Source organism: Pelobates fuscus, chromosome 4 (assembly GCF_036172605.1).
Source record: "Pelobates fuscus isolate aPelFus1 chromosome 4, aPelFus1.pri, whole genome shotgun sequence".
Lineage (NCBI taxonomy): Eukaryota > Metazoa > Chordata > Amphibia > Anura > Pelobatidae > Pelobates > Pelobates fuscus.
The window spans coordinates 387,061,805-387,133,893 of NC_086320.1; the positions used below are offsets into that span (position 1 = coordinate 387,061,805).

General features: G+C 49.1%; 3 protein-coding genes across 3 annotated transcripts; 2 read left to right on the forward strand and 1 right to left on the reverse strand.

Annotated features, from left to right (window-relative positions):
- Nucleotides 1–1,290: 1,290 nt before the first annotated feature.
- LOC134609262 (uncharacterized) lies at nt 1,291–12,550 on the reverse strand. Its single transcript, XM_063452903.1, has 5 exons — nt 12,439–12,550; nt 11,365–11,491; nt 9,971–10,057; nt 4,180–5,844; nt 1,291–3,927 (listed from the first exon to the last, which is right to left on the reverse strand). The coding sequence occupies exons 1-5, from the start codon at nt 12,469–12,471 to the stop codon at nt 1,445–1,447; spliced, it is 4,395 nt and encodes a 1,464-aa protein (XP_063308973.1). The 5' UTR covers nt 12,472–12,550; the 3' UTR covers nt 1,291–1,444.
- Nucleotides 12,551–47,446: 34,896 nt separating this feature from the next.
- LOC134609265 (neoverrucotoxin subunit alpha-like) lies at nt 47,447–54,116 on the forward strand. Its single transcript, XM_063452906.1, has 2 exons — nt 47,447–47,579; nt 52,525–54,116. Exons 1-2 carry the CDS (start codon nt 47,498–47,500, stop codon nt 54,114–54,116), a joined length of 1,674 nt encoding a protein of 557 aa, XP_063308976.1. The 5' UTR covers nt 47,447–47,497.
- A 73-nt stretch (nt 54,117–54,189) lies between these two features.
- On the forward strand, nt 54,190–57,094 carry LOC134609264 (uncharacterized). Its single transcript, XM_063452905.1, has one exon. It carries the CDS (start codon nt 54,190–54,192, stop codon nt 56,083–56,085), a length of 1,896 nt encoding a protein of 631 aa, XP_063308975.1. The 3' UTR covers nt 56,086–57,094.
- The last annotated feature ends 14,995 nt before the right edge of the window (nt 57,095–72,089 follow it).

Sequence of the window (72,089 nt, forward strand, 5' to 3'; positions counted from 1 at the left end):
GGTAGAAAAGATGTTTTAACTGTATGTATAATTGAGTTTCCTCTCAGGATAAGGGGAGGGAATATGTGGGATGTAACTGATGTGTGAGTGGTTGTTTTATACCTCCCTGTGGGCGGACCTGTATTTGTAACAACTGCAATAAAAACCAGGCTCGGTTTGCCAGCACCTCAGACCTCTTCTGACCCTCAATACGTAGCCTTGTCTCGTTATTGGAGGGAACTGCTATATCACACTGGGGATTGCTATGCTCTGCCTATTCCCCTGAGCTTTCAATCACTTAGCTCTTTTAAGAGCTTGTTCCGGATACGCTCTCCTGGAGGAGAGGTCTTCCCCACACGGTCCTGGAGGACAGAAGCCGATCCAGGGTGGAAGGAAGACGGCAAGGCTCCAGTTAAGCTTCGGCGGTTGTGGAGTCTGCGGTGGCTGGGGTGTCCGGTGCGGTGCTTGTGGTCCTCGGCGCAAGCTAGGAAGCGTCCATCAACGGAGGGTACTCGGTCGGAGTACACGGAGCTCCGTTACACTCACAGCTTTGCGTGCTCCTAGACTCTCGGCATTCTAAAACTCCCAGCTCTGTGTGGTCCTAGACTCTCTGCATTCTATAACTCCCAGCTCTGTGTGGTCCTAGACTCTAGGCATTCTATAACTCACAGCTCTGCGTGACTCTCAGCATTGTATAACCCTGTAACACTGACAGCTCATAGTGGTCTTAGAATCCACGTTCTAGAGCAGGAGTAGTCAATCTTTGGTACCCCAGATTTTGTGGACAACATTTCCCCTAAAGCTTTAGCCAGCACTGTAGCTGTAAGAGCATGATGGGAGATGTAGTCCACCACATCTAGAGTGCCAAATGTTGCATGCCCCTGTTATACAACATTAACAACTACACTGCTTACCAGTATAATGGGGCCCACTGCTAAATAGCTCCTGAAGGACTTCCACGAAGTACATGAACAATTAAGTACATGCCAACGAAAAATTGTCAACGTTAGATCCAATATAAAAACAGAATTGTTGGAATCCCTTAAAACAGAAAACAAACATTCTGCTGGAACACCTTTTTTATTGGAGTCCTCATAGCACCACATCACACTTTGTGGTTTTAAAAAATATATAATTATATATTATATATACACACACACACACACATATACATATGCAGAAATATACACAAAACAAAAAAATATTTTCATTGTGAAGCAATATAGGGTGGGCCAAGCTATGCGTTTGGACACATCTGTGCCAAGTACAGAGGTACTGGGATACACGTAGCAAACCGATAAAAATACTTTATTCTTGGAGTAAAAGGTGCTTGGTGTCTCACTTAGCAAGTGGTGCCCTGAGCCAAAATCACATCTATTTTTATACGACTTCTACAATGTTCTGTATGTTGAATGCAGATCAGCTCCACTGCATATTCTATTCATCAATGTCTATAAACTTTAATTCAGTCATTGCCTCTTTTGTGTATTAGTTCATGTTTGATGAGCTTCGACCGATCAATGAACCTCTTGCCACACACTGTACACCCAAAAGGTCGTTCTCCAGTGTGAATTTTTTCGTGTCTCTGAACGTGTGCGAGTTGAGTAAACTTCTTCCCACAGTACGAGCAGGAGAAAGGTTTCTCCCCAGTGTGGATTCTCAAGTGGTGTCTGTATGTGGATCGATCACTGAAGCTTTTGCCACAATCATCGCATTGGTAGGGTCTCTCGTCAGTATGTGTTCTCTGATGGACAACAACAGATGATGGCTGGCTAAATCTCTTCCCACATTCTAAACACGCATAGGGTTTTTCTTTTGTGTGTGATCGCATGTGACTTTTAAGACTGTTATTGTCTCTGAATTTTTTCCCACACTCTTGACAAGAGAAGGGTTTCTCACCCGTGTGAATGCTTTGGTGCTGAAGAAGGGTGAAATGACGGGTAAAGATTTTTCCACACTCTTTGCATTTGTAGGGTTCTTTAACTAAAAAGCCTTTCCTACGCTTTTTTACACGTAAAACACCTTTGGTTTCTGGTGTGATAGTATTTTTTTTGTTATTTTTATCTAAGCATTTTCCACATTTGATGCACACACAAGAATTATCTCCAGAATGCTCAGTAGGTGAATCTGGCCCGTGTTTGACAACTTCTACTTTCTTTTTTTGATCAAACCTTTGATTTGTCTTACATGGACTTGTGTCACCTGTCTCCTCGTTATTAAATTCCACAATGCGTTTTTTAGCTTTCCTTATGCTGGTCTTAACTTCCTGCGGCGTTGCTGCTATGAGTGGGTCAGCAACACTGCTAGGGAGACTTCTTGAGTTTTTCATTTTATTTTTTGGTGCTGCTGGGCTGTCACTGGACAGTTTATTATTATGAACTTGTGGGTCTGGATTTTTCTGGTCACCCGTCTCATTCTTGGAACATCCCAAACAGTCAATGCACATGGCTGCTTTATCCGTGATGTGGAGATTTTGTGACTCTGATTGGTTTGCATGTTTTTCAACAGTTGTAACTGGACTGGTATCCACAATATGATGTTCTCCACCACTGATGCGGACATTAGTCTGATCTTTACTTCCAATGGGGATATTCTGAGGACTGGCTTTGACACCTGTAGAATCAGGAGCTTTGGCTTTCTCAGGATTACGGTTTGTGCTGCAGCCTTGATGTTCTGGTTTCAATGCACAACTGTCTAAACAATCAAATCCTTCTTTCGATTTGCTCCAGGCTTCACTCTCCACCGTCAATCTGGGGGGGCTTTTAGGCTTTGCACAGAAGGTCAGTTTTCCACATTTGCTGCTTGAAAACCATTTCTTTCTCTCATGGCTGGTCAGGGCCGGGGTTTCCTTCTCAATAAAATGATGGAAACCAACTTCCTGTGTTTTGGTTTGCAGTTTGACTGTGCTGGAAGCACCTGACTGCCCCCTCACATCATTATATGTCATGTTGTTATTTGATGATTTCTTCTTATTCTTAGCACTGAAACAGCGGTTAGAGTTTTGTTTAACCACAGATTTGGCTGGACTGGGATCCTCTTTGTTTAAGTGCCTGGTGTTGATTTTAGGTGAGCTAGGAAATGGCTTGGTATTGATTTTCCTACTAAAATTATCCATGGAAGGAAGTTTCCCATTTTTGTGTTTTTGGAGGATTCCACTAGTAGTAGCCCTACTAGCCTGCTTGGTAGTCTCAGTCTCTATAGCCTCGGTCTTGCTAGTCATAGTTGGAGAGACAGGCACCTTGTTGCTAGTCCAGATAGCAGGGCTGGGGGTGCGCTCAGTCAGCGCCTTGCCAGGGCTGGGGGTGCGCTCAGTCAGCGCCTTGCCAGGGCTGGGGGTGCGCTCAGTCAGCGCCTTGCCAGGGCTGGGGGTGCGCTCAGTCAGCGCCTTGCCAGGGCTGGGGGTGCGCTCAGTCAGCGCCTTGCCAGGGCTGGGGGTGCGCTCAGTCAGCGCCTTGCCAGGGCTGGGGGTGCGCTCAGTCAGCGCCTTGCCAGGGCTGGGGGTGCGCTCAGTCAGCGCCTTGCCAGGGCTGGGGGTGCGCTCAGTCAGCGCCTTGCCAGGGCTGGGGGTGCGCTCAGTCTGCGCCTTGCCAGGGATGGGGGTGCGCTCAGTCTGCGCCTTGCCAGGGCTGGGGGTGCGCTTAGTCTGCGCCTTGCCAGGGCTGGGGGTGCGCTCAGCTGGTGCCTTGCCAGGGCTCAGGGTGCGCTCAGCTGGTGCCTTGCCAGGGCTCAGGGTGCGCTCAGCTGGTGCCTTACTCACCCATGTTTCAAGTTCATCGTCAATATTTGCATTCTCAGTGCCCACTATGCTAGTATTATTTGCAGACTCAATCACCCCTTTGTTAGCCCCTTTTGTGTGCTTTGTTTCTGTCTTGGTATACGCTTTAGCAGACTCAGTCTCCCCCTTGCTATTCTTCTTGGCATGCTTAGTCCCTGGCCTGATAACCCTGTGTGTGCCGGCCGTGCGCTCAGTCTCCCCCTGGCTAGCGCCGGCCGTGCGCTCAGTCTCCCCCTGGCTAGCGCCGGCCGTGCGCTCAGTCTCCCCCTGGCTAGCGCCGGCCGTGCGCTCAGTCTCCCCCTGGCTAGCGCCGGCCGTGCGCTCAGTCTCCCCCTGGCTAGCGCCGGCCGTGCGCTCAGTCTCCCCCTGGCTAGCGCCGGCCGTGCGCTCAGTCTCCCCCTGGCTAGCGCCGGCCGTGCGCTCAGTCTCCCCCTTGCTAGCGCCGGCCGTGCGCTCAGTCGCCCCCTTGCTAGCCCCGGCCGTGCGCTCAGTCGCCCCTTTGCTAGCGCCGGCCGTGCGCTCAGTCGCCCCCTTGCTAGCTTGGTTTGCTTCCTCTCTCCTGTTTGCAAGCTCACTATCTGCCTTGTAATCCCGGACTGCATGATCACGGTCCCTCTTGCTAGCTCTTTTTGTGTGATTAGCCATTGTCTTGCTAACCCCGCATGCTTGCTCAGCTCCAGTCTTGCTAGCACACTCACTGAACAGAACGCTTACTTCCTCTGTAGGAGGAGTCACTGCCATGCTTGTCGGAGAAGCACATTCAGTTTCTGCTGTTCTTGATACCAGCTCGGTTACATTACAAACCTGCTCCAGCGACAGAGGCTGTGTTATAGGTTTGTTGTGCTCTTCCTTATGTTTAAATGGACAAAATTCATGTCTGGATTGCTCACTTGACTTCTGCTTGTACGTTTCATTTGCTTTAACAAGACTCACAGAGATCTTGGTTCTTTTCTGTAGACTGTGACTTTCCTGGGTTTCAGTATGGATACCTGCATTCCTCTTCCTCAGGTATGGGGTATTGTCAGTGAGAACCTGAGAGAGACTTGATCTTTGAGACCGTGTAAACATATCTTCCTGAGCTGGGCTTTGCATGACTCTCGTTTTTCTGGGTTCTGTATTTGAGGAATGTTGCTGCAGACTTCTGCTTCGGAGAACAAGTCCCATTTCATCCTCCATAGACCGTCTTTTATCTCTGCGTGGTTCAATAATAAACATGGTGACAACCTCATTAAAGCGAACATGTCTCTCCCCACGCAGTCGCTTGTCCTTTTTAATAGTGGCAGATCTGATTCCCTTTTCCTTACTTTGCTTTCGAGGCAGAGAGATGTCCAGGTCCTGTGCAGTTTCACCCAGAGGGGTTTTCCCTTCTGGATTAAAAAGTGGGCAGTTTGTTTTAGCCTCCTTGTGTTGTGTAAGGCTATCCTTTGCAATTTTCAATGGGTCTTCCTCCCAATGTGATTTAAAGTCATGGTTAGCTTGCAATTGTGGGACTGAATCCTTATTCTGGGCAACTCGTGTATCTTCCACTTGTTTCCCAGTCTCTCTAGGGAGACCGGACGTATCAGCACCTTCTTTCTGAGTGGATAACACGTTGAGGTTTGTGGTCTGGACAGTTTCCTTGTCTTTATAACGCATATCCTGCATTTCACCCAGGTCATCTTGGGCCAAGCCTGTCTGAGGCACAGTCTCCTCAGATGGACAAATGTTTAGACTGGGAGTCAGTGTGCTTGATTGCTCAGTCTGATCAGAGGACTGTGATGGCTTCTCAGGAACATTGCTGGTGGTCTCATGGTCTAAGGTTTGTTCGTCAGTAAAATCAGCACCAGAAACTTGAGATACCTCCTTTCCATCCTCGGTATTAAAGGCCATGTCAGATCGGTTTACCCTGGACCTGCTTAGATCTCTCCGCGATCGTCTCCTCATACTTTTCGTTTTCTTCTCTCTCTTTAACCACCGTAATGGGTTTACTCTTGGATATCGGCTTTGTCTCTGCTTTGTTCTGTTGGGGATATCTTCCACGGTGGTTTGATGAAGTAGGTCTCCTGGCACGCATGTGATCTCTACTTCCTGCTGGTTATTGTACTGTGCACCTGGGGTTAGAAGGAGAAAGTCTGAGATTAAAACAGATTCTCTCTCTAGAAACACAGATGACTTAGCAATATGAGCACATTCCTGGGAGATGAATTTATTAAGGGGATCAAAGTAAATTTCGAAATTATGGTCAAAAAAGCTGAATTAGACAAATTTCAAGGATCGCTTTGCTTTCAGGTGGTGTACTCGGTCCGTCAATAACCCAGAATATGTATGGTTATACTAAAATTGGAAATATCACAGAAAAAGGCCTTCCCATACATCAGCTTAAAGCAATATCAAACCATTTCATCTAAGCAAGCTAATGGACATATTGCTCGGATGTAGCGCCTTTCAAGAGCACCGCATCATGACTTTTCAATTACACTGACAATCTCTTTTTATATAAATAATACATTAACAAAGTGTGAAGTGTAACCCTTCCCACTCTGTGCTCCGTCACTGGGGTGTAATGCTTCTCCAATGTGGCCGCTCAATTTAATCCACTACTGAGCTGCAGACACGCAGGCAGACAGGTAGCGAGCTAAGCCGTGTACATCATGGATAAGGAAATCATTCTGGCTCACTGCGCTGCATTCTGCAAAGCATCTTTTTTTCCTCGCAATAACTACAAGATTTGAGCATGGAAAAATAAAGTATATTACGAAGGTCCAACTCAAATGCACTATATAATCAAACAATAATCAAACAATATCCACACTTTTCCAAAAGTGAAGAACAAATTGATAAATAGAGCAGGTTAATCACAAAGGTCCATATGCAACAATAGCACCCAACTGTCGTCCATACAGGATGAAATCAGATTCAATGTGACGCTTACCCTGCCAGTCACACTCCAGGTCATCACCGGGGCTACTGATATAAGGCTCATGGTCCCAGGTCAGATATTGGGATGAAATCAGATTCAATGTGACGCTTACCCTGCCAGTCACACTCCAGGTCATCACCGGGGCTACTGATATAAGGCTCATGGTCCCAGGTCAGATATTGGGATGAAATCAGATTCAATGTGAAGCTTACCCTGCCAGTCACACTCCAGGTCATCACCGGGGCTACTGATATAAGGCTCATGGTCCCAGGTCAGATATTGGGATGAAATCAGATTCAATGTGAAGCTTACCCTGCCAGTCACACTCCAGGTCATCACCGGGGCTACTGATATAAGGCTCATGGTCCCAGGTCAGATATTGGGATGAAATCAGATTCAATGTGATGCTTACCCTGCCAGTCACACTGAATGTAATCACCGGGGCTACTGATATAAGGCTCATGGTCCCAGGTCAGATATTGGGATGAAATCAGATTCAATGTGATGCTTACCCTGCCAGTCACACTCCAGGTCATCACCGGGGCTACTGATATAAGGCTCATGGTCCCAGGTCAGATATTGGGATGAAATCAGATTCAATGTGACGCTTACCCTGCCAGTCACACTCCAGGTCATCACCGGGGCTACTGATATAAGGCTCATGGTCCCAGGTCAGATATTGGGATGAAATCAGATTCAATGTGACGCTTACCCTGCCAGTCACACTCCAGGTCATCACCGGGGCTACTGATATAAGGCTCATGGTCCCAGGTCAGATATTGGGATGAAATCAGATTCAATGTGAAGCTTACCCTGCCAGTCACACTGAATGTCATCACCGGGGCTACTGATATAAGGCTCATGGTCCCAGGTCAGATATTGGGATGAAATCAGATTCAATGTGATGCTTACCCTGCCAGTCACACTCCAGGTCATCACCGGGGCTACTGATATAAGGCTCATGGTCCCAGGTCAGATATTGGGATGAAATCAGATTCAATGTGATGCTTACCCTGCCAGTCACACTCCAGGTCATCACCGGGGCTACTGATATAAGGCTCATGGTCCCAGGTCAGATATTGGGATGAAATCAGATTCAATGTGAAGCTTACCCTGCCAGTCACACTGAATGCCATCACCGGGGCTACTGATATAAGGCTCATGGTCCCAGGTCAGATATTGGGATGAAATCAGATTCAATGTGACGCTTACCCTGCCAGTCACACTCCAAGTCATCACCGGGGCTACTGATATAAGGCTCATGGTCCCAGGTCAGATATTGGGATGAAATCAGATTCAATGTGAAGCTTACCCTGCCAGTCACACTGAATGTCATCACCGGGGCTACTGATATAAGGCTCATGGTCCCAGGTCAGATATTGGGATGAAATCAGATTCAATGTGATGCTTACCCTGCCAGTCACACTCCAGGTCATCACCGGGGCTACTGATATAAGGCTCATGGTCCCAGGTCAGATATTGGGATGAAATCAGATTCAATGTGACGCTTACCCTGCCAGTCACACTCCAAGTCATCACCGGGGCTACTGATATAAGGCTCATGGTCCCAGGTCAGATATTGGGATGAAATCAGATTCAATGTGAAGCTTACCCTGCCAGTCACACTGAATGTCATCACCGGGGCTACTGATATAAGGCTCATGGTCCCAGGTCAGATATTGGGATGAAATCAGATTCAATGTGATGCTTACCCTGCCAGTCACACTCCAGGTCATCACCGGGGCTACTGATATAAGGCTCATGGTCCCAGGTCAGATATTGGGATGAAATCAGATTCAATGTGATGCTTACCCTGCCAGTCACACTCCAGGTCATCACCGGGGCTACTGATATAAGGCTCATGGTCCCAGGTCAGATATTGGGATGAAATCAGATTCAATGTGAAGCTTACCCTGCCAGTCACACTGAATGCCATCACCGGGGCTACTGATATAAGGCTCATGGTCCCAGGTCAGATATTGGGATGAAATCAGATTCAATGTGACGCTTACCCTGCCAGTCACACTCCAAGTCATCACCGGGGCTACTGATATAAGGCTCATGGTCCCAGGTCAGATATTGGGATGAAATCAGATTCAATGTGATGCTTACCCTGCCAGTCACACTCCAGGTCATCACCGGGGCTACTGATATAAGGCTCATGGTCCCAGGTCAGATATTGGGATGAAATCAGATTCAATGTGAAGCTTACCCTGCCAGTCACACTCCAGGTCATCACCGGGGCTACTGATATAAGGCTCATGGTCCCAGGTCAGATATTGGGATGAAATCAGATTCAATGTGACGCTTACCCTGCCAGTCACACTCCAAGTCATCACCGGGGCTACTGATATAAGGCTCATGGTCCCAGGTCAGATATTGGGATGAAATCAGATTCAATGTGAAGCTTACCCTGCCAGTCACACTGAATGTCATCACCAGGGCTACTGATATAAGGCTCATGGTCCCAGGTCAGATATTGGGATGAAATCAGATTCAATGTGATGCTTACCCTGCCAGTCACACTCCAGGTCATCACCGGGGCTACTGATATAAGGCTCATGGTCCCAGGTCAGATATTGGGATGAAATCAGATTCAATGTGATGCTTACCCTGCCAGTCACACTCCAGGTCATCACCGGGGCTACTGATATAAGGCTCATGGTCCCAGGTCAGATATTGGGATGAAATCAGATTCAATGTGAAGCTTACCCTGCCAGTCACACTGAATGCCATCACCGGGGCTACTGATATAAGGCTCATGGTCCCAGGTCAGATATTGGGATGAAATCAGATTCAATGTGACGCTTACCCTGCCAGTCACACTCCAAGTCATCACCGGGGCTACTGATATAAGGCTCATGGTCCCAGGTCAGATATTGGGATGAAATCAGATTCAATGTGAAGCTTACCCTGCCAGTCACACTGAATGTCATCACCGGGGCTACTGATATAAGGCTCATGGTCCCAGGTCAGATATTGGGATGAAATCAGATTCAATGTGACGCTTACCCTGCCAGTCACACTCCAGGTCATCACCGGGGCTACTGATATAAGGCTCATGGTCCCAGGTCAGATATTGGGATGAAATCAGATTCAATGTGACGCTTACCCTGCCAGTCACACTCCAGGTCATCACCGGGGCTACTGATATAAGGCTCATGTCATGGTCCCAGGTCAGATATTGGGATGAAATCAGATTCAATGTGAAGCTTACCCTGCCAGTCACACTGAATGTCATCACCGGGGCTACTGATATAAGGCTCATGGTCCCAGGTCAGATATTGGGATGAAATCAGATTCAATGTGATGCTTACCCTGCCAGTCACACTCCAGATCATCACCGGGGCTACTGATATAAGGCTCATGTCCCAGTTCAATACTAGATATAATGTCCGGACGGCCTGTACAGGAAAACAAGGTTTCAGTTATAGCTGAGAAACAAATGGATTTGACTTCTAGCTACATTAACAAATGATTTAGATACGAACAGAGAGGGTTTAATGGACAACATTTACATAGAGACACGAGGAATAAGATATAATGTGAAAGTGGACAGGACAACCAATAGTCACACGGGAAGATGGCACGATCTAGGGATCACAGGACAACTTGACCTTTAAAAATTATTATTTTTTTATTCAAAAAGATAATATTTACATTAAAGGACCACTAAAGGCACCCAGACCACTTCAGCTTAATGAAGTGGTCTCGGTGCCAGGTCCAGCTAGGTTTATCCCTTTTTTCTATAAACATAGCAGTTTCAGAGAAACTGCTATGTTTATAAATAGGTTAATCCAGCCTCTAGTGGCTGTCTCATTGAAAGCCGCTAGAGGGCTTCCGCACTTCTCACTGTGATTGAGAGAAGACGCCAGCGTCCATAGGAAAGATTTCCTATGGACTGGTTGAATGCGCGCGCGGCTCTTGCCGTGTAATGCGCATTCAGCCGGTTACAGAAGAAGAGGGAGGAGAGCTCCCCGCCCGGCGGTGGAGAAAGAGGTAAGTTTAACCCCTTCCTCCCCCTAGAGCCCGGCGGGAGGGGGCACCCTCAGGGCACTATAGTGCCAGGAAAACAAGTATGTTTTCCTGGCACTATAGTGGTCCTTTAAAGGGACACTAGTCACCACAACAACTTTAGCTTAATGAAGCAGTTTTGGTGTATAGATAACATCCCTGCAATCTGACTGCTCAGTTATCTGACATTTAGTAGTTAAATCACTTTTGTTTCTGTTTAGGTAACTCTAGCCATACAGCCTGCATGAAAACAAAATGGTTTTCTTTTCAATCAGATGTTAACTTGATTTAGAAGTTTGTATCTCCTGCTCAGTAAATGAAACTTTAATCAAACACAGGAAACTGCTGCAGTGTCTAGAAGGCTATCAACAGAGCAGGAGATAATAAATTCTAAATTAAACAGAATGTGCAATAAAGGAAGTGTAAACATTAGATCTTAGGTTTTGGTGCTTGGAGTGTTCACATATGAAATGTTGAGAAGTCTACAGTGCTCCTACCATTAACCATCCAGTAATAATGGGACTGCTTAGGATTTATATTAATATGTTATTTGTAAAGCGGTAAAAAGACGTGTTCATGCTTCTCGGAGACACAAAGCACACAGACCAACGTGTGTTCACACATTACAAAGAGTAATCTGCCGACAAGCGCACATACAGCTAAAACAGCAAGCTGTCCCAGAACACGCGATCCTTACTGAGAGACAAGATCAACTGATAATTCTCCTTCATCACGTCTTTGTAAAGCGATTTCTGTGTCCCATCCAGATAACCCCATTCTTCCTTCGTGAAATACACCGCGACATCATCGAAGGTGACAAGTGCCTGGAACAGAAAGTACGGAATATAGAACTCTTCTCGCACATTGTAACAACGGGAACATCCAGCCGGCACACGCAGCAATCAAACAATTCCTTATCATTTAGCTTTACCGAGTTACCACGGCAACAATGAAAAAAGAAAGAAAAATATAAAATATATTTATATAGTTTTGAGCATTATTTTCCCATAAAACCTAAAGGTTAGGGTGTCAGCTCTATGGGTTAGTGATTACCTGTGCCTGGATTAGAGTGTCAGCTCTATGGGTTAGTGATTACCTGTGCCTGGATTAGAGCGCCAGCTCTGTGGGTCAGGGGTTAGAGCGTCAGCTCTGTGGGTCAGGGGTTAGAGCGCCAGCTCTGTGGGTCAGGGGTTAGAGTGCCAGCTCTGTGGGTCAGGGGTTAGAGTGCCAGCTCTGTGGGTCAGGGGTTAGAGTGCCAGCTCTGTGGGTCAGGGGTTAGAGCGCCAGCTCTGTGGGTCAGGGGTTAGAGCGCCAGCTCTGTGGGTCAGGGGTTGGAGCGCCAGCTCTGTGGGTCAGGGGTTGGAGCGCCAGCTCTGTGGGTCAGGGGTTGGAGCGCCAGCTCTGTGGGTCAGGGGTTGGAGCGCCAGCTCTGTGGGTCAGGGGTTGGAGCGCCAGCTCTGTGGGTCAGGGGTTAGAGCGCCAGCTCTGTGGGTCAGGGGTTAGAGCGCCAGCTCTGTGGGTCAGGGGTTAGAGTGTCAGCTCTGTGGGTCAGGGGTTAGAGTGTCAGGGGTTAGAGTGTCAGCTCTGTGGGTCAGGGGTTAGAGTGCCAGCTCTGTGGGTCAGAGTGCCAGCTCTGTGGGTCAGAGTGCCAGCTCTGTGGGTCAGGGGTTAGAGTGCCAGCTCTGTGGGTCAAGGGTTAGAGTGTCAGGGGTTAGAGTGCCAGCTCTGTGGGTCAGGGGTTAGAGTGCCAGCTCTGTGGGTCAGGGGTTACCTGCGCTGTCTGGGAGCTGCTGACCGGGTACATGGCTTGATTAGAGTGTCAGCTCCGCGGTCCCGGATGGTGACGGACAGGAAGCGCTGTGACGGATACCGGGAAATGACACGCGCGGCGAATGCCGGGAAAACAAAGCGGGGCATGCCGGGTAATATCCGGACTACCATTCCCGGCATGCCCCGCGCGGCTTCACCGGAAGTGACGAAACCAGGAAATGGGCGGAGAGTAAATCTATCCATAAATAATAACATCCCCCCCCCCCGGGTAACTGGATCTCCCCCCCCCCCCCCCCCCCCGGTAACTGGATCCCCTCCCCCCGGGTAACTGGATCTCCCCCCCCCCCCCCCCCCCGGTAACTGGATCCCCTCCCCCCGGGTAACTGGATCTCCCCCCCCCCCCCCGGGTAACTGGATCCCCTCCCCCCCGGGTAACTGGATCCCCTCCCCCCGGGTAACTGGATCTCCCCCCCTGGTAACTGGATCCCCTCCCCCCGGGTAACTGGATCTCCCCCCCCCCCGGGTAACTGGATCTCCCCCCCCCCCCGGGTAACTGGATCCCCTCCCCCCGGGTAACTGGATCCCCTCCCCCCCGGGTAACTGGATCCCCTCCCCCCCGGGTAACTGGATCCCCTCCCCCCGGGTAACTGGATCCCCTCACCCCGGGTAACTGGATCCCCTCCCCCCGGGTAACTGGATCTCCCCCCCCCCCGGGTAACTGGATCCCCTCCCCCCCGGGTAACTGGATCCCCTCCCCCCGGGTAACTGGATCTCCCCCCCTGGTAACTGGATCCCCTCCCCCCGGGTAACTGGATCTCCCCCCCTGGTAACTGGATCCCCTCCCCCCGGGTAACTGGATCCCCTCCCCCCCGGGTAACTGGATCCCCTCCCCCCGGGTAACTGGATCCCCTCACCCCGGGTAACTGGATCCCCTCCCCCCGGGTAACTGGATCTCCCCCCCCCCGGGTAACTGGATCTCCCCCCCCCCCCCGGGTAACTGGATCCCCTCCCCCCCGGGTAACTGGATCCCCTCCCCCCGGGTAACTGGATCTCCCCCCCTGGTAACTGGATCCCCTCCCCCCGGGTAACTGGATCTCCCCCCCCCCCGGGTAACTGGATCCCCTCCCCCCGGGTAACTGGATCTCCCCCCCCCCTGGGTAACTGGATCCCCTCCCCCCGGGTAACTGGATCTCCCCCCCCCCCGGGTAACTGGATCCCCTCCCCCCGGGTAACTGGATCTAACCCCCTCCCCCCCGGGTAACTGGATCTAACCCCCCCTCCCCCCCCCCCGGGTAACTGGATCTAACCCCCCCCTCCCCCCCCCCCCGGGTAACTGGATCTAACCCCCTCCCCCCCGGGTAACTGGATCTAACCCCCCCCGGGTAACTGGATCTAACCCCCTCCCCCCCCGGGTAACTGGATCTAACCCCCTCCCCCCACCCGGGTAACTGGATCTAACCCCCCCCTCCCCCCCCCGGGTAACTGGATCTAACCCCCCCCCGGGTAACTGGATCTCCCCCCCGGGTAACTGGATCTAACCCCCCCGGGTAACTGGATCTAGCCCCCTCCCCCCCCCCCGGGTAACTGTGTCTAACCCCCTCCCCCCCGGGTAACTGTGTCTAACCCCCTCCCACCCCGGTTAACTGGATCTCCCCCCCGGGTAACTGGATCTCCCCCCCCCCGGGTAACTGGATCCCCTCCCCCCGGGTAACTGGATCTAACCCCCTCCCCCCTCGGGTAACTGGATCTAACCCCCTCCCCCCCCGGGTAACTGGATCTAACCCCCTCCCCCCACCCAGGTAACTGGATCTAACCCCCTCCCCCCACCCGGGTAACTGGATCTAACCCCCCCCCCTCCCCCCCCCCCGGGTAACTGGATCTAACCCCCTCTCCCCCCCCCCCCCCGGGTAACTGGATCTAACCCCCTCCCCCCTCGGGTAACTGGATCTCCCCCCCGGGTAACTGGATCTAACCCCCCCCCGGGTAACTGGATCTAACCCCCTCCCCCCCCCCCCCCGGGTAACTGAATCTAACCCCCTCCCCCCCCCCGGGTAACTGTGTCTAACCCCCTCCCCCCGGGTAACTGGATCTAAACCCCTCCCCCCCCCCGGGTAACTGGATCTTATCCCCTCCCCCCCCCCGGGTAACTGGATCTAACCCCCTCCCCCGGGTAACTGGATCTTACCCCCTCCCCCCCCCCCGGTAACTGGATCTTACCCCCTCCCCCCCCCCGGGTAACTGGATCTAACCCCCTCCCCCCACCCAGGTAACTGGATCTAACCCCCTCCCCCCACCCGGGTAACTGGATCTAACCCCCCCCCCCCCCGTAACTGGATCTAACCCCCTTCCCCCCCCCCCCCCCGGGTAACTGGATCTAACCCCCTCCCCCCTCGGGTAACTGGATCTCCCCCCCGGGTAACTGGATCTAACCCCCCCCGGGTAACTGGATCTAACCCCCTCCCCCCCCCCCCGGGTAACTGAATCTAACCCCCTCCCCCCCCCCTGGGTAACTGTGTCTAACCCCCTCCCCCCGGGTAACTGGATCTAAACCCCTCCCCCCCCCCCGGGTAACTGGATCTAACCCCCTCCCCCCCCGGGTAACTGGATCTAACCCCCTCCCCCCACCCAGGTAACTGGATCTAACCCCCTCCCCCCACCCAGGTAACTGGATCTAACCCCCTCCCCCCACCCGGGTAACTGGATCTAACCCCCTCCCCCCCCCGGTAACTGGATCTAACCCCCTCCCCCCCCCCCCCCCCCGGGTAACTGGATCTAACCCCCTCCCCCCTCGGGTAACTGGATCTAACCCCCCCGGGTAACTGGATCTAACCCCCCTGGGTAACTGGATCTAACCCCCTCCCCCCCCCCCGGGTAACTGAATCTAACCCCCTCCCCCCCCCGGGTAACTGTGTCTAACCCCCTCCCCCCCGGGTAACTGGATCTAAACCCCTCCCCCCCCCCCCGGGTAACTGGATCTAACCCCCTCCCCCCCGGGTAACTGGATCTAACCCCCTCCCCCCCCCCCCCGGGTAACTGGATCTTACCCCCTCCCCCCCCCGGGTAACTGGATCTAACCCCCTCCCCCCCGGGTAACTGGATCTAACCCCCTCCCCCCCCCCGGGTAACTGGATCTAACCCCCTCCCCCCCCGGGTAACTGAATCTAACCCCCTCCCCCCCCCCGGGTAACTGTGTCTAACCCCCTCCCCCCCGGGTAACTGGATCTAAACCCCTCCCCCCCCCGGGTAACTGGATCTAACCCCCTCCCCCCCCCGGGTAACTGGATCTAACCCCCTCCCCCCACCCAGGGAACAGGATCTAACCCCCTCCCCCCACCCAGGTAACTGGATCTAACCCCCTCCCCCCACCCGGGTAACTGGATCTAACCCCCTCCCCCCCCCGGTAACTGGATCTAACCCCCTCCCCCCCCCGGGTAACTGGATCTAATCCCCTCCCCCCTCGGGTAACTGGATCTCCCCCCCGGGTAACTGGATCTAACCCCCCCGGGTAACTGGATCTAACCCCCCGGGTAACTGGATCTAACCCCCCCCCGTAACTGGATCTAACCCCCTTCCCCCCCCCCCCCCGGGTAACTGGATCTAACCCCCTCCCCCCTCGGGTAACTGGATCTCCCCCCCGGGTAACTGGATCTAACCCCCCCGGGTAACTGGATCTAACCCCCTCCCCCCCCCGGTAACTGAATCTAACCCCCTCCCCCCCCCCTGGGTAACTGTGTCTAACCCCCTCCCCCCGGGTAACTGGATCTAAACCCCTCCCCCCCCCCCCGGGTAACTGGATCTAACCCCCTCTCCCCCCACCCAGGTAACTGGATCTAACCCCCTCCCCCCACCCAGGTAACTGGATCTAACCCCCTCCCCCCACCCGGGTAACTGGATCTAACCCCCTCCCCCCCCCGGTAACTGGATCTAACCCCCTCCCCCCCCCCCCCCCGGGTAACTGGATCTAACCCCCTCCCCCCTCGGGTAACTGGATCTGACCCCCCCGGGTAACTGGATCTAACCCCCCTGGGTAACTGGATCTAACCCCCTCCCCCCCCCCCCCCCGGGTAACTGAATCTAACCCCCTCCCCCCCCCGGGTAACTGTGTCTAACCCCCTCCCCCCCGGGTAACTGGATCTAAACCCCTCCCCCCCCCCCCGGGTAACTGGATCTAACCCCCTCCCCCCCGGGTAACTGGATCTAACCCCCTCCCCCCCCCCCGGGTAACTGGATCTTACCCCCTCCCCCCCCCCGGGTAACTGGATCTTACCCCCTCCCCCCCCCCGGGTAACTGGATCTAACCCCCTCCCCCCCGGGTAACTGGATCTAACCCCCTCCCCCCCCCCCGGGTAACTGGATCTAACCCCCTCCCCCCCCGGGTAACTGAATCTAACCCCCTCCCCCCCCCGGGTAACTGTGTCTAACCCCCTCCCCCCCGGGTAACTGGATCTAAACCCCTCCCCCCCCCCGGGTATCTGGATCTAACCCCCTCCCCCCCCGGGTAACTGGATCTAACCCCCTCCCCCCACCCAGGGAACAGGATCTAACCCCCTCCCCCCACCCAGGTAACTGGATCTAACCCCCTCCCCCCACCCGGGTAACTGGATCTAACCCCCTCCCCCCCGGTAACTGGATCTAACCCCCTCCCCCCCCCCCCGGGTAACTGGATCTAACCCCCTCCCCCCTCGGGTAACTGGATCTCCCCCCCGGGTAACTGGATCTAACCCCCCGGGTAACTGGATCTAACCCCCCGGGTAACTGGATCTAACCCCCCCGGGTAACTGGATCTAACCCCCTCCCCCCCCCGGGTAACTGTGTCTAACCCCCTCCCCCCCGGGTAACTGGATCTAACCCCCTCCCCCCCCCCCCGGGTAACTGGATCTAACCCCCTCCCCCCCCCCGGGTAACTGGATCTAACCCCCTCCCCCCCCGGGTAACTGGATCTAACCCCCTCCCCCCCCCCCGGGTAACTGGATCTTACCCCCTCCCCCCCCCGGGTAACTGGATCTTACCCCCTCCCCCCCCCCGGGTAACTGGATCTTACCCCCTCCCCCCCCCCCCGGGTAACTGGATCTTACCCCCTCCCCCCCCCCCGGGTAACTGGATCTACCCCCTCCCCCCCCGTAACTGGATCTACCCCCTCCCCCCCCGGGTAACTGGATCTACTCCCCCCCCCCCGGGTAACTGGATCTACTCCCCCCCCCCCCGGGTAACTGGATCTACTCCCCCCCTCTCCGGGTAACTGGATCTACCCCCTCCCCCCCTCCCCCCCGGGTAACTGGATCTAAACCCCTCCCCCCCCCCCCGGGTAACTGGATCTAACCCCCTCCCCCCCGGGTAACTGGATCTAATCCCCTCCCCCCCCCCCCCCCGGGTAACTGGATCTTACCCCCTCCCCCCCCCCCGGGTAACTGGATCTAACCCCCTCCCCCCCGGGTAACTGGATCTAACCCCCTCCCCCCCCCCCCGGGTAACTGGATCTAACCCCCTCCCCCCCCGGGTAACTGAATCTAACCCCCTCCCCCCCCCGGGTAACTGTGTCTAACCCCCTCCCCCCCGGGTAACTGGATCTAAACCCCTCCCCCCCCCCGGGTATCTGGATCTAACCCCCTCCCCCCCCGGGTAACTGGATCTAACCCCCTCCCCCCACCCAGGGAACAGGATCTAACCCCCTCCCCCCACCCAGGTAACTGGATCTAACCCCCTCCCCCCACCCGGGTAACTGGATCTAACCCCCTCCCCCCCCCGGTAACTGGATCTAACCCCCTCCCCCCCCCCGGGTAACTGGATCTAACCCCCTCCCCCCTCGGGTAACTGGATCTCCCCCCCGGGTAACTGGATCTAACCCCCCCGGGTAACTGGATCTAACCCCCTCCCCCCCCCGGGTAACTGTGTCTAACCCCCTCCCCCCCGGGTAACTGGATCTAAACCCCTCCCCCCCCCCGGGTAACTGGATCTAACCCCCTCCCCCCCCCGGGTAACTGTGTCTAACCCCCTCTCCCCCCCCCGGGTAACTGGATCTAACCCCCTCCCCCCCCCCCGGGTAACTGGATCTAACCCCCTCCCCCCCCCCCCCGGGTAACTGGATCTTACCCCCTCCCCCCCCCGGGTAACTGGATCTAACCCCCTCCCCCCCGGGTAACTGGATCTAACCCCCTCCCCCCCCCCGGGTAACTGGATCTAACCCCCTCCCCCCCCGGGTAACTGAATCTAACCCCCTCCCCCCCCCCGGGTAACTGTGTCTAACCCCCTCCCCCCCGGGTAACTGGATCTAAACCCCTCCCCCCCCCGGGTAACTGGATCTAACCCCCTCCCCCCCCCGGGTAACTGGATCTAACCCCCTCCCCCCACCCAGGGAACAGGATCTAACCCCCTCCCCCCACCCAGGTAACTGGATCTAACCCCCTCCCCCCACCCGGGTAACTGGATCTAACCCCCTCCCCCCCCCGGTAACTGGATCTAACCCCCTCCCCCCCCCCGGGTAACTGGATCTAATCCCCTCCCCCCTCGGGTAACTGGATCTCCCCCCCGGGTAACTGGATCTAACCCCCCCGGGTAACTGGATCTAACCCCCCGGGTAACTGGATCTAACCCCCCCCCGTAACTGGATCTAACCCCCTTCCCCCCCCCCCCCCGGGTAACTGGATCTAACCCCCTCCCCCCTCGGGTAACTGGATCTCCCCCCCGGGTAACTGGATCTAACCCCCCCGGGTAACTGGATCTAACCCCCTCCCCCCCCCGGTAACTGAATCTAACCCCCTCCCCCCCCCCTGGGTAACTGTGTCTAACCCCCTCCCCCCGGGTAACTGGATCTAAACCCCTCCCCCCCCCCCCGGGTAACTGGATCTAACCCCCTCTCCCCCCACCCAGGTAACTGGATCTAACCCCCTCCCCCCACCCAGGTAACTGGATCTAACCCCCTCCCCCCACCCGGGTAACTGGATCTAACCCCCTCCCCCCCCCGGTAACTGGATCTAACCCCCTCCCCCCCCCCCCCCCGGGTAACTGGATCTAACCCCCTCCCCCCTCGGGTAACTGGATCTGACCCCCCCGGGTAACTGGATCTAACCCCCCTGGGTAACTGGATCTAACCCCCTCCCCCCCCCCCCCCCGGGTAACTGAATCTAACCCCCTCCCCCCCCCGGGTAACTGTGTCTAACCCCCTCCCCCCCGGGTAACTGGATCTAAACCCCTCCCCCCCCCCCCGGGTAACTGGATCTAACCCCCTCCCCCCCGGGTAACTGGATCTAACCCCCTCCCCCCCCCCCGGGTAACTGGATCTTACCCCCTCCCCCCCCCCGGGTAACTGGATCTTACCCCCTCCCCCCCCCCGGGTAACTGGATCTAACCCCCTCCCCCCCGGGTAACTGGATCTAACCCCCTCCCCCCCCCCCGGGTAACTGGATCTAACCCCCTCCCCCCCCGGGTAACTGAATCTAACCCCCTCCCCCCCCCGGGTAACTGTGTCTAACCCCCTCCCCCCCCGGGTAACTGGATCTAAACCCCTCCCCCCCCCCGGGTATCTGGATCTAACCCCCTCCCCCCCCGGGTAACTGGATCTAACCCCCTCCCCCCACCCAGGGAACAGGATCTAACCCCCTCCCCCCACCCAGGTAACTGGATCTAACCCCCTCCCCCCACCCGGGTAACTGGATCTAACCCCCTCCCCCCCGGTAACTGGATCTAACCCCCTCCCCCCCCCCCCCCGGGTAACTGGATCTAACCCCCTCCCCCCTCGGGTAACTGGATCTCCCCCCCGGGTAACTGGATCTAACCCCCCGGGTAACTGGATCTAACCCCCCGGGTAACTGGATCTAACCCCCCCGGGTAACTGGATCTAACCCCCTCCCCCCCCGGGTAACTGTGTCTAACCCCCTCCCCCCCGGGTAACTGGATCTAACCCCCTCCCCCCCCCCCCGGGTAACTGGATCTAACCCCCTCCCCCCCCCGGGTAACTGGATCTAACCCCCTCCCCCCCCGGGTAACTGGATCTAACCCCCTCCCCCCCCCCCGGGTAACTGGATCTTACCCCCTCCCCCCCCGGGTAACTGGATCTTACCCCCTCCCCCCCCCCGGGTAACTGGATCTTACCCCCTCCCCCCCCCCCCGGGTAACTGGATCTTACCCCCTCCCCCCCCCCCGGGTAACTGGATCTACCCCCTCCCCCCCCCGTAACTGGATCTACCCCCTCCCCCCCCGGGTAACTGGATCTACTCCCCCCCCCCCCGGGTAACTGGATCTACTCCCCCCCCCCCCGGGTAACTGGATCTACTCCCCCCCTCTCCGGGTAACTGGATCTACCCCCTCCCCCCCTCCCCCCCGGGTAACTGGATCTAAACCCCTCCCCCCCCCCCCGGGTAACTGGATCTAACCCCCTCCCCCCCGGGTAACTGGATCTAATCCCCTCCCCCCCCCCCCGGGTAACTGGATCTTACCCCCTCCCCCCCCCCGGGTAACTGGATCTAACCCCCTCCCCCCCGGGTAACTGGATCTAACCCCCTCCCCCCCCCCCCGGGTAACTGGATCTAACCCCCTCCCCCCCCGGGTAACTGAATCTAACCCCCTCCCCCCCCCGGGTAACTGTGTCTAACCCCCTCCCCCCCGGGTAACTGGATCTAAACCCCTCCCCCCCCCCGGGTATCTGGATCTAACCCCCTCCCCCCCCGGGTAACTGGATCTAACCCCCTCCCCCCACCCAGGGAACAGGATCTAACCCCCTCCCCCCACCCAGGTAACTGGATCTAACCCCCTCCCCCCACCCGGGTAACTGGATCTAACCCCCTCCCCCCCCCGGTAACTGGATCTAACCCCCTCCCCCCCCCCGGGTAACTGGATCTAACCCCCTCCCCCCTCGGGTAACTGGATCTCCCCCCCGGGTAACTGGATCTAACCCCCCCGGGTAACTGGATCTAACCCCCCCGGGTAACTGGATCTAACCCCCTCCCCCCCCCGGGTAACTGTGTCTAACCCCCTCCCCCCCGGGTAACTGGATCTAAACCCCTCCCCCCCCCCGGGTAACTGGATCTAACCCCCTCCCCCCCCCGGGTAACTGTGTCTAACCCCCTCTCCCCCCCCCGGGTAACTGGATCTAACCCCCTCCCCCCCCCCCGGGTAACTGGATCTAACCCCCTCCCCCCCGGGTAACTGGATCTAACCCCCTCCCCCCCGGGTAACTGGATCTAACCCCCTCCCCCCCCCCGGGTAACTGGATCTTACCCCCTCCCCCCCCCCCCGGGTAACTGGATCTTACCCCCTCCCCCCCCCCCCGGGTAACTGGATCTTACCCCCTCCCCCCCCCCCCCCGGGTAACTGGATCTTACCCCCTCCCCCCCCCCCCGGGTAACTGGATCTTACCCCCTCCCCCCCCCCCGGGTAACTGGATCTACCCCCTCCCCCCCCCCCGGGTAACTGGATCTACCCCCTCCCCCCCCGCGTAACTGGATCTACCCCCTCCCCCCCCGGGTAACTGGATCTACTCCCCCCCCCCTCGGGTAACTGGATCTCCCCCCCGGGTAACTGGATCTAACCCCCCGGGTAACTGGATCTAACCCCCCGGGTAACTGGATCTAACCCCCTCCCCCCCCCCCGGGTAACTGTGTCTAACCCCCTCCCCCCCGGGTAACTGGATCTAAACCCCTCCCCCCCCCCCGGGTAACTGGATCTAACTCCCTCCCCCCCCCGGGTAACTGTGTCTAACCCCCTCCCCCCCGGGTAACTGGATCTAACCCCCTCCCCCCCCCCCGGGTAACTGGATCTAACCCCCTCCCCCCCCGGGTAACTGGATCTAACCCCCTCCCCCCCCGGGTAACTGGATCTAACCCCCTCCCCCCCCCCCGGGTAACTGGATCTTACCCCCTCCCCCCCCCCGGGTAACTGGATCTTACCCCCTCCCCCCCCCCCGGGTAACTGGATCTTACCCCCTCCCCCCCCCCCCGGGTAACTGGATCTTACCCCCTCCCCCCCCCGGGTAACTGGATCTTACCCCCTCCCCCCCCCCCGGGTAACTGGATCTACCCCCTCCCCCCCCGCGTAACTGGATCTACCCCCTCCCCCCCCCGGGTAACTGGATCTACTCCCCCCCCCCCCGGGTAACTGGATCTACTCCCCCCCTCTCTGGGTAACTGGATCTACCCCCTCCCCCCCCCCCTCCGGGTAACTGGATCTAACCCCCTCCCCCCGGGTAACTGGATCTACCCCCTCCCCCCCGGGTAACTGGATCTACCCCCTCCCCCCCGGGTAACTGGATCTACCCCCTCCCACCCGGGTAACTGGATCTACCCCCTCCCCCTGGGTAACTGGATCTACCCCCTCCCCCCCGGGTAACTGGATCTACCCCCCCCCCCGGGTAACTGGATCTAACCCCCCCCAGGTAACTGGATGTACCCCCTCCCCCCCCCCCGGGTAACTGCATCTACCCCCTTCCCCCCCCGGGTAACTGGATCTAACCCCCCCCTGGTAACTGGATCTACCCCCCCCCTCGACGGGGTAACTGGATCTACCCCCCCCGGGGTAACTGGATCTACCCCCCCCCCCCGGGGTAACTGGATCTACCCCCCCCCCCCGGGGTGACTGGATCTACCCCCTCACCCTCCCCCCCCAGGTAACTGGATCCCCTCCCCCCCCGGTAACTGGATCTCCCCCCCCCCGGTAACTGGATCTACCCCCCCCCGGGGCAACTGGATCTACCCCCTCCCTCCCCCCGGGGTAACTGGATCTACCCCCCCCCCGGGTAACTGGATCTAACCCCCCCCAGGTAACTGGATGTACCCCCTCCCCCCCCCCCGGGTAACTGGATCTAACCCCCCCCTGGTAACTGGATCTACCCCCCCGGGGTAACTGGATCTACCCCCCCCCAGGGTAACTGGATCTACCCCCTCACCCTCCCCCCCCGGGTAACTGGATCTCCCCCCAACCCCCCCCCCCCGGGTAACTGGATCTCCCCCCCCCCCGGTAACTGGATCTACCCCCCCCGGGGCAACTGGATCTACCCCCTCCCTCCCCCCGGGGTAACTGGATCTACCCCCTCCCCCCCCTGGTAACTGGATCTACCCCCCCCGGGTAACTGGATCTACCCCCTACCCCCCCCCCCCCCCCCGGGTAACTGGATCTACCCCCAACCCCTCCTGGGTAACTAGATCTACCGCCCCGGGTAACTGGATCTACCCCCTACCCCCCCTTCCTGGGGTAACTAGATCTACCCCCTACCCCCCCCGGGTAACTGGATCTAACCCCAACCCCCCCTGGGTAACTAGATCTACCCCCTACCCCCGCCGGGTAACTGGATCTTAAGTGTCAGTGAATTTAAGTGAGTGTGTGTGTCTCTGTCAGTCAGTACGTGCGTCTGTCAGTCAGTGTGTGTGCCTGTTAGTGAGAGTGTGCGTCTGTCAGTCAGTGTGTGTGTCAGTGAATCTAAGTGATTGTGTGTGTGTGTGTGTGTCTGTCAGTCAGTACGTGCGTCTGTTAGTGAGTGTGTGTGCCTGTTAGAGAGTGTGCGTCTGTCAGTGAGTGTGTGTCTGTCTATCAGTGTGTCAAATCAGTGAGTGTGTGTATGACATTGAGTGTATGCGTCTGTCAGTCAGTGAGCGTCTGCCAGTCAAAGTGCGGCCTTGACAGGAAGGTGTGGGGAAAATTTTAATGGGGGGGGGTGCCCGAGCACAAAACCTAAATACATCACTGTCTGATTGGTTGATTTTGTTCAAATTGTTTAACTATTTCTTTGCAGCTGGGAGGATTCAGTAAAGGAAGTAAGGCAATTATGAAGCCCCCTGTAAAATGACCTGTGGCGGAACCCACCTCGCCACTGGACATTGGAGGGGCCTGGCTGCCTGCCTCTTACCTGCTGACTATGGCCCCTGGAAAATTGGTACACTTAAAGATTTATATTTGGGCATATTGTACTGTATATTGCTGCTACTGGCCCTTTTAACAGCATCTATGGACACATTGGGACTTTTGGGACTACTGTCCCTTTAAGACTGTGAAGCATGTTCTAGTGTGCTGCCTGTAATATTGTATATGTATTCATGTGTTAAGTTTATCCTGGGTGATATGTATGCAGCATTCAACTGATTGTTCGGTAGAATCACTCCATTCAGTATATTGAGTGAAACTACTGAACAACCAGACCACCCAGGAATAAGTGTGCCTCCAATTACAGTTTGCAACAATGTTGCAAACAGGTAATTGGCAATCAGTGCAGTGTGGTCTTTGTCCTCTGGGTGGCCGCCATTCGGGAAACAAACACGTGGCGGCGGCCATCTTAAACTACCGAACAGCGGTGTTTTGCCGTCGAGTGTCTGGAACTAAAATCGGACACTTGACTAGGCAAACACCGCTGAGACCTCCATACTTCCAGAAATTCGTATGGAAACTACCGAATGACCCGCCGTTCGGTAGAAAGAACCCCACAAACAAGGGAATTCATTCAAACCCTCTCCAGGCTCTATAACACAGGCAATTCGCCTGTTTTCATTCCCTTGTTTGTGACCGACCGCAGGGCCAAAATGCATGGAACTGTTTTCGGATACTTTACCCATGCGGTCGGTCAAATCTTTGGAACCCCATATCTCACGAACCATTCATCCGAATTACTTGAATTTTGGATATGTTGTCCCCCTGAATAAGGGCTATCCAGCGATGCTGGATTTAAAGGTGTACCTCCTGTTTTTGGGGTACATCCAGGAATTGGGGAAAAGTGTGTACTGTATAATTGGGTTAAGTGGTAATCTAAGGGGAGGAAATGTGTGGGAGGTGCATCCATGTGATTGGTCAATATCATCCTCCCCCTGGGAGTGTCCTGTATGTACCTGTTTGTGAATAAAAGCCAGGCTGGATGAGCCAGTCCAGAGTTCCTGTTTTAACCTCAAAGTGATGTGTCGTCTCATTATTGGGGGAAGGATTTATTGTATGCTGTTCCAGTTGACTGCTAGGGGTACAAGCCTATTCGTATGGTTCCTATTCAATGGTCTACAGCATTCATACGCTTGGGAGAATTTAAAGTTTTCTTGGATTCGGTGATTATGGTGTCTGCCAGAGTGCTTGGAGCCCTCAGGAAGCACTAGGAGCATCCATTAACGGAGGTACCAAGTCGGGGTGCCAGGTGATCCGTTACATTGGTGGCAAGCGGTGGGATGGCGTCCTAGTGCGAGGTAAAGCAGCTCGGAGACACAGTTCGTTTGGATTACAAATTGAGGGCAACGCTAGCAGTCGTGCAGCGCCCCTGGGAGCAGACAAGTATGGAAGGTTCTGGCTCTGGAGATGATTGGCTAGCCGAGGTGAGGCAGCGAGTGGCCGAGTATGGGGATGATATACCCATGGAGACACGCCGGGTGATCTGGAACCAGGTCATGGCTGAGCGAAACACAAGGCTGGACCGAGAATTCCGGTTGGCAAAAGAGAGGAAGTATGCTCAGCAGCAGGAGCGGTACAGCAGCCGAGTAGAGGCTGCATCCGAGGAGGTTAGCCGTCTTTCCCTGAGGCGGCGGGAGGAACCCGAAGTGGGGGTCCTCATAGACTGGTCCTGTGAGGAACCACAACAGGCAGGTAGAGATGGGACCAAGGTCTCTCCACCGGGCCCTTACTCACAAATGTTGCGGGGCCTCACGGATTGGTCCTGGGAAGACCCACAGATGGCAGGTGGAGATGGGACTGCGGTCTCTCTACCGGCCCTACAGGGATGCTGGGCAGTCGGCCCAGATCCCCAGCGGCAGTGTGCGTTACAGGGAGCTGAAAGTGCCGTTCTTGCTCCCCAGCGGCAGTCTACGGTGCAGGGAGAGGAGCCTGTTATCCCCTCTCCCCAGCGGTTGAAGGTGTGTAAGGGAGAGGAGTTTGTTACCCCCTCTCCCCACCGACAACCTAACCCACCAAGGGGAGACAGTAAACCCCTCACCAGCGCAGATGGGACCGTGGTCTCTGCGCCCAAGTTACAGGGAGCTGAAGGGGCCGTCCTCCCTCCCCAGCGGCAGTGTGATTTGTTGGGAATTGGGAGCCCAGTCTCCATTCCCCAGCGGCAGAGTATCCAGCAGGGAATGGAGAGCCCAGCCCCCTTTCCCCCTCAGCAGGACTCTGTGCTGCGAGGAGAGACAGTCGGTCTCCCTCCGCAGAGACGGGAAGTATGTATGGGAGAGGAGATTGTTACCATCTCTCCCCAGCGGCGGATCATTAATGTACAGGGAATAGAGAGCCCAGTCTCCATTCCCCAGCGGCAGAGTGTTCTAATGGGAGAGGAGCTGGTTACCACCTCTCCCCAGCGGCAGCTTAATGTACCAGGGGGAGACTGTAAGCCCCACACCTGTGCAGATGGGACAGTGGTCTCTGCACTTCCAGCACAGGGGGTAGGGACGGTCGGTCCTGCCCCCCCACGACAGGGCTGTTTAGCCAAAGGGGAGACAGTCTGTCTCCAGCAGCAGAGCTGTGTACCCAGAGGGGAGACGGTCGGTCTCCCCCTCCCACAACCAGGCTCCAATCAGGCTACTTCAGTGGTAGCGCTGGCACCAGGGCAGAGTACCGCTGGTCTCTGCCCACTCAGCAACCCACCAAGGCAGACTACCAGTCCCCCACACAGCCGTGGTGAGGCACCTGGACCTGGACAAAGTTCTCCTCTACCCAGGTGTAGTAACCAGTTATTGTGGGTGGGAGGTACTGCTGTTTGTGCTTCATGGGTGGGTTGCTGGACTAACCAGGGCACGGACCGGCAGGAGGTCAGATACCCTGTTAGTCTGGGGGGTAAAGGGGAGAAGTGTGGCGAAACCGAACTCGCCACGTGTCCTTGGAGGGGGCTGCTTGCCCGCCTCTTGCCTTTGGACTATGGACCAGACTTTATGGGAATGTGATACCCCAGATAGCCATACCATGGAGCCTATCTATATAATGAAAGACTATGGGAAAGACTTTAGCTCCATGGCAATTGTACTGTGTGAGTAGGATCTGCGCGCTATTCGGTAGTTTTGTGCGTGCAGATCTAAGCTATCTGGGGATAGGTGAAATGTCTGTGTGTTATGTGTAAATGTGACTTTATGTATTTTAAAGTGTTTTATGTTGTTTTGCAACCATGTGGTTAATGGAGTCTGCCTTTAGTCCTGGGTAATTGGATTACTTCTCCAATTAACTCCAGGGCAGAAGGGAGGAAACCAGGGTGCATTGTGGGGATGTTTTTCTGCCAGCCAGAAAGGAACAAAAGATACTTTTAGTAACTTTTTAACCCCTGGTCGGATTCATGCCATTTTTTAATATGTTGTTCCCCTGAATGGATTGATTGTGGATATGTATTTTTATGTGAATGTGATGTATGGTTTTAAAGTTATGAAAGTTGTGTAAAAGTATATGTTACACTGTATGCATAATGGGATTATGTGTCACACTAAGGGGAGGGGATGTGTGGGAGGTAACATCTATGTCATTGGTTCTTTTATGCCTCCCCCTGGGTGTGGCCTGTATGTGTGAGTTGGAAATAAAAGCCAGGCTGGATGAGCCAGTCCAGAGTTCCTGTTTTAACCTCAAAGTGATGTGTCGTCTCATTATTGGGGGAAGGATTTATTGTATGCTGTTCCAGTTGACTGCTAGGGGTACAAGCCTATTCGTATGGTTCCTATTCAATGGTCTACAGCATTCATACGCTTGGGAGAATTTAAAGGTTTCTTGGATTCGGTGATTATGGTGTCTGGTGGAGTGCTTGGAGTCCTCTGGAAGCGCTAGGAGCATCTTTTAACGGAGGTACCAAGTCGGGGTGCCAGGTGATCCGTTACATGACCTATATGTTAAATCATGCTGATACAAACCCTTATGTAACCTCCGATATGCTTGGTTTCTCCTTTTATTTTATACCCGTCTGCCACAACATTTAACTACAGTCTCTCATAATATAAAGGCTTACGTTTCGAATAAAATGTAAATTACACTATAGTCACCAGGACACCTACAGCTTATTGAATTATATACAGCTTCTTGAATTTGTTCTGGTGAGTAGAATCATTACCTTCAGGCTTTTTGCTGTAAACTTTCTCTTTTCAGAGAAAATGCAGTGTTTACATTACAGCCTAGTGATAACTTCACTGGCCACTCCTCAGATGGCTGTTAGAGATCCTTCCTGGGTCATGACTGCCTAAAATGCATCCAAACATTCAGTGTCTCCTCCCTCTGCATGCAGACACTGAACTTTCCTCATAGAGATTCATTGATTCAATGTATCTCTATGAGGAGATGCTGATTGGCCAGGGCTGTGTTTGGCTTGTGCTGGCTGTGCTCCTGATCTGCCTCTGTGTCAGTCTCAGCCAATCCTATGGGGAAGCATTGTGATTGGATCAGGCCACCACTTCTGATGATGTCAGCAAAGCCGGCAGATCAGGGACAAAGTTGAATAAAAGTGGATTTTGTTATTTGTAGGGAGGCAAGGGGGCTAGATGATGGTTTTAACACTATAGGGCAGTGATGGCGAACCTATGGCACGCGTGCCACGCCGAGCCCCCTCTGTGGGCACGCGGCCACAGGTCGCCGGAGGGAGGGTGCGCTCCGCCGGCGTATCCATAAGGCCGCACAAGTGGCCGCCTTATGGTGCACCCTCCCGGTGGGCGCAAAACTGGAGTGACCGGCAGGAGGTGAGCGCCTGCCAGGTACTCTGTCTAGCATGGCCGAGCACGCCGCGATACAGGAACTTATGTTTCCTGTACCCGGGTGGCCGGGTACAGGAAACTGAGCTCCGCGGTGTGCTCGGCCACGCTACAAGGAGATCAAGGACAAGTGGGGGGTGGAATGAAAACTAAGGGAGGGATGGGGGGTAAAAAGAAAACTGAGGGAGAGATGGGGGGGAAACTGAGGGAGGTATGGGGGAAGAAAACTGAGTGTGGGATGGTGGAAAGAAAACTGAGGGAGGTATGGGGGGAGAAAACTGAGTGTGGGATGGGGGAAAGAAAACTGAGTGTGGGATGGTGGAAAGAAAACTGAGGGAGGTATGGGGGGAGAAAACTGAGTGTGGGATGGGGAAAGAAAACTGAGGGAGGGATGGGGGGAGAAAACTGAGGGAGGGATGGGGGGAGAAAACTGAGGGAGGGATGGGGGGAGAAAACAGAGTGTGGGATGGGGGAAAGAAAACAGGGAGGTATGGGGGGAGAAAACTGAGTGTGGGATGGGGGAAAGAAAACTGAGGGAGGTATGGGGGGAGAAAACTGAGTGTGGGATGGGGGAAAGAAAACAGGGAGGTATGGGGGGAGAAAACTGAGTGTGGGATGGGGGAAAGAAAACTGAGGGAGGGATGGGGGAAAAACTGAGGGAGGGATGGGGGAAAGAAAACAGTGGGGGGGAAGGGGGACGACACACACACATCACCACACACAAACACACACACATCACCCCACACAAACACACACATCACACATCACACCACCACCCCCACACACACACAAACACATACACTGTACCCCTCAATGCAGTGTGTGTACACTCAGCAGTCTGTCTGTGTGTGTGTACACTCAGCAGTCTGTGTGTGTGTGTGTGTGTGTGTGTGTGTGTACTCAGCAGTCTGTGTGTGTGTGTGTGTACTCAGCAGTCTGTGTGTGTGTGTACTCAGCAGTGTGTGTGTGTGTGTATTTAGCAGTGTGTGTGTGTGTATTTTGCAGTCTGTGTGTGTATTCAGCAGTCTGCTAAATACAGACAGACTAAGTACACAGACATACTGCTAAATACACATACAGACAGACTGCTAAATACACAGACAGACAGACTGCTTAATGTATACAGACAGTCGGCCGAGCACACACACAAACTGCTTAATACACACACAGATTTTTTTTTTTTTCATTTTTTTTTTTTTCTTTAGTAACAGATATAAATATATATACATATCACACAGAGATGTTAATTAGTTCGGACAACTGTATGAGTTGTTTTTTTCTAAAATTAAACCTCAGTATTCAGTATACCTCAGTATTCAGGTTTAATTGCCGTTTTGGCACTTTGAGGGGAAAAAAATTGTATTACGGTTTGGGCACTCGGGCTCAAAAAGGTTCGCCATCACTGCTATAGGGTCAGGAATACATGTTTGTGTGATATTTCATAGATACCATTAACATAGGTATATTTAAAGACAGAGTATAATGTTTGCAGTGATAAAATAATAAACATATAAGAGTATTAAAAGTTTATTGGATGATCAGCAATTAAGGTGTTAAGCATTAAACAACCATAATAATTCCAGATGTGTTGCAGCACGGTTACCGACCATAATAATTCCAGATGTGTTGCAGCACGGTTACCGACCATAACAATTTCAGATGTGTTGCAGCACGGTTACCGACCATAATAATTCCGGATGTGTTGCAGCACGGTTACCCAACATAATAATTCCGGATGTGTTGCAGCACGGTTACGACCATAATAATTCCGGATGTGTTGCAGCACGGTTACGACCATAATAATTCCGGATGTGTTGCAGCACGGTTACCCAACATAATAATTCCGGATGTGTTGCAGCACGGTTACCGACCATAACAATTCCGGATGTGTTGCAGCCCGGTTACCCACCATAATAATTCCGGATGTGTTGCAGCACGGTTACTGACCATAATAATTCCAGATGTGTTGCAGCACGGTTACTGACCATAATAATTCCAGATGTGTTGCAGCACGGTTACCGACCATAACAATTTCAGATGTGTTGCAGCACGGTTACCGACCATAATAATTCCGGATGTGTTGCAGCACGGTTACCCACCATAATAATTCCGGATGTGTTGCAGCACGGTTACCGACCATAACAATTCCGGATGTGTTGCAGCACGGTTACTGACCATAATAATTCCGGATGTGTTGCAGCATGGTTACTGACCATAATAATTCCAGATGTGTTGCAGCACGGTTACTGACCATAATAATTCCGGATGTGTTGCAGCACGGTTACTCACCATAATAATTCCGGATGTGTTGCAGCACGGTTACTGACCATAATCATTCCAGATGTGTTGCAGCACGGTTACTGACCATAATAATTCCAGATGTGTTACAGCACGGTTATTGGATGTAATAAGTCCAGATGGGGCTGAGCCTAGGAGCCACGTTGACTGGTCGCACTCTGAGAGCACCGTGCAATCTGGCTCCTAATAAAGCTCTGAATACAAATTTTTTACTTGAATTATACATCTCTTGCTCTCAAACCAACCGTGTTTTTAACCGAGATCGGCAGCTTCCCCAGGAGGTGACCCTTTGGCCTACAAGAGGCCTGCTAGCAGTGATCGAGAGGGAGACTGCCGATCCCTCAGCCTGTTACCAAACACTTATGCACATCGTTTATCTTATACTCTCTTCCCCCTCTACCAGTGAGGGTTACACATCTTTCATTTGTGTCTCAGTGGTGAAGCTTCCGGGACTACACAACTGAGACAACCAACCTGCCGTGACCAAGATGGCGGACGCCTTGTGTAACCAAGCGCCTCGATATCTGCAGCTGACTCTCCTGGAGAAGCTACATGCCCTGTTCACAACCTTCTGCTCCACACTAGCCGATCGCCTGCACACTCCTGCTGGAGTCCTGACAGAGCTTTCCTTGCCTCGTATCATACAACAGTTTGCAGCTCCTGGACGATGCTCTGGTGCAATCGAAACGGAAGAGGTGGGTGTCGTGGAAACCACTCCGGCACTGAAAACTCACTATTCCACTGACTTCCTGGGTTATGGCCCAAACCGGGACATTTACCTGGACGCAATTCACTAACTTGGAAGACCCATACTACTCATGAGCACAAGCAACCTCGCACAGGGCCTCGAGGTCAGGTCCGGGTCAAAAACTGGGACTAGTAAAACTGGCGATATGGGCATCGTTAAGGCCTGTGGCTGGCTGGGTGCAGATTCACGGGACTGGAGCTCTCTTACTAGCCAGTGTCACAGCAAGTGTGCATAATTTATTATTACACTATGAAATATTATCCTTTAATGTAATTTGTGTAGTAAATTGCACAAATTACAGAGATGCTATTGCTGAGGTCAACAGGGGTTACATCTTTTGAAGCTGGAACCCCCACAGAGGTCAGATGACGGAAGGGTTAGTATGAATGGCATAGGAATGTGAAAAGGATTTTACTAGTATGGATGTGAAGTAATCAAGGCTCTGCAAGGTGTGAGGTTCTACACTTGGAAAAAGTCTGAATGTCTCTTCATCCATTTGGCATGTACATGGCATGTAAAGGATAGTTCAATCATTTGATATGGTAATGGGATTAGTTTCATGAAGATCCTTGGGTTCCACTATTTTATCCAAGAGAAACATTAATACTTACCCACAGTTTAATAATTAAGCCTTATTTTTATTATATTTGGAATGGGACAAGCCCAATCTTTTAATTAAGCCTAAACATGAGTTGCACAAATTAAACCGTGTGGCAGGAATTGTGATGTCCGTCCTATTGGATCGTGGGCGGGGCGTGCAACATGTCTATGGAATGGGAAAACAATAACAAATTCATAGAGGCAATTATTATTTCTGTGGCAAGTACAGTAGAGGAGATAAAACTAAAAGTTTATATTTGGCTTGTTGTTTCTGGAACAAAGGAGGTGGTCACTTAGTATCTCTATAGGTACACCTTGGCTCCACCCCTGGGTGAGGCGTGATAATCCACAGGGTATATCTCCTGTGATCCTGAAGGGTGGTGGGGTACTTGCTTGGGGGCCAGAATCTAATTCTAAGTGAGTCACCATCTTTCCTTGCCAGAGACCCCTGGACAGAAGTTGTACTTTGAAAAACCTAAGTGAGTAATTAGGACTTCTGTATTTTATCCTTTTTGTTTTTATCTGTTGTTGGTGTAAATAATTTATCATATATTGTTATATGCACTGTGACTATTCTTTGTTCATAATAAACATTCATTTATTAAGTTCTGCCGTTGTCTGGTTAAGAATCACGTTACCTGAAGCGACTAGTTAGTATTTTTGTAATTCCTTAAATATTGTACTAAGTAATATTTGGTGGGATTTATTGTTGGTTTACCTGGGGGACCAAGGCACTCCATTTAGAAATTGTCTTGGTGGTGGCAGCGTTATAATAGTAATAGTTTTATTATGTTTAACCCCTTTAGTCACACATGACGTGTGAAATGTCATGATTCCCTTTTATTCCAGAAGTTTGGTCCTTAAGGGGTTAAGAGTGGGTGGTGCAGATACCATTATAAAGTATTCGTAATCTCTCCACCAACAATATCAACTCCTACATGTACGTTGTTTGTTCTCACATGTCATAAAAGCTATTACTATGTATTCTACTCTACGTTGTTAACTAAATGTCTAATTATACTAATGCGAAAGACAAAATAAAGATTGTCAAAAAAAAAAAAGTGGGTGGTGTTAAAGGGGGTTTTTGTCATTATTTCCGGTCTAGTGAAGACAAATATTGTACTTTAACCTTTTCACCACCACAACTACGTCACGCACACTCTTGGAGTAGGGTGCGTTCGTGACAGCCACGATTGTGTCCATCATATGATAGGTGTGGGTTAAACACCATGGTCTCATGTCTCCTTTTTCTTTTGTCTTATTATACCAACAGCATGTTTTCACAGTTGGTTTTTGTTATACTCCATTTTATTTGCCTCTATTTGGTATGATTCCTTATTTGCAATTGCTGCAGCATGACTGCTAGGGTACAATTTACCCCTCTCTATTCTTACAGGCACCTCGTTACTTACCCGTAAGTAATATTGTGGGGATATTTATGGGATAATAATAGTAAACAGTTGAGAATTGCCCACTATTTCAATTCTCAGATCCCAAAGATTGTTATCGTGTAAGTGAAATGTATTTGTAACGGACCGTTTCACTTACAAGAGGATAAAACCCAGTTTAGGCGATAATCCCCTTTCCAGATGTACAGGCAGCTACTGCAAACACCATTCTCCCGACTGGAACCACACGAACACTGGAACAGCTGAACAAGAAAAGCAGACCTCGGCTTACACTCTTGGCAGTCAGCATACAATCCCATTCCCCCAAAGACCGAGACGACACATCGCTTTGAGGGTTAAGCAAGAACTCTGGACTGGGACACCCAGTCTGGCTTTTATTACAAACAAGTACATACAGGACACTCCCAGGGGGAGGATGAATTTAACCAATCACATGGATGTACCTCCCACACATTTCCTCCCCTTAGATTAGCACTTAACATAATTATACCGTACACCCTTTTCCCCAATTCCTGGATGTACCCCAAATACATATGCTACACCTCCAAAACAGGTATCCCCTGATAGCCCTTATTCAGGGGGACAACATATCCAAGAATCAGGTCATTCGGATGAATGGTTCGGGAGATATGAGGTTCCAAAGATTTGACCGACCGCATGGGTAAAGTATCCGAAAACAGTTCCATGCATTTTGGCCCTGCGGTCGGTCACAAACAAGTGAATGAAACAGACGAATTACTTGGGTTATAGAGACTAGTTCGTATGTTTCTTTCTACCGAACGACGGGTCATTCGGTAGTTTCTATACGAATTTCTGGGAGTATGGAGGTCTCAGCGGTGTTTGCCTAGTCAAGTGTACGATTTCAGTTCCAGACACTCGACGGCAAAACACCGCTGTTCGGTAGTTTAAGATGGCCGCCGCCACGTGTTTGTTTCCCGAATGGCGGCCACCCAGAGGACAAAGAATACATTACATGGATTGCCAATTACCTGTTTGCAACATTGTTGCAAACTGTAATTGGAGGCACACTTATTCCTGGGTGGTCTGGTTGTTCGTTAGTTTCACTCAATATAATGAATGGAGGGATTCTAGCGAACAATCAGGTGAATGCTGCATACATATCACCCAGGTTAAACTTAACACATGAATACATATACAATATACAGGCAGTACAATAGAATATGCTTCACAGTCTTAAAGGGACAGTAGTCCCAAAATGTCCATCGCTGATTTTAAAGGGCCAGTAGCAGCAATATAAATTATTACATGCCCAAATATAGTTTTTAAAGTGCAGCATGTCCAGGGGCCATAGTCAGCGGGCAGGAGGCTAGCAACCAGGCCTCTCCAGTTCACAGTGGCGAAGCTGGTTTCGCCACAGTATTCCATATAAATAAAATCACAATTTGTTATAAAAATAGATACAATTTATTGTGACAATTTAAATAATAATAATAAGTAACATGCGTGACAATAATCAATGAATATTCAGTATAACTTGATATGCAATACATTTCACTGGCTAACACAGCCAATTGTCAAGAAGATTTATGACGGTAGTTCACAGAAAGAAAGTGAAAGTTTCACACAGAGAAAGCTTCCAGCGAATAGCCATAAAAACTTTAGCTGACAGTTAGAATAACCCTTTCAATGCTGGCTAGACCTCCTAGGTAATTAAGACCTATTCTCATGTGATTTTAATTAAAATAACATTTAAACCAGCTCATTAGTCATTTCCTGGAACCATCCAATAAGAGTAATCTACCATGTTCTATAAGCAGAATTTTAACTTCCCTAAACAGATATTTTATCTTATTTTAGAGCAAATCAATACACCTGGATAAATATCACGATATGCTAACATGTGATATGTCACATTAATATATATAATTATTCCTTTCTATCTGCAGAATAGAATGGTTATAACCATTTACTTCTTATTTAACTAAGATTTCTAAATATCGAAATCTGATCGTGATTTATCCAGTCATATATCATGTTATTAGAAAATGTTTAATTAAATTAGATTAATTAAATGAAACCAGTATAATTACCAGTTAAGTAGATTTTCTCATCAGATATTTTCAGGTAGCTAAGTGTCAAGGAATGTTTCTTTCTCGCTCTCACTCTGCTTTTCTTTCTTAGCCTGCTTCCGACTGACTTGCCCTTTGCTTTCTCTGCATACCTCTCTTCCCTTTGTCTTAACTTTTAAAGGAAAAATTCACTAGGTGATAGACCAATAGAAACACTGGGGGTGTGGTTACCTTCCAGATAACAATTTAAGTATTTGGTCTATAGAGGGCAGTCTTGTCCCACTAAACATACCTATCCAGGAAAGAGTTAACTTTTCCTGGTGGCTATTTGGACGTCATTTAGCTTATCTTTATGGTTGTCTATAATTTAAGTTTTCTGTCAGTTCAAATAGTTTCTTTGGGCTTTCTTCAGACTATGTGTCTGGCAAATTCTGCTATAATTTCTAATATGACAGTTATAACTAAGTATGACCCCTAAACTTACAATGGGACGTTATACAATATCGAAAGTAAAATAAAATTATTTAATCTTCTCTATCACAAATGTCTGGGTTTAGAATTAATTATATTCCATTAGCATTTAGCTAACAGTCTGTCCATCCCCCGTTCTCATTTCTTATCAACAGGTTTGTTTATACTAAGCATTCCTTAGCTTCTGGCAAAGCGGTTAGTTTTACAGAAGGGATAGAAATCTTGTGTCTTTTGTTAACTTGAAAATAACAAAATGGAGTCTGCTCTGTTCAGAGTGACTCTGACAATATACATTTTAATTTCTATCATAGCACAAAATGTCTGCCGATATAAATACCCTGACTGTGAAGAAATGACTATATTATTCGATATTTTGTTGCATAGTTCTTGCTTTTTTGTGTACTTTTCATTCGGCAGATGGGACTGCCGAACAGAGACCACCCCTGGCTCACTTAACTTCAAAGCCGGCATCACTTTCACCCTCTATGTGTGCGGTCAGCGTTCGTACTGTCGAACTCCACGTGGCAGAGAAAACCGCGGCCATCTTTTTTTCGCCAAACAAAGGCAGCGGGACTTGGTCGTCGAGTGTCTGGAACTAAAATCGGACACTCGACTTCCCAAACACCGGTCTCCATCATGCGAACGCTGGAACTAGTGATACCGATTAGCTAGGAGAGCGCTATTCGGTACAAATATGCACACGAATGAGGGGAACAATCGCTGCTAGGAGCCAGGGGAATTCATTCGGTACTTTTATGCATTTCTTCCCTTTTTCTGAAGTGACCGGCAAAACCACACGAACCTCTGGAACTATTTTGGGCAGTCCGCCCCCAGTGGACCGGTCACAAAGGACTTCCATACTTTTTACGAACCCCTGAACCGATCCGGGTGAAATTTGGATATGTTGGTCACCCGGATCGGGGCTATCAGGGGATATAGTATTTGTGGGGATACCCCAGGTATAAAGGGGTGTTCCAGAAATTGGGGAAAATAGTGAATTTTCAGCCTGGAGATAATTAGGTTGTTACTATATCAGACCTGATTATCTCCAGGACTAGGGGAGGGAACTGCCTGTTTGTATTGGGTGTGTTTTATATTTTTACTGTTCGGGATTGGATAAATGTTACTCCTCCCTGTGGGATGTCCCCTTGCATGGGGACCTGCATAAAAAGCCATGTGTGTGAATAAACGTTAGTTCTGCTTGTATCCTGAACCTGGACTCTGACTGTTATTTGGAATTCGTATGCTGTAACAAGGGAATTATCTTATGCAGCTGTTATATTCTGTATGGATTTCGTTCCTGTAACTACCGAACCGGACTCTCGCTACCTTAGGCTCTGACCGTCCGGGAGGAAACTACCGAACTCGGTTTGGTTAAACTTGGTTTCCTTACACTGACAATATTCACTGACTATTGAGCGCTGCACGGGTACACCAACCTGTTACAACCAACGAGCACATCTAGTTAATAAAAGTGCACATTTATCCCCACGACAATGTACTAATGTGTATACTACTGCAGAGTTTGCCAGTGCAGCGGTGGCATTACAAACCTGACCTGTTATAAATAAAGAAATAATTGCAGACGTGTGATACAGCGCGGTTATAATAATATATGTACATATATAATAACCGCTTCAGCTAACCGAAAGATCAAATCTACTCAGAGAAGACCAGGACACCAAGTCTGAACATTCTATAATCAGATGCACTGGCACACAGTCAGAACTACATTAGAAAGACCCTGGCCACTACTACACCAAGACCAGCATCTAAAGGAAGTTTTAACATCTCGTGTTGCCATGACAGCCAGCGCCGATGTAACTAAAGGACATTTTGGTCCCTGGTCACCTCTCCATCCCAGCAAATAAAACAAACTGTGAGACATAGCAACGCGGGCGTTGTAAAGCACGTCAATACATTCGCAGAGACTCCAAAACCTTCTCAAATTCAAGTGAAAATGAATCCTTTATGACAAAAACCTTTTCCAACTGCCAATCCTCAGGAATAGTTTACCTGTGACCTGTAGAAAAACAAGCAGAGCGTTCAAAAAGCGAATTTTAGAACATGTTCATTCAATTAGCCCTTCCAGACTTAATGACACCCCAATATCCAAACATCTAAAGCTACAACATGGAGGCTCCTCCCAAGGGCTTCGTTTCAGCGGACCTGGATAACAAACCACTCCAGAGAGAAAGTTTCTGGATTTACAAACTAAAACCACTATCTCCGTCCGGATTAAATGAAGGATTTTCATACACTTCATTTATATCTGATTAAACATTTGCCTTATAACTCATAATGCACGTTTTTAACATCAATATGAATATACCACTATATGAATGTACAGCACGTCTTTATAACCAAAACAACTTTACAATGCACTCCTCTGTAAATCCACCCCCTTTCATTTTTACACCCGATTTAGATACCTCCACTGGACACATAAGTGTTTTACATCCACTAAATATACGATCGCAATTATTTTGGCTCACCTTAAATGACATCACCCATAGATCAGCCCTCTCTGTCAAAATATATATCTAGACACAATTGTCCCCTATATCGCCGAACTTGTTGCTGTATCGATCTAACAACTAAATTGATACAAAAGGGATTAGTAGCCCCCATAATATGGGAAACATCTATTTAACCCCTTAAGGACACATGACATGTGTGACATGTCATGATTCCCTTTTATTCCAGAAGTTTGGTCCTTAAAGGGTTAAACATTAAATATATAGATTCATATTATTAAGGCATACTAATAGCTAATAGACGTTCACACAGTATATCCCTACAGGGGGTTAATTCCATTACATAAATAGACTGCCATTATAGATATGACTGGAAAGATAGGCTCTTTTAGTAGTCTATCAGATATTAGACAGAGCCAGTAACTCTATTCAGCAAATAGATAGACACCCTAACAGTACATGAGACATACCAAGCCTTATAGGATGATGGGTTGATGTACTTTTGGTTTTGCACATTAGACATGAGTGCAAAGAAGACACATCGGACATTGCATTGAAAGGGTTAATCCTCTCAAGTGAGTCACATATGACAATCTGTCCTCAGATTGGATCTAACAAAAGAGGGACTTTGCATAATCAATTTCAGGACACGCCCATTAATGACGCGGCACTACCGGATTGGCTTACCATCCGGCTTCCACATAGGATGATGGGTTTAAAAGGGAGTTGGTGGTCAGTTCACTCTTGACCCCTGACTAAGGTGCACGCGTCCGAAACGCGCGTCGGGCATTCGTTTCTTTCTCACAGGGCACTCAGCACTTGGAACATGGTGTAGAAAATCGGCAATTAAGCAGCATGGATTCAATTTATTAACACTCTTTAAGCTTTATTTCATATTTCTATTTAGTTAGATGAACAAAATTCTGTCTGGTTATTCTCAATAATCCTTAATATGAGGTGCATTATTTTATGCTGATACTCTATGAGCTAGCGGAACTCGTTTATAATGATTAGAAGACTCTTAGAACAAGTCACAGCAGTCAGGTGGAACATTGCAAAGAATTTATTTCTAAACCTTTTATGAGGTAAACAACTGGGACTGCAAATGTTAAGCCTGTAAATGGCAGCTTTCAACTATTATAACACCCAAGTAACTGCGATTAAACAAGTGGAATTAAGTGCAATCTCTATACAGCTGAGCTTAATTCCCACTGGGGCTTTCTCTATTGAACGATACTTATCTGATCTAGTGCAAACGTGACTATAGTTCTTGAGCCAATATATCACTTTGTATCAGCTATACACATCAACAATATTACCTACATACAGCAACTTTAATTATGGCCTCTCCCTGTATCTTTGATCTAATTTAACTTGTATCCGATTCCCCTACAGAGGCAGTCCTGAATAAAGCCTGATTAGATCTTTGCTAATTGTTATAGTCAGCGATTTAGCCGGAATTACTAATCTGACCACAACCACTTTGTGGTGAAGTGTTTCCACCTCAGTATGTATACTCTATGTACTTTCCAGATAACCCCTACAGACAGAGCTTCGGCTCTGGTGGGAGTTACAATTTGATTTCATTGATTAATGGGGGTTAAGCCCCGAGACATTACTGGAGAGTCTTTTTGGTGTTTTAGTTTCAGATTGGGAGATTCCCCACTCTGAACGACCCTTTATATAATAACATACATGGAACATATTTGCAGACTGTTTCTCTCTCACATGGAGCAGGAATGGAATGTTCCCTAGCCTGTAAACGCCTCTTGTACACAATGTGTCACTAGGTTTCGATTCTCTGCGGTCCCACCTCCTCTCCTCTGATCACTAAACAAGCTGCAGGCTCCGTTTGCAGAAGTTCCTGCGGATTGAGAGGTGAGAGGTGATTCCATATATACCAAATTACCCCAGCTATAGGTCACCAGGAGATACTCTGCGCCTGCAGACACATTCACAAACACGAGAAAACACATTCACAAAATCACAAACACGAGAAAACACATTCACAAAATCACAAACACATTCACAAAATCACAAACACGAGAAAACACATTCACAAAATCACAAACACGAGAAAACACATTCACAAAATCACAAACACGAGAAAACACATTCACAAAATCACAAACACAAGAAAACACATTCACAAAATCACAAACACAAGAAAACACATTCACAAAATCACAAACACAAGAAAACACATTCACAAAATCACAAACACGAGAAAACACATTCACAAAATCACAAACACATTCACAAAATCACAAACACGAGAAAACACATTCACAAAATCACAAACACGAGAAAACACATTCACAAAATCACAAACACGAGAAAACACATTCACAAAATCACAAACACGAGAAAACACATTCACAAAATCACAAACACAAGAAAACACATTCACAAAATCACAAACACAAGAAAACACATTCACAAAATCACAAACACAAGAAAACACATTCATATAAAAAAAATATATGTAAATAAGTAAAAAAAAAAACATTTTTTTTAAATTATTAAAACATATATAGATGTGTGTTATTTCGTTCTAACTGTATTGTGATAATATATATATTTATATAAAAATACACGTAGAATGAAATATTATATATATATATATATATACACACACACACACATTAATTCTACATATATATTTATGTAATATTTTTACATAATTAGGTATCTTAATTAATTATAATTAGCGGGACCTGCCTGACAACTGCCGAAAGTAAAGGGAATTTAATTAGCTAGCACTATATTTAACCCTATAACTTTCAAGACACCATAAAACCTGTACATGGGGGGTACTGTTTTACTCGGGAGACTTCGCTGAACACAAATATTAGTGTTTCAAAACAGTAAAATGTATTACAACAATGATAATGCCAGTAAAAGTGACGTTTTTTGCATTTTTCACGCACAAACAGCCAGTGTTTGTGACCAAATGGCTACTAAAAAAGACTGGACATACCCCATTTGCAATACCTTGGGTTGTCTAGTATTGCAAATGGTATGCCATTATGGGTGTAAATTTAATTCCTGGGCTACTATACAGTCTCAAAGGCAACGTAACCAATCTGGCGAATTTCAATTTCAAATGTAACGTGCCATATTTGACCCTGTAACTTCCCAAAACACCATAAAACCTGTACATAGGGGGTACTGTTTTACACGTGAGACTTTGCTGAATACAAATATGTGTATTTTATTGCAGTAAAAGCAAACAGTATTATGACAGTTAAAATGTCACGTAGAACTTTAAAAACAAAGAAACAAAAAAAAAAACATTTCTTATTTTCTCCCATGTTTTTCATATTAAATTATGTTTCATAGCTAAATATTCGATATTAAATGAAAGCAGTGTTTCCCCTGAATAAAATGATATATAATAAGGGGGGGTGCATTTAATATGAAAGAGGTGAATTACGGTTGGACAGACATATAGCGCAAATGCCAGGTTTTGTTTTGTTCACAACGTGTACATCTGGCTCAGTCCTTAAGGGGTTAATGTAGGTGCTGGCCCTTATTGCTTTTTTTTGTTTGTTTGTTTTCAAACAAAGATGGCGAGGGGGGCGCCACAAGATTGGCTCGCACCGGGCGCCTGAACACCTAAGGCCGGCCCTGTTCACAAACACGAGAAAACACATTAACAAACACCAAAGAGCACATTCACAAACACTAGACAACATATTCACCTTCCAAGCACTTTCGTGCTATTTTCTCAACAAGATGATAGAGATAGTAATACACTGCACGGCCATAGATAGCAATACACTGCACGGCCATAGATAGCAATACACTGCACGGCCAGCCATAGACAGCAATACACTGCACGGCCATAGACCTCAATACACTGCACGGCCATAGATAGCAATACACTGCACGGCCATAGATAGCAATACACTGCACGGCCATAGACCGCAATACACTGCACGGCCAGCCATAGACAGCAATACACTGCACGGCCATAGACCGCAATACACTGCACGGCCATAGATAGCAATACACTGCACGGCCATAGATAGCAATACACTGCACGGCCATAGACCGCAATACACTGCACGGCCATAGACAGCAATACACTGCACGGCCATAGACAGCAATACACTGCACGGCCAGAGATAGCAATACACTGCACGGCCAGAGACAGCAATACACTGCACGGCCAGCCATAGACAGCAATACACTGCACGGCCAGCCATAGACAGCAATACACTGCACGGCCACAGATAGCAATACACTGCACGGCCACAGATAGCAATACACTGCACGGCCATAGATAGCAATACACTGCACGGCCATAGATAGCAATACAGTGCACGGCCATAGACAGCAATACACTGCACGGCCATAGATAGCAATACACTGCACGGCCATAGATAGCAATACACTGCACGGCCATAGACAGCAATACACTGCATGGCCATAGATAGCAATACACTGCACGGCCATAGATAGCAATACACTGCACGGCCATAGATAGCAATACACTGCACAGCCATCGATAGCAATACACTGCACGGCCATAGATAGCAATACAGTGCACGGCCATAGACAGCAATGCACTGCACGGCCATAGATAGCAATACACTGCACGGCCATAGATAGCAATACACTGCATGGCCATAGATAGCAATACACTGCACGGCCAGCCATAGATAGCAATACACTGCACGGCCATAGATAGCAATACACTGCACGGCCATAGATAGCAATACACTGCACGGCCATAGACAGCAATACACTGCACGGCCATAGACAGCAATACACTGCACAGCCATAGATAGCAATACACTGCATGGCCATAGGTAGCAATACACTGCACGGCCATAGATAGCAATACAGTGCACGGCCATAGACAGCAATACACTGCACGGCCATAGATAGCAATACACTGCACGGCCATAGATAGCAATACACTGCACGGCCAGCCATAGACAGCAATACACTGCACGGCCATAGACAGCAATACACTGCACGGCCATAGACAGCAATACACTGCACGGCCAGCCACAGATAGCAATACACTGCACGGCCATAGATAGCAATACACTGCATGGCCAGCCATAGATAGCAATACACTTCACGGCCATAGACAGCAATACACTGCACGGCCAGCCACAGATAGCAATACACTGCACGGCCATAGATAGCAATACACTGCACGGCCAGCCACAGATAGCAATACACTGCACGGCCATAGATAGCAATACACTGCACGGCCATAGATAGCAATACACTGCACGGCCACAGATAGCAATACACTGCACGGCCATAGATAGCAATACACTGCACGGCCATAGACAGCAATACACTGCACGGCCATAGACAGCAATACACTGCACAGCCATAGACAGCAATACACTGCACGGCCATAGATAGCAATACACTGCACGGCCATAGATAGCAATACACTGCACGGCCATAGATAGCAATACACTGCACGGCCATAGACAGCAATACACTGCATGGCCATAGATAGCAATACACTGCACGGCCATAGATAGCAATACACTGCACGGCCATAGATAGCAATACACTGCACGGCCATAGATAGCAATACACTGCACGGCCATAGATAGCAATACAGTGCACGGCCATAGACAGCAATACACTGCACGGCCATAGATAGCAATACACTGCACGGCCATAGATAGCAATACACTGCATGGCCATAGATAGCAATACACTGCACGGCCAGCCATAGATAGCAATACACTGCACGGCCATAGATAGCAATACACTGCACGGCCATAGACAGCAATACACTGCACGGCCATAGACAGCAATACACTGCACAGCCATAGATAGCAATACACTGCATGGCCATAGGTAGCAATACACTGCACGGCCATAGATAGCAATACAGTGCACGGCCATAGACAGCAATACACTGCACGGCCATAGATAGCAATACACTGCACGGCCATAGATAGCAATACACTGCACGGCCAGCCATAGACAGCAATACACTGCACGGCCATAGACAGCAATACACTGCACGGCCATAGACAGCAATACACTGCACGGCCAGCCACAGATAGCAATACACTGCACGGCCATAGATAGCAATACACTGCACGGCCAGCCATAGATAGCAATACACTGCACGGCCATAGACAGCAATACACTGCACGGCCAGCCACAGATAGCAATACACTGCACGGCCATAGATAGCAATACACTGCACGGCCAGCCACAGATAGCAATACACTGCACGGCCATAGATAGCAATACACTGCACGGCCATAGACAGCAATACACTGCACGGCCATAGATAGCAATACACTGCACGGCCATAGATAGCAATACACTGCACGGCCATAGACAGCAATACACTGCACGGCCACAGATAGCAATACACTGCACGGCCAGCCATAGACAGCAATACACTGCACGGCCATAGATAGCAATACACTGCATGGCCATAGACAGCAATACACTGCACGGCCATAGATAGCAATACACTGCACGGCCAGCCATAGATAGCAATACACTGCACGGCCATAGACAGCAATACACTGCACGGCCAGCCATAGATAGCAATACACTGCACGGCCATAGATAGCAATACACTGCACGGCCATAGATAGCAATACAGTGCACGGCCATAGACAGCAATACACTGCACGGCCAGCCATAGATAGCAATACACTGCACGGCCATAGATAGCAATACACTGCACGGCCAGCCATAGACAGCAATACACTGCACGGCCATAGATAGCAATACACTGCACGGCCAGCCACAGACAGCAATACACTGCACGGCCATAGACAGCAATACACTGCACGGCCAGCCATAGACAGCAATACACTGCACGGCCATAGACAGCAATACACTGCACGGCCATAGACAGCAATACACTGCACGCCAGAGATAGCAATACACTGCACGGCCATAGACAGCAATACACTGCACGGCCAGCCATAGATAGCAATACACTGCACGGCCATAGATAGCAATACACTGCACGGCCACAGATAGCAATACACTGCACGGCCAGCCATAGATAGCAATACACTGCACGGCCATAGATAGCAATACACTGCACGGCCAGCCATAGATAGCAATACACTGCACGGCCATAGATAGCAATACACTGCACGGCCAGCCATAGACAGCAATACACTGCACGGCCAGAGATAGCAATACACTGCACGGCCATAGACAGCAATACACTGCACGGCCAGCCATAGATAGCAATACACTGCACGGCCACAGATAGCAATACACTGCACGGCCATAGATAGCAATACACTGCACGGCCATAGACAGCAATACACTGCACGGCCAGCCATAGATAGCAATACACTGCACGGCCATAGATAGCAATACACTGCACGGCCACAGATAGCAATACACTGCACGGCCAGCCATAGATAGCAATACACTGCACGGCCATAGATAGCAATACACTGCACGGCCAGCCATAGATAGCAATACACTGCACGGCCATAGATAGCAATACACTGCACGGCCAGCCATAGACAGCAATACACTGCACGGCCAGAGATAGCAATACACTGCACGGCCATAGACAGCAATACACTGCACGGCCAGCCATAGATAGCAATACACTGCACGGCCACAGATAGCAATACACTGCACGGCCATAGATAGCAATACACTGCACGGCCATAGACAGCAATACACTGCACGGCCATAGATAGCAATACACTGCACGGCCATAGATAGCAATACACTGCACGGCCATAGATAGCAATACACTGCACGGCCATAGATAGCAATACACTGCACGGCCATATATAGCAATACACTGCACGGCCAGCCATAGATAGCAATACACTGCACGGCCATAGATAGCAATACACTGCACGGCCAGCCATAGACAGCAATACACTGCACGGCCAGAGATAGCAATACACTGCACGGCCATAGACAGCAATACACTGCACGGCCAGCCATAGATAGCAATACACTGCACGGCCATAGACAGCAATACACTGCACGCCCATAGACAGCAATACACTGCACGGCCAGAGATAGCAATACACTGCACGGCCATAGACAGCAATACACTGCACGGCCAGCCATAGATAGCAATACACTGCACGGCCATAGATAGCAATACACTGCACGACCACAGATAGCAATACACTGCACGGCTATAGATAGCAATACACTGCACGGCCAGCCATAGATAGCAATACACTGCACGGCCATAGATAGCAATACACTGCACGGCCAGCCATAGACAGCAATACACTGCACGGCCAGCCATAGACAGCAATACACTGTCTAGATAGCAAGTCTACACTCTGAATCCGAGCTAATTATTAATTAATAAGTCTAATAATTGCTGCTTCTCCAGTCAGGTCAATCTTGATAGCACCAGCCTTGATGAATCAACACATTTGAGCCTCAGCAGAAGTCACCAGTCTGTAAAGGAGAAGATGGTCATTGAGATTCCAGCTCTAGGACGGCCGTTCTCTCTCGGGATGCTGTATGATTGCCGGGATGATAAACTGATTCCAGGTACACTGTGCTCAGTCTTTACATTCAACACACGAGCTTCAAATTGGCCTGATCCATACTGCCGTGCTCATTTAAAGACTGTGTTTTATTCACAATCTGGGACTACAGAGATTTAAGGGGACCCTCCAAGCACCAATACAACTTTAATACCTTTAGTATTATTATTGCCATTTGTATAGCGATTCCGTAGCACTTTACAATGTTATAAGAGGGGGAATTTAACTATAAGTAGGACAATTACAAGAAAACTTACAGGAACGATAGGTTGAAGAGGACCCTGCTCAAACGAGCTTACAGTCTATAGGAGGTGGGGTGTAAAACACAATAGGACAGGAGGTAGCAATCAAATTAGGTGGGAGTGAAGCAGAGCTGGAGGAGAGAGTAGAGTGCTGCCCTTTAGAAGAGAGCAAGAGACAGTTATATGAGGTAGAGGTTACTCTGGGAGGCCATAAGCTTTCCTAAAGAGATGGGTTTTAAGGCACTTCTTAAACGATTCAAGACTAGGAGAGAGTCTGATGGTGGTAGGCAGGCTATTCCATAGGAAGGGAGCCGCTCGCGAGAAGTCCTGCAAGTGTGAGTTGGCTGTACGCGTGCGAGCAGTGGACAGGAGAAGGTCTCGGGTAGAGTGGAGAGACCGAGAAGGGGCATACCTATGGATCTGTGAAGAGATATAAGAGGGGCTAAGATTATTCAGTGCTTTATAGGTATGGGTTAGCACTTTGAATTGACTCCTATAGGATACAGGGAGCCAATGTAAGGACTGACAGAGTGGTGAGGTGGGAGAGGACCGACTAGAGAAGAAAATCAGTCTGGCGGCAGCATTCATTACAGACTGTAGCGGGGCAATACGGCTTTTGGGAAGACCATTTAGGAGAGGGTTACAATAATCCCTGCGGGAAATTACGAGAGCATGGACAAGCTCCTCCGTAGCATCTTGCGTAAGAAAGGGGCTTATGCAGGCTATGTTTTTAAGTTGGAATCTACAGGACTTGGTAACATGCTGGATGTGAGGCTCAAAGGTGAGGCCAGAATGAAGTATGACACCAATACATTGCAAGGATGGACTGATGTGGGTACCACTAACTTGAAGGGAGAGCGAAAGAGGAGAATCCGTATTAGGAGGAGGAAGGACAAGAGATTTAGTTTCAGAAAGCGGGAGGACAGAGATGGAAGAAAGGCAAGCAGTGACACGTTGCAGGACGGCAGGGGAGAGGTCCAGGGAGGAGAGATATATCTGGGTGTGATCAGCGTACAGGTGGTAGCCAAATGAGGTAATAAGTTTGCCAAGAGAGGCAGTATAAAGAGAAAATAGAAGGGGACCAAGGACAGAGCCTTGGGGGACTCCAACCGAGACAGGACGAGGGGAGCAGGTATCATTAGAAAAGGAGACACTGAATGAGCATTGGGAGAGATAAGAGGAAAACCATGAGAGGATAGAGTCACAGAGACCGAGTGATTGAAGAGTTTAAAGGAGAAGAGCAAAAGCAGCAGAGAGGTCAAGGAGTATTAATATGGAGTAGTGACCTTTGGATTTAGGTGCGATTAGGTTGTTAATAATTTTGATAAGAGCAGTCTCAGTAGAGTGGAGAGGGCGGAAGCCAGATTGATTAGGGTCAAGGAGAGTTGGAATTGAGGAAGTGAGACATACGGGTAAGAAAAAGGGAGCAGGCATATGGGACGATAGTTAGAGGGGGAGGTTGGGTCGAGGGATGTTTTTTTCAGGATAGGTACTACAGTGGCATGTTTAAGGTCAGCAGTGACAGTGCCAAAAGAGAGAGCAGGTGAAGATTTTTGTGAAGGAAGGCACAAGACAAGGGGAGAGAGATCTGATATGTGATACATACAGCCCGGCCTTCTCCTGTCCTAAACGTGATACATACAGCCCGGCCTTCTCCTGTCCTAAACATGATACATACAGCCCGGCCTTCTCCTGTCCTAAACGTGATACATACAGCCCGGCTTTCTCCTGTCCTAAACGTGATACATACAGCCCGGCCTTCTCCTGTCCTACACGTGATACATACAGCCCGGCCTTCGCCTGTCCTACATATGATACATACAGCCCGGCCTTCTCCTGTCCTAAACGTGATACATACAGCCCGGCCTTCTCCTGTCCTAAACATGATACATACAGCCCAGCCTTCTCCTGTCCTAAACGTGATACATACAGCCCGGCCTTCTCCTGTCCTAAACATGATACATACAGCCCGGCCTTCTCCTGTCCTAAACGTGATACATACAGCCCGGCTTTCTCCTGTCCTAAACGTGATACATACAGCCCGGCCTTCTCCTGTCCTACACGTGATACATACAGCCCGGCCTTCGCCTGTCCTACATATGATACATACAGCCCGGCCTTCTCCTGTCCTAAACGTGATACATACAGCCCGGCCTTCTCCTGTCCTAAACATGATACATACAGCCCAGCCTTCTCCTGTCCTAAACGTGATACATACAGCCCGGCCTTCTCCTGTCCTACATATGATACATACAGCCTGGCCTTTTCCTGTCCTACACGTGATACATACAGCCCGGCCTTCTCCTTTCCTAAACGTGATACATACAGCCTGGCCTTTTCCTGTCCTACACGTGATACATACAGCCCGGTCTTCTCCTTTCCTAAACGTGATACATACAGCCTGGCCTTCTCCTGTCCTTCACGTGATACATACAGCCTGGCCTTCTCCTGTCCTTCACGTGATACATACAGCCCGGCCTTTTCCTGTCCTACACATCATACATACAGCCCGGCCTTCTCCTGTCCTAAACGTGATACATACAGCCCAGCCCTTTCCTGTCCTACACGTGATACATACAGCCCGGCCTTTTCCTGTCCTACACATCATACATACAGCCCGGCCTTCTCCTGTCCTAAACGTGATACATACAGCCCAGCCCTTTCCTGTCCTACACGTGATACATACAGCCCAGCCTTTTCCTGTGCTACACGTGATACATACAGCCCGGCCTTCTCCTTTCCTACATATGATACATACAGCCTGGCCTTTTCCTGTCCTACACGTGGTACATACAGCCTGGCCTTCTCCTTTCCTACATATGATACATACAGCCTGGCCTTTTCCTGTCCTTCACGTGATACATACAGCCCGGCCTTTTCCTGTCCTACACATGATACATACAGCCCGGCCTTCTCCTTTCCTACATATGATACATACAGCCTGGCCTTTTCCTGTCCTACACGTGGTACATACAGCCTGGCCTTCTCCTTTCCTACATATGATACATACAGCCTGGCCTTTTCCTGTCCTTCACGTGATACATACAGCCCGGCCTTTTCCTGTCCTACACATGATACATACAGCCCGGCCTTCTCCTGTCCTAAACGTGATACATACAGGCCAGCCCTTTCCTGTCCTACACGTGATACATACAGCTCAGCCTTTTCCTGTGCTACACGTGATACATACAGCCCGGCCTTCTCCTTTCCTAAACGTGATACATACAGCCTGGCCTTCTCCTGTCCTTCACGTGATACATACAGCCCGGCCTTCTCCTTTCCTAAACGTGATACATACAGCCTGACCTTCTCCTGTCCTTCACGTGATACATACAGCCCAGCCTTTTCCTGTCCTAAATGTGATACATACAGCCCGGCCTTTTCCTGTTCTACACGTGATACACACAGCCCGGCCTTTTCCTGTCCTACATGTGATACATACAGCTGGGCCTTCTCCTGTCCTACACGTGATACATACAGCCCGGCCTTCTCCTGTCCTACACATGATACATACAGCCCGGCCTTTTCCTGTCCTACACGTGATACATACAGCCCGGGCTTCTCCTGTCCTTCACGTGATACATACAGCCTGGCCTTCTCCTGTCCTTCACGTGATACATACAGCCCGGCCTTCTCCTTTCCTAAACGTGATACATACAGCCTGGCCTTCTCCTGTCCTTCACGTGATACATACAGCCCGGCCTTCTCCTTTCCTAAACGTGATACATACAGCCTGGCCTTCTCCTGTCCTTCACGTGATGCATACAGCCCAGCCTTTTCCTGTCCTACACGTGATACACACAGCCCGGCCTTTTCCTGTCCTACATGTGATACATACAGCTGGGCCTTCTCCTGTCCTACACGTGATACATACAGCCCGGCCTTCTCCTGTCCTACACGTGATACATACAGCCCGGCCTTTTCCTGTCCTACACGTGATACATACAGCCCGGCCTTTTCCTGTCCTACACGTGATACATACAGCTGGGCCTTCTCCTGTCCTTCACGTGATACATACAGCCCGGCCTTTTCCTGTCCTACACGTGATACATACAGCTGGGCCTTCTCCTGTCCTACACGTGATACATACAGCCCGGCCTTTTCCTGTCCTACACGTGATACATACAGCCCGGCCTTTTCCTGTCCTACACGTGATACATACAGCTGGGCCTTCTCCTGTCCTACACGTGATACATACAGCCCGGCCTTCTCCTGTCCTACACGTGATACATACAGCCCGGCCTTTTCCTGTCCTACACGTGATACATACAGCCCGGCCTTTTCCTGTCCTACACGTGATACATACAGCTGGGCCTTCTCCTGTCCTTCACGTGATACATACAGCCCGGCCTTTTCCTGTCCTACACGTGATACATACAGCTGGGCCTTCTCCTGTCCTACACGTGATACATACAGCCCGGCCTTTTCCTGTCCTACACGTGATACATACAGCCCGGCCTTTTCCTGTCCTACACGTGATACATACAGCCCGGCCTTTTCCTGTCCTACACGTGATACATACAGCTGGGCCTTCTCCTGTCCTCTGTCACCAATGCCTGCGAATCATGAATGTTTGGCTGGAAATTTCAGGGAGTCTCATTTTGTACTTCTAGAGGTTTGTTGATTTCTAGAGGTTTTAATGATGCATTCTGTAATGTTTCTCATAAAAATAACAATTGGTAAAGTTATACCTCTTCCCCCCATCAGGTATTACATTTTGGAAGAAGGAGACGCTGGAAAAGGATGTCCAGACAACATCCCAGGAGAACACCTGCTTTGACATATTAGCATCGGACACCATGGCTGATAAATCGTCCGCATTAAATATTAAGACTTCCTTGAAAGCCAGTGTTCTCTGTAGTCTGGTACATGTTGGTGGATCTGCTAATTTCCTGCAGGATATGAAAACATCCAAAACACAGGCCCGGATTACTCTTAAATATTGTAGAAGCACAAGGTATTCCCAGCTCAGCATGAACCATCTGAGTCCTGGGAACCTATCTTATCATGATGGGTTTGATAAAGGAATCGCAACTCATGTGGTTACCGGGATTTTATATGGAGCCCAAGCTTTTTTTATATTTGATCAAGATGTCAAGCCAGAACAAAATGCTATGGATGTACAAGGAAATCTCGAAGCAATGATCAGGAAAATACCCCAAATTGCAGTAAATGCCCAAATAAACAGCACAGTGAAGGAAACAGTTTCTAAATTTAACTGTAAATTTCATGGGGATTTTGCTCTTGAGAGAAATCCCGTGAATTATGAGGATGCCATTAATATTTACGCCAGCCTGCCAAAGCTGCTCGGAGACAATGGGAAGAAAGCCGTGCCAGTGAAAGTCTGGCTGCATCCTCTGAGTAAACTGGATAAAAGAGCTGCCACATTAGTTCGAGAGATTGGTGACAATCTGGTTTTCAAAACAGAAAGCATCATCCAGCAAATGGCAGAAGTGAACATGCAATGCAACGATCTGATGAAACATCCAGTTGCTGAGACTTTCCCAGATGTTGAGAGAAAGATACGTCAGTTTAGAGAATATTGTGAACAATTTACACTCGGGTTTCAGAAGCAACTCACACAAACCCTGCCTTCCATTCGAGGTGGAGAAATGGACGAAGCAGCATTAGCGGAAATTTTAAAAGTAAAAGAAGAGTCACCATTCAGAGAACTTGATATTACAGAATTTTTGAGGAAGATACTACATGAAATGGACTTTATTAAGTCTCTGTTAGAGGCGCTGCCTAAAATTCAGCTTGTTCCCACAGAGAATAAACTGAGAGAAGCCGTAATTAAGCCAGACATTGATTTCACGGTTTGTTTTAACTTTACCTCACTAAGTTCCTTTGACCCATACTTGTTGCATATTCATGACTGGCTTGACATGAACAGATTTACCCCTGGACGGGTCAATGAAAAGATGAATGCTCCACATTGGTTTGGAGAATTAGGGATGACTAGAAAGGCTCGGCAATATGTAAAGGAGTTCTATGCCTTTTTTTGTGCCAATCTCAACAATAATCGGACCCAGTTTGTAGTTTCATCTCTCCTGGACAAAAATAACCCTGGGATTTCTATTTACTTGTATGAAGAAGGAGAGTTGATTAACACAAATTTCAAGCTGCCATCTCAGCCTGATCCTATGGTAATAACAATGAAAACCCACAACACTATCGAGCTTAGCCTCCGTCCTGCAGAATTAGGGAGGGAAAGTATAAAAAGTTTCAGAGTGGAGCATAAATGTGTGCATGATGATGTCTGGCTGTCCTTAAATGTACAGAAAATGGAAAAAAATTGAAGTAACTGGATTAAATCCCAACACTTCCTATGAATTCCGATACGCTGCAGTGTGCAGTGCAGGGCGTAGCGTAATGAGTGAGGTCACAGCACCTGAGAAGACCCTTCCAACATGCCCGCCAATAACTCCACGTGCTATACCAGAGATGACGTCTATTGTAGCACTCTGGAAAACGCCATCTATCGTAGGAACAGGGGTCATAATCAAACAATACAGAGTTCAATACAAAGTGAAGAATTCAAAAACATGGCTGGACAAATGCACAGAAGGCAATATAGAGAACTGTGTCATTGAAGGACTTGAAAAGAAGATTGTGTATGAAATCTGTGTGTGTGCCATTTGTGGCGATGATGGAGAAAGTGCTCCCAGCGAGGAGATAGAATGTGAGACGTTAGGAGAAGGGGTAACTACAGCAGCCCATAGACTCTTAAGACAGAGTAAATTGCTTACACAATGGCAACCTTCTGTATATAAGCTTCAGGCTGACTGCAGACGATCTGGGTATCCAACTTTCAGTTTGGGAAGAGAAAATCCCGAGACAGTTAATAAGGCCATATTACTGATAGGAGAAATGGGCTCCGGGAAGACCACCCTCATCAATGGAATGTCCAACTATATCCTTGGTGTGGATTGGAAAGATGAATTCAGATTTAAACTGGTCCATGAGGTTATGAATCAGTCTGAAGCTCACAGCCAAGACTCTCCAGTTACCGTCTATAAGTTAAACCATGAAAGCGGTTATAAAATCCCTTATTCTCTCACCTTGATAGACACCCCAGGATTTGGCGACACCCAAGGAATGGCGCAAGACAAAAAAATCACAGAAGCCATCAATGATTTTTTTATAAGTGACAATGGCATCGACCAGATCAATGCCGTCTGCTTTGTTGTTCAGTCTTCTTTAGCTCGACTTACACCCACCCAAAAATACATTTTAGATTTTGTGTGTTCTTTATTCGGAAACTTGACCAGAGACAGTATATTTTTTCTTATTACCTTCTGTAATGGTGATAGGCCTCCAGTACTAGAGGCAATTAAAGCAGCAGCTATTCCTTGCTCCCTGGACAGTAAGGGGGACCCCAAACACTTCAAATTTAATAATTCTGCACTCTTTGCTGAGAACACTGAGAATGAAACTAAATTGAATCACAAGTTTTGGGCGGTGGGTGAGGAAGCTATGAGGGTGTTTTTCAAGTGGCTGAACACTGAAGAGGCTAAAGGTTTTAGGATTACCAGAGAGTTGCTCAATGAACAGAAAGGAGTAAAGGACACATTGCAGGATCTGCAGTCACTAATCAAAGCTGGGCTTTCAAAGGTGGTTGAAATTAGAACCACACAGAGAGCTTTGCAAGCAAACATATTTCTTCAGGCTACAAATAAAGACTTCACAAGTGAGATTGAGACCTATGTAGACGCCGTGATGCCCATTGATAATGGTGTAATTAATTGTTCGCAATGTGACTTCATTTGCCACTGTCCCTGCACATGTAACGTCACCAGTGAAGACCTGTCCAAATGTTCTTCAATGGATAAAAAGGGGAATTGCCTAAACTGCCCAGGAAAATGCAGCTGGCAAACTCATTTTATCGAAAGGCACACATCTGAGAAGGTAAAACAAAGTGTACAACTCACCGATGGGCAAAAAGCACAAACTTACCATAAATCCTGCCAGGAGATCGAAAGACTGAGCGAGGAACTCAGTTACCTTCAAGAAATGTTATCCACGATAAAAAAAGCGACTCAGGAAGTTATACATCCGTACTGTAGAAATCTGGAGGATCTGTATGGGATTGTGTTAGGAAACGACTTCTTTCAGTTTCCAGATCACATAACGCTAATAATACAGTCCGAGAAACAGGCAGCCAAGCCTGGCAACCAGGCGAGGCTCCGAGCACTCGAGCAGGTTAGAGAAACGGCACAGTCATTGCAGAAGATATTCAGCAAAGATGATACCCTGAACAATCCTTAAATTATTGTGGAACGATTCTAATTCTAAGGAGCTATAACACAAGAGCGCTGGTGCTTCAAGTGAATTAATATTGCACGATATGATGTACAATGGTGCTTTCCCAACACCTATAATAGTGATCACAATAAACACAGCATGCTAACACACAATATCACATACACCTTATAAAGTGCAACTGAATACAAATATATTTATCAGTAAACTTCATGAAGATTCAACAAGACAAATGGTAATTGTTCCCATGTGAAGGACATTACAGAGCCGTCGCATGGCGTGTGTCTATGCCGGCTGTTTAAACAGCAGCTACTACAAGTTACAGCTCAAGCATTGAGGAAGACTCAGAAGCGAGTCAAAACGCGTCTGCTTAAATTCATAAAGGACTGCGTGGTGAAATACGGATTGTAACATTGCTCGCTGTTACAGGCTTCTGTATTTTATTAATTTTATTCACACTTTTTTGTCTCAATAACGTTACTCCTTCCGGATCTTGCAAAGCAAGCTATCGATTCTACATATTGTTGCAAGATCCATGTATTTGTGGTCTCCTTTTGCCTGGAGAGGCACGCTTGGGTTCACATGGGAACAATTACCAGTTGTCTTGTTGACTCCTCATGAAGGTTGCTCATAATTACATTTATATTCAGTTGCACCTTCTAAGGTGTATGTGATATTGTGTTAGCACCCTGTGGTTTTTTTTGCTCACAATTCTAATTCTAAGTTGTATATTTTTAACAAATGGAAGACCCAGGTCAGGTGGCAAAAATTCTGTATCACATATGTAATAATTACTATAATTGTTAATGGGCTTACTTAACCTCTTAAGGACGGAGGCAATTGTAAAAGTTGTGACCAAAGAAAAACCTAGAGTTGGAGCCATAAGTCTGTTCAAACATAATTTACCTCTTTCATATTAAGTGCACCCACACCTATATGATTTTGTTCAGGCTTTCAATCACATCAAATATTTATATCTAAAACATAATTTAATATGAATGTATAATATAATTGTAATGTATAATATGAATAAAAATGTTAGAGAAATTAATAAATGTTATTTTCAAGTTCTGTGTGGCATTTTAACTGTGAATGTCATAATACTGTTATGCTTTTACCGCAATAAAATACACATATTTGTATTCGGCGATGACCTACGAGTACAACAGTGCCCCCAATGTACAGCTTTCATGATGGTTTGGAAAGTTACAGGTTCCCCATTTCAGTTTTTGCACATTAGAATTTGCCAGGTTGGTTATGTTGCCCTTGAGACATTATGGCAGCCCAGGAATTAAAATTAACCCCATCTTGACCCCATTTACAAAAGTAGACAAACCGGGGTATTCAAAATGCGGTGTAGTCTTTCCTAGTTACAAACCCTGGCCAGAATTAGCGTTCATGTCTGTTTTTTGCGTTCTTCACAAACAAACTGCCCTTTCACCAATGAATGAACTTTCTGCCTGGGTTGTTAGGCAGGGCCCTCAGTAGATAATTAATACAATTATATATTTAGGTAAAAATGTAGGTGTAAGAACACAAATATGCACATAGAATGAAATATATATTATACCTACACATACACACACACACAAACCAACAAAGTGATTGAAAACCCCTTCCACCTGAAGTCAGTGGATAGTCAATACAATGTTAAACATAGATCTACATACCTGTCAAGCCATAACACTTGCTTCCCAAAGAAATCTCAAATTTGCAGTGCAGTTACTACTGCAAGGGATTCTGGGTGGACACATGCAAATTAGTTCAACAAAGAATAACATTTTTGCCTCATTATTCAATTATTATTTTTTTTTTATAATTCTTTATTTGTTCTCAACTCACTTGTGTGAGAATGCATACAAATTATAGGTGTTGACATAGTATGGATGCAATAATACACATACAATCTAAAAGGTAGCATGGTCGATTGCTTGGGATCCAGTGAGCTGAGGGTTTTATACAATTATTCAATTTTGACCCCTTAAGGACCAAACTTCTGGAATAAAAGGGAATCATGACACGTCACACATGTCATGTGTCCTTAAGGGGTTAAACATGGATTCCTGGGAGTTTATGTTTGCTGTATACAACAGCCATGAAACAAAACTCAGGAAAAGATACAAAGCCAGTAAACCACTCGTGGACAGCTGTCCTGTTAATGTCCTTCGTATATTTTGAAATTAAAATATATTTTTAGCAAACAGATGACAGAGACATTGATCAGAACAGAAGGAGTTCAAGTTTCAGAAGGCCAAATAGAAGATATAGAGAACAGTTACAAGTACCTGGTGGTACCACAAACGCATGGCAACCATGAGGAAGAGGCAAGGAGGATAGCAACATCCAAGTACCTCCAAGGAGTCAGACAGGTCCTGAAGTTCCAGTTCAATGGCAAGAACAAGATACAAGCGATCAACACATATACCAGATCATCATCAGATAACCAACTGGAATAATAACCTGGCCAAGAGAAAAACATGGATGTCAAGACCGGGAAACTACTCACTATGAATGTAGGATTCCACCATAAATACCTGTACACCTGCCGGAAGGAAGTCAAGGCCACAGTCCTGGATGAAACACAGAGCATCTAAGAGTACATCATGAAGATGGCTCCCAAATATGAACTGCTAAGGAATGCCTGAGACAACACTAATGACAACAGATAGAGGATGTGGAAAATAAGGAATTTCCATGGCAAGACAAACCTCTCCATGGGGTGTACCGCCGGCAAAATCGTTACAAAATCCTACCAGTGGTTGGAAAAGGCAGGCATGAGGCACTAATCCTAGGCACCCAGCACCATATCACTAGAAGCTGGAGTCTACCACACCAGGCAAGACTGTGCAAAGAGGCCTCTGAGACAATCCAGCACATAGCAGTCAAGATGTTAGCAGTAAAAGCATACACAGAGAGACACAACCAACCAACAAGATCTGTACAGTATATGAATTGGACCTGCCTAAGTCCAGATGTAAAGGCAGTCGTATTCCTGGTTGTGATAGGAGCACTCGGGCTGTAACCCCAAGTTGGGCGAGTGGTTTCAACAGAGTCCAGGTGGGACATCTGACATCCAGAAGAGATACAGTGCAGAACACTCAGACTCCCAGCCTTCTGGTAGAGGACATCAAAATGAGGAATATACATACCACCCAGGAGGGGTGGTAAAATATTTTTTTAGATATATTAACATTAAAATACATTAATGACATTTATTTACATGTTTGGAGGACTGCCTGACAACCCAGGCAGTCCAAGTGCATGCAGTGATGTTCAGTGCTGATCTGGTCATGTGATCATAATGTCATCGCAATCACATGGCCCACATGGGCTGGATTGGCTGCAGGGGGATTGCTTGGGTTGTCAGGCTGCACAAGGTAAGTACCCAGGCTCCTAGTTAATGGGTTAAGGTTATAAATTGATATTTCAAATAAATCCCAATAAAGTTAAATAAACACCAATATTCAAAATATCTATTGAAGTAAACGTTTTTAAAGGGACACTCCAGACCCCTGAGTGGAGCTTGCTGCAGTGCTTTATGTATGAAAAGCGTGTCCTCACCTATTGAGGACAATCAGGACAATAGGTGCTATGATGGCACTTAATGTGATTTCATGGAATGTTCAGGGTTTGAATTCACCACAGAAAAGGGGAGCGGTCTATAAATTCCTAAATGAAAACGATATAGACATTGCCTTTATTCAGGAGACACACTGGATTAATTCTCCAGAGAGACTCTGGAAGTTTAATAAATTCCTGTTAATATTTTCTTCTAAAATGGAGGGGAGTAAAAAAAAAAAGAGGCACTGCAATTATAACCTCTAGTAGAATCAATTGTGAAATTATTCATCTAACTGGGGATCTAATGGGAAGATATGTGATACTCATTTCAAAAATTAATGGTATTATATATACTTTGGTCAACATTTATGCACCAAATTCGTGCCCGGGGGACTTTTTGGATGAAATCATGGAAAAGGTTGACATATTAGCATGTGGTAATATTATAATTGGGGGACATTTTAATCGTGTATTGGACCCAACACGAGATAAAAGTCACAAAAACACTAGAGATTATAAATCTGCAAATACCCATATTTCTGACTTTTCTGAATTTCTAGACAGGAATTCTCTATTTGATTGTTGGAGGACTTTGAACCCCAGTGAGAGAGATTATACCTTTTTTCACATGTTCATCAGACCTATTCTCGAATAGACATGTGTCTGGTGAAAGCTGGGTTTTTAAGTTCTATTATTAAATCCAATATTGGATCTATAGTTGTGTCTGATCATGCACCAGTATTCATTAAGGTTAAGTTAAAAGGTGGTCTTAGATCAAGGACAAGGTGGAGACTTAATGAAAGCCTGTTGAAATCAGAGTGTAACATTGATGTTTTGTCTTCTGAAATTGAAAACTTTTTGATTACTAATGATAATGGAGAAGTCACCACGGCAATGGTATGGTGTACTTTAAAAGTTATATAAGGGGATTATTGATTAAACTAGGTTCTGAAGTTAAAAGGAAGAAGGGAGAATCTGTAAAGAATTAAGAATAAAATTGGCAAATAAGGAACGTCAAAATAAAAATATGGTGAATAAAGATTTAATTGGAGAAATAGCTAACTTAACCCCTTAAGGACCAAACTTCTGGAATAAAAGGGAATCATGACATGTCACACATGTGATGTGTCCTTAAGGGGTTAAGGGAAACGATCAAAGATAGAATTTATGACACGGTCAATAAAAATATATTATTCCTTAAGCAAAGATGGTATCATAATAACAATAAAATAAATAAAGACCTTTCTAATAAAATCAAAAATCACCTTAAAGATAAATCTATAAAAAAAATCGTCGTAGGAGATAAACACTTGACGTCACCAAATGACATTGTTAATGCATTTGCAGAATTTTATAAATCTCTATATAACCTAGAGGAGGTAGGGAAGAGTAGAGAAGAAATGGATACATTTTTGAGTAATCTTAAACTACCAAAAATTAACCAAAGGAGGTTGGAAATGCTGAATGCCCCATTTTTACTATCAGAAGTAACCGAAGCAATAGATAAATTAAAACTGAACAAGGCTCCGGGCCCAGATGGTTTCTCAACAATGTTCTACAAAACTTTTTCTAGACTTATTTCCCCTATCCTTTTAGAGATGTTTATGAAGGTATCCGCGGATACCCCCTTCCCTAATGAGATGTTGTTGGCCTTAATTATTCCTATACCTAAAGTAGGGAAAGATTTAACACTTATTGCTAACTATAGACCCATATCTCTTATTAATTTAGATATGAAAATATTCTCTCAAATATTGTCCAATCGCTTTAGAGAGGTAATTGAAGAACTGATTGATGTTGATCAGTCTGGATTTGTGAGAGGGAGAGGTACTACTGATAACACATGTAGGATATTTAACTTAATACACAGAATAAATGAGCATAAATGGGGATCCGTCATTATGGCCCTCGATGCTGAGAAGGCCTTTGACAGAGTCAATTGGAGATTCCTTGACTCTGTCGTGGGCCAATTTGGCCTGGAGGGTCAGTTTAGACACAAAACTATGTTGTTATATAGGAGTTCTACAGCCAAAATAATTAACTCATTTGCTGAGTCTGACCATTTTGAGGTAAAAAACGGTACTAGACAGGGTTGCCCTTTGGCTCCCCTGTTATATATCCTTACAATTGAACCTTTGGCCACTCTGATCAGACAGAATACCAATGTAAAGGGGGTCAAGTCTCTCAATGGGGAAATCAAGGTTTCCCTTTTTGCAGATGACGTCCTCCTTATCTTGACGGATCCGATAGTCTCAATTCCGTCAGTATTGGATGTTATATCTATTTATAGTAGTTTCTCCAACTATAAGGTTAATATGAAAAAAACACAAATCTTAGCCTCTTTTCTATCTGAGGCTCAGAAAGATCTTCTGACTGCACGTTTCCAACTTTTATGGGCAAAAGATACTTTTGGCTACTTAGGGATCAAAATATCCTCTGATATAGAGAGGATGATACTGTCATGCCTTAATTATGATATCCTCTTACTTCCTGGTTCCACGGAGCTTAGCCACACCTCTTTATGACACGGTCTCCCTATTTAATCTGACAGCACCAGCTGATCGACGCTGGATTATTGAACTACGTTCCGTACTCACGAACCGGCTGCAACATCGTTGTGAAAGCCCTCTGTTACCGGACCGGACTGGAAGACTTCAAGTTCCCTTCACCTTTCCTCATCCACGACTAAAGCTGAACTCTCACCATTCAGGATAAACCGCCTCTGAGGAGATTTCGGGAACCAGTGTTCTATGTGCCGGAAGCTAAGTAAAACCTCTGTGATAAGCGTTGCATCTCAAAGCCGTTATTTCCTGTTTCCAAAGTCCTTCGTTAAAACAAACCCGTTACAGCTAACTTCAACTCATACTTTGTCTCAGTTAGCTGCATCTGTCTTACTTCAGTTAAAGTCTATGGAACAGCTAATGTAACTTCTTATCACCTAATTAATTAATACTACTAAAGGACTCTTTCTGATTCAGTCACCGTTTACTACTTAAAGCTACAGTGCATATAATTGTGGACTTCAGTTATCGTTTACTACTTAAAGCTACAGTGCATATAATTGTGGACTTCAGTTATCGTTTACTACTTAAAGCTACAGTGCATATAATTGTGGACTTCAGTTATCGTTTACTACTTAAAGCTACAGTGCATATAATTGTGGACTTCAGTTATCGTTTACTACTTAAAGCTACAGTGCATATAATTGTGGACTTCAGTTATCGTTTACTACTTAAAGCTACAGTGCATATAATTGTGGACTTCAGTTATCGTTTACTACTTAAAGCTACAGTACCTGTAAATTGGAATTAAAGTCAATACCTTTTACTTTTTATAATAAATATTCAAACTATACGAAATCTGCAGTTGTGTTCCTTCATAACAAATGTTTAGACGTGACAGAATAATCCAGCCATTGTAATGGATCCAGCAGATTTCGATTCTACTATAACTACGCTGAATCAAAGAGTTGATACACTAACCCAAGGTGTGCAAGACCTGCAAGTTACTAACGAAAGAATTCTCACTTATGTCAGAGATCTACAAACTCATACTCCTCATACTATTCTGCACTCGGCTAGCGATCCTGCTGTATGTAACCCTGAAAAATTCTATGGTGATCGTTCCAAATATAAGGAGTTTTTTTATTCCTGCAAATTATTGATTGCTTTAAAACCTAGAGCTTATCCCACAGAAAGATCTAAGGTTTATTCAGTTATCTCATTTCTGAGAGGTGAACCTATGTCCTGGGCCCATTCCTTTTTGGACAATGATGACCCCATCTTAGATTCACTGGAGGAATTCCTTAAAGCCATGTCTCTTCTCTATGAAGATCCATACAAACAAAATACTGCTGAATTAACAATTAGAACCTTGCTACAAAACCATAGACCCGTTGAAGATTATATTGCTGAATTTAAAAGATGGGCAGCAGAAACGCAATGGAATGACATCGCATTGCGCAACCAATTTCGAATTGGTTTATCTGAAGCTGTAAAAGATGAACTGTCTAGAACAGAACTCCCTACTACTTTGAACGCTCTAATTCACTTATCAATCAGCATTGACAGAAGGCTTAGAGAAAGAAAGACCGAAAAGGCTCTCTCAACTTCAACTGGGAAAAAATCATTTCATCCTCCAAAGCCTCCTGACAACCCATCCGAACCAATCGAACCTATGGAAATAGGGATAATAAGAAGTCCCCTCACTCCTGAAGAGAAAAATCGAAGACGTACATTAAACCTCTGCATGTATTGTGCCTCTCAAGTTCATTTAGTCTCTGATTGTCCTTCATTGAAACGGATAAAAGGCAGTAGGCAGTCTCATGCCTCTTCCATCCTAAGTGTACTCCCCTCTACAGCAAATACTCAAATGTCCCCTATTGTTCTTGTATTACAGTGGGACAATAAAATAATTATGACTGAAGCTATCATCGATTCTGGTGCAAATGGAGTATTCATCGACTCAGCCTTTGTAACCAAGAATAAAATTCCTTGTGTTCGTAAAAGAACTTCTGTACCTGTTAAAGTGATTGACGGGTCCCTCATTTCATCGGGACCAATACTTCATGAATCCATCCCTCTAAAAGTAACCATCAATCATACTCATACTGAAAGTCTTATATTTGATGTTGTCTCATCACCATTTTTTCCTATTATATTAGGGATCAACTGGTTAAGGAACCACAACCCTCAAATTTCATGGTCTCCTTTCTCTCTCACCTTTAACTCACGTTATTGTAAAGAAACATGCTTGCAACGTATTCCAATTCTTCAGTCTACTAAAGAACCAGCTAAAACCTCATGTTGTTCTGACACCGAACTGGAGTCTCCTCCTCCTACAGTCATTGGAATCTTATCTTCTCTTATTGACGACATTAAAGATCTCAGTGAAGATGCTCTTGAACTTCCTAAATCAATTAAATTATCCAAGAAAAACGGTCTCTACTACTTCAAAGACCGGATTTACGTACCTCCCTCTTTCAGAATTAAAGTACTCGATTTTATTCATGATTCTACTCTGGCAGGTCATCCAGGTATAAAAAAGACCCTTGAATTGTCTAAAAGATACTGTAACGGACCGTTTCAGCATGAAAGGGGAAAAATCAGTTTAGGCGATAATCCCCTTTTCTGGATACAGGCACAGCTACTGCAGAACACCACACTCCCGATCTGGATACGAAATAACACTCCGAACTGGAACAGCTGAACAAGAAAAGCATACAATCGGCTTACACTCTTGGCAGTCAGCTTACAATCCAATCCCCCCCAAGAACGAGACGACACTTCATTTTGAGGGTTAAGCAGGAACTCTAGACTGGGACACCCAGTCTGGCTTTTATTTCCAACTCACACATACAGGCCACACCCAAGGGGAGGCATAAAAGAACCAATGACATAGATGTTACCTCCCACACATCCCCTCCCCTTAGTGTGACACATAATCCCATTATGCATACAGAGTAAAATATACTTTTACACAACTTTCATAACTTTAAAACCATACATCACATTCACATAAAAATACATATCCACAATCAATCCATTCAGGCGAACAACATATTAAAAAATGGCATGGATCCGACCAGGGGTTTAAAAGTTACTAAAAGTATCTTTTGGGCCTTGGCTTGCAGCATGGCACAATCTGGCCCAAACAGAAGTAAAACATCCCCCACAATGCATCCCGGCTTCCTCCCTTCTGCCCTGGAGATAATTGGAGAAGTAATCCAATTATCTAGGACTAGAGTCAGACTCCATTAACCACATGGTTGCAAAAAGACAGTAAAAGACATAAAATTACATACTGATACATTTAACACATAAAACACACATTTCTACATATCCCCAGTTTAACTGAACACATAAATACCTACATAATATTTAAGACAGTATTACTGTGATATGTTACAAAGTCTTAAAGGGACATAAGTCCCAATATGTCCATCGCTGATTTTAAAGGGCCAGTAGCAGCAATATAAATTATTACATGCCCAAATATAGTCTTTAAAGTGCAATATGTCCAGGGGCCATAGTCAGCGGGCAGGAGGCTAGCAGCCAGGCTTCTCCAGCCCACAGTGGCGAAGTTGGTTTCGCCACAATTCTCCCCTTTACCAATTAGACTAACAGGGTATCTGACCTCCTGCCGGTCAGTGCCCTGGTTAGTCCAGCAACCCACCCACAGAACAGAAGTAGTAGAGCAGCCCACCCATAATAAACAGTTACCACACCTGGGTGAGGGAGAATTTTGTCCAAGTTCAGGTGCCTCCCCACGGCTGGGTGAGAGACTGATAGGCTGCCTTGGTGGGTTGCTGAGGGGGCAGAGACCAGCGGTACTCTGTCCTGTTGCCAGCACTACCACGGGAGTAGTCTGGTGGGAGCCTGGCTGCTGGAGACCGACTGTCTCCCCTTTAGATATACCGCTCTGTGGCTGGGGGACAGGACCGACCGTCCCTACCCCTGGGGCTGTAAGTGCAGAGACTACGGTCCCATCTGCACAGATGTGGGGCTTAACATCTCCCCTTGGTGGGTTAGGCTGCCGCTGGAGAGAGGGTGTAACAAGCTCCTCTCTCTGGACGGTAAACTGCCGCTGGGGAGGGGGGTTAGCAGGCTCCTCTCCCTGCCACTCTCTCTGCTGGTGGAAAGGGGGACCAGCTGTCTCCCCTTTCATTCTCTTGTCCGGCTGCTGGGGTGCGAGACTGACTGTCTCTGCTCCCTGCAGGACACACTGCCGCTGGGGAGGATGGACGACACCATCAGCTCCCTGGGATACACACTGCCGCTGGGGAGGAAGGGCGACACCTTCTGCTCCCTGGGACACACACTGCCGCTGGGGAGGATGGACGACACCATCAGCTCCCTGGGGCACACACTGCCGCTGGGGAGGGAGGCCGCTGCTCTCCTCTCCCTTCGCTTCACACTGCCTTCTTGGCATCTCACTTTGCTGCTGGGGGGCAGGAACAACAACCTCTGCCCCCTGTAACTCAGCCTGCCGCTGGGGAGGAAGGACTGCACCTTCGGCTCCCTTGGACACACACGGCTGCTGGGGAGGATGGACGACACCATCAGCTCCCTGGGGCACACACTGCCGCTGGGGAGGGAGGACGCTGCTCTCCTCTCCCTTCACTTCACACTGCCTTCTTGGCATATCACTTTGCTGCTGGGGGGCAGGAACAACAACCTCTGCCCCCTGTAACTCAGCCTGCCGCTGGGGAGGAAGGACTGCACCTTCGGCTCCCTTGGACACACACGGCTGCTGGGGAGGATGGACGACACCATCAGCTCCCTGGGGCACACATTGCCGCTGGGGAGGAAGGACGCTGCTCTCCTCTCCCTTCCCTTCACACTGCCTTCTTGGCATATCACTTTGCTGCTGGGGGGCAGGAACAACAACCTCTGCCCCCTGTAACTCAGCCTGCCGCTGGGGAGGAAGGACTGCACCTTCGGCTCCCTTGGACACACACGGCTGCTGGGGAGGATGGACGACACCATCAGCTCCCTGGGGCACACATTGCCGCCGGGGAGGGAGGACGCTGCTCTCCTCTCCCTTCACTTCACACTGCCTTCTTGGCATATCACTTTGCTGCTGGGGGGCAGGAACAACAACCTCTGCCCCCTGTAACTCAGCCTGCCGCTGGGGAGGAAGGACTGCACCTTCGGCTCCCTTGGACACACACGGCTGTTGGGGAGGATGGACGACACCATCAGCTCCCTGGGCCACACATTGCCGCTGGGGAGGGAGGTCTGCAAACCCCCTGGCCCACTCTGATTCCCGCGGCAAGTACTCTCGCACTGCTTTCTTCACACACTGTATTAGCTCCTCTGAGAGGTTGGGTCCGCATATAGCCAGCACCGCGGTGACCTCTCTGTCATACAGGGGCGGACTGAGAGCCTTTGGGGCCCCCGGGCAAAATTACATCCCAGGCCCTTTGAATGCACAAATATATGTGCATTAAATATATGTTAAAGGATCACTATAGTGTTAGGAAAACAAAGCAGTTTTCCTGACACTATAGTGCCCTAAGGGTGCCCCCACCCTCAGGGTTCCCCTCCCGTTGCGCTGAAGGGGTTAAAACCTCTTCAGCAGCTTACCTTCATCCAGCACCGGGCTCCCTCGGTGCTGGTGACCTCTCCTCCCCCGCCAACGTTAGCTCCCGAGTGGAGCGAAATGCGCATGCATTCAAACAAGCGCGCATTCAAACAGTCCATAGGAAAGCATTTCTCAATGCTTTCCTATAGACGTTCTGCACGTCAGGATGATACCCACTAGAGGTTTGATTAACCCTGCTAAGTAAACATAGCAGTTTCTCTGAAACTGCTATGTTTACATCTGAAGGGTTGAAACCTGAGGGGCCTGGCACCCAGACCACTTCATTGAGCTGAAGTGGTCTGGGTAACTATAGTGTCCCTTTAAATATAACTCTCATATAATACAGCATTCCTTTGGATGTGTATATTGTGAGTCAATGTGAATGCACTTTGTATTTGAGTCCGTGTGAATGCACTTGTGCATGTCTGGATGACTACATGTGCTTTTTTGTATATAGTGTCAGTGTGAATGCATATGTGACAGGTGACAGAGGGTGTGAGGGAGAGGGTGACAGGTGGCAGAGTGTGGGAGGTGGTTACAGGTGGCAGCGTGAGGGGGTACCTGGAGGCAGAGTCAGGGAGGGAGGGGGTGACTAGTGACAGAGTAAGGGAGGGGGTGACTAGTGACAGAGTAAGGGAGGAAGGGGGTGACTAGTGACAGAGTGAGTGAGGGGGTGACTAGTGACAGAGTAAGGGAGGGAAGGGGTGACTAGTGAGGGAGGGAGGGGGTGACTGTCACTAGTCACACCCTCCCTCTGTCCCTAGTCACCCCCTCCCTCGTCACCCCTCCCTCACTCTGTCACTAGTCACCCCATGCCTCCCTCCCTCTGTCACTAGTCACCCCATGCCTCCCTCACTCTGTCACTAGTCATCCCCTCCCTCTATCACTAGTCACATCTTCCCCCTCCCTCACTGTAACTAGAGTGAGGGGGTGACTAGTGATGGAGGGAGGGGGTGACTAGTGACAGAGGGAGGGGTGACTAATGACAGAGGTAGAGAGGGAGGGGGTGACAAAGAGAGGGGTGACTAGTGACAGAGGGAGGGTGGGGGTGACACAGGGAGGGAGTGATTAGTGACACAGTGACACGGGAGGGAGTGATTAGTGACACAGTGACGGAGGGAGGGGTGACTAGTGGGCGTGAGGGAGGGGGTGACACAGTGACAGAGAGAGGGGGTGACTAGTGACAGAGGGAGGGGGTGACTAGTGACAGAGGGGTGACAGTGACAGAGGGAGGGGTGACTAGTGACAGAGGGAGGGGGGACAGTGACGGGGGGGGGACCAGTGACAGAGGGAGGGGTGACTAGTGACAGAGGGAGGGGGTGACTAGTGACAGAGGGAGGGGGTGACTAGTGACAGAGGGAGGGGTGACCAGTGACAGAGGGAGGGGTGACCAGTGACAGAGGGAGGGGTGACCAGTGACAGAGGGAGGGGTGACAGTGACAGAGGGAGGGGGTGACTAGTGACAGAGGGAGGGGGTGACTAGTGACAGATGGAGGGGGTGACTAGTGACAGAGGGAGGGGGTGACTAGTGACAGAGGGAGGGGCGACAGTGACAGAGGGAGGGGGTGACTAGTGACGGGGGGGTGACTAGTGACAGAGGGAGGGGGTGACTAGTGACAGAGGGAGGGTGACCAGTGACAGAGGGAGGGTGACCAGTGACAGAGGGAGGGGTGACTAGTGACAGAGGGAGGGGTGACTAGTGACAGAGGGAGGGGTGACTAGTGACAGAGGGAGGGGTGACTAGTGACAGAGGGAGGGGGTGACTAGTGACAGAGGGAGGGGGTGACTAGTGACAGAGGGATGGTGACCAGTGACAGAGGGAGGGTGACCAGTGACAGAGGGGGGGGGGTGACTAGTGACAGAGGGAGGGTGACTAGTGACAGAGGAAGGGTTACTAGTGACAGAGGGAGGGGGTGACTAGTGACAGAGGGAGGGGGTGACTAGTGACAGAGGGAGGGTGACTAGTGACAGAGGGGGGGTGACTAGTGACAGAGGGAGGGTGACTAGTGACAGAGGGGGGGGGTGACTAGTGACAGAGGGAGGGGGTGACTAGTGACAGAGGGAGGGTGACTAGTGACAGAGGAAGGGTTACTAGTGACAGAGGCAGGGGGTGACTAGTGACAGAGGGAGGGGGTGACTAGTGACAGAGGGAGGGGGTGACTAGTGACAGAGGGAGGGGGTGACTAGTGACAGAGGGGGGGTGACTAGTGACAGAGGGAGGGGGTGACTAGTGACAGAGGGAGGGTGACTAGTGACAGAGGAAGGGTTACTAGTGACAGAGGGAGGGGGTGACTAGTGACAGAGGCAGGGGGTGACTAGTGACAGAGGGAGGGGGTGACTAGTGACAGAGGGAGGGGGTGACTAGTGACAGAGGGAGGGGGTGACTAGTGACAGAGGGAGGGGGTGACTAGTGACAGAGGGGGGGTGACTAGTGACAGAGGGAGGGTGACTAGTGACAGAGGGGGGGGTGACTAGTGACAGAGGGAGGGGGTGACTAGTGACAGAGGGAGGGGGTGACTAGTGACAGAGGGAGGGGGTGACTAGTGACAGAGGGAGGGGGTGACTAGTGACAGAGGCAGGGTGACTAGTGACGGGGGGGTGACTAGTGACAGAGGGGGGGGTGACTAGTGACAGAGGGGGGGTGACTAGTGACAGAGGGAGGGTTACTAGTGACAGAGTGGGGGTGACTAGTGACAGAGGGAGGGTGACCAGTGACAAAGGGAGGGGGTGACTAGTGACAGAGGGAGGGTGACTAGTGACAGAGGGGGGGTTACTAGTGACAGAGGGAGGGGGTGACTAGTGACAGAGGGAGGGGGTGACTAGTGACAGAGGGAGGGGGTGACTAGTGACAGAGGGAGGGGGTGACTAGTGACAGAGGGAGGGGGTGACTAGTGACAGAGGGGGGGTGACTAGTGACAGAGGGAGGGTTACTAGTGACAGAGGGAGGGTGACTAGTGACAGAGGGGGGGTGACTAGTGACAGAGGGAGGGTTACTAGTGACAGAGGGAGGGGGTGACTAGTGACAGAGGGAGGGGGTGACTAGTGACAGAGGGGGGGGGTGACTAGTGACAGAGGGAGGGTGACTAGTGACATAGGGGAGGGGGTGACTAGTGACAGAGGGAGGGTTACTAGTGACAGAGGGGGGTGACTAGTGACAGAGGGGAGGGGGTGACTAGTGACAGAGGGAGGGTTACTAGTGACAGAGGGGGGTGACTAGTGCCAGAGGGAGGGTGACCAGTGACAGAGGGAGGGGGTGACTAGTGACAGAGGGAGGGGGTGACTAGTGACAGAGGGAGGGGGTGACTAGTGACAGAGGGAGGGGGTGACTAGTGACGGGGGGGTGACTAGTGACAGAGGGAGGGTGACTAGTGACAGAGGGAGGGTGACTAGTGACAGAGGGAGGGTGACTAGTGACAGAGGGGGGGTAGTGACAGAGGGAGGGGGTGACTAGTGACAGAGGGAGGGGGTGACTAGTGACAGAAGGAGGGTGACTAGTGACAGAGGGGGGTGACTAGTGACAGAGGGAGGGTGACTAGTGACAGAGGGGAGGGGGTGACTAGTGACAGAGGGAGGGTGACTAGTGACAGAGGGGGGGTAGTGACAGAGGGAGGGGGTGACTAGTGACAGAGGGAGGGGGTGACTAGTGACAGAAGGAGGGTGACTAGTGACAGAGGGGGGGTGACTAGTGACAGAGGGAGGGTGACTAGTGACAGAGGGGAGGGGGTGACTAGTGACAGAGGGGAGGGGGTGACTAGTGACAGAGGGGAGGGGGTGACTAGTGACAGAGGGAGGGTTACTAGTGACAGAGGGGGGTGACTAGTGCCAGAGGGAGGGGGTGACTAGTGACAGAGGGAGGGTTACTAGTGACAGAGGGGGGTGACTAGTGCCAGAGGGAGGGGGTGACTAGTGCCAGAGGGAGGGTTACTAGTGACAGAGGGGGGTGACTAGTGACAGAGGGGGGTGACTAGTGACAGAGGGGAGGGGGTGACTAGTGACAGAGGGAGGGTTACTAGTGACAGAGGGGGGTGACTAGTGCCAGAGGGAGGGGGTGACTAGTGCCAGAGGGAGGGTTACTAGTGACAGAGGGGGGTGACTAGTGACAGAGGGGAGGGGGTGACTAGTGACAGAGGGAGGGTTACTAGTGACAGAGGGAGGGTTACTAGTGACAGAGGGGGGTGACTAGTGCCAGAGGGAGGGGGTGAATAGTGACAGAGGGAGGGGGTGAATAGTGACAGAGGGAGGGGGTGAATAGTGACAGAGGGAGGGGGTGAATAGTGACAGAGGGAGGGGGTGAATAGTGACAGAGGGAGGGGGTGAATAGTGACAGAGGGAGGGGGTGAATAGTGACAGAGGGAGGGGGTGAA

Bases quoted from the DNA above. Each gene is read 5' to 3' on its own strand.
- LOC134609265 (XM_063452906.1), top strand. From the start codon at position 47,498: ATGGTCATTGAGATTCCAGCTCTAGGACGGCCGTTCTCTCTCGGGATG. The intron at 47,580-52,524 runs GTACACTGTGCT...TCCCCCCATCAG, and splicing joins GGATGATAAACTGATTCCAG to GTATTACATTTTGGAAGAAG.
- LOC134609262 (XM_063452903.1), bottom strand. From the start codon at position 12,471: ATGTACCCGGTCAGCAGCTCCCAGACAGCGCAG. The intron at 11,492-12,438 runs GTAACCCCTGAC...TTTCTGTTCCAG, and splicing joins GCAGCTCCCAGACAGCGCAG to GCACTTGTCACCTTCGATGA. The intron at 3,928-4,179 runs CTGAGCGCACGG...CGGCCGGCACAC, and splicing joins CGGCGCTAGCAAGGGGGAGA to ACAGGGTTATCAGGCCAGGG.
- LOC134609264 (XM_063452905.1), top strand. From the start codon at position 54,190: ATGAGTGAGGTCACAGCACCTGAGAAGACCCTTCCAACATGCCCGCCA.